A 71,072-nucleotide genomic window follows, 5' to 3' on the forward strand; every position below is an offset into this window, starting at 1 on the left:
GCTTGATATCTTGGCAGAAACCGGAATGATCGATTGCAAACCAGTGGACACTCCAATAGTCCAGAATCATGGACTACAGATCCGTGAAGGAGCTAAACTCGCTGATCGAGGGAGGTATCAGCGGTTGGTTGGGAAACTTATATATTTATCCCACACCAGACCAGACCTTGCGTATGCAGTTGGAGTAGTTAGCCAGTTCATGCATGCTCCACAAGAAGAATATTGGGAAGCAGTGTTGAGAATAATACGATACTTGAAGGGCACCCCGGGCCATGGAGTGCTGTTCAAGAAGCATGGGCATTTGGAAATACATGGTTATACTGATGCAGATTGGGCAGGAAATCCGAATGACAGAAAGTCGACAACAGGATACTTCACCTTTGTAGGGGGTAACTTGGTGACGTGGAGAAGTAAAAAGCAAAAGGTAGTGGCATTATCAAGTGCCGAGGCAGAATTCCGAGGAATCAAGAGTGGATTGACAGAAGTACTATGGCTCAGAAGATTGATGACAGAGCTCGAACTCAAATCCTCGCAACCATGTCGACTGTTGTGTGATAACAAGGCTGCCATTAGTATCTCGGAAAATCCAGTTCAACATGACCGAACTAAACATGTGGAGGTAGACCGACACTTCATAAAGGATACAATTGATGCAAAGATAGTGGAATTGCCTTATGTCAAGTCAGAGGATCAATTGGCAGACATCTTGACAAAGGCAGTAAATTCGAACTCTTTTCGAGGTGTATTGGACAAGTTAAGTATTGGTGATCCCATCACTTAACTTGAGGGGGAGTGTTGGAAGGAAAAGATCACGAAGAATCAATGGGCTGATTTTCCTACAATCACAATTAATAGAAAGATTAGCATTTGATATTTACCATGTATATGGAATTAGGTTTAGGGTAATGAAACTTACCTTAATTGTATTATGCTTGTAAAGCCTATAAAAGGGCGTGTATAGTTGCTCCTTATTAAATAAGATCGAATGAAATTCTTCCCCAAAACCTTGTCTTAAACCTATTTTATCAATAACATATACAGTTCGAGTTATAATCAATAGGAGTAATATGTACAGTTTGTGTGACTATATGATTTTTTGTAGTACTAAAAGTTTTATTAGTTCATGGTGAATGGTGTTTAATAATATCTAACATCAATAATACTTATATTACCATATAAATTTGAAAGTTGGGATTTTCATTAAGAATAAATTATACAAATGTGTAATTGGTTGATAGCACATAAAAGTAAAAAAGAAATTATATTAAAACAGTCTTCATTTGCCAAATGCAGTTCTGTTGGAGTTAAGATAGCAATCCGATAAATTTATATTAAAAAATATTGCAAATATTAAAAAATAAATGAAGCAACGAAAAAGCAATATAATCTATAGTGAGACAAGTCTCAAATGCTACCACTTTGGATTTTATCTAAAAATAAATTTACGTTGAAGTAAAGCAATACTATAATGTATAGTGAGACAATTCTCAAATGCTACCACTCTGGATTTAAACTAAAAATATATTTTCTAGAATTGTCCGAATGGAAATTTTAGACTGAAAATAATCAGTACTAGTAGTAGTACTACTATTTTTGTGTTAAACTCAAATATTTAATAAATGTAATATTTAAATGATATTCAAAATAAATATATTGAGTAATTAAAAATAAAATTCCCCCTGAATTAAATTATTGATTGATAATAATAATAATAATTAACGATAAATTTATAATTATTAGTATTATTATACTAATCTGTAATATAGTCAAATAATTAAATTTGGTGCTGTTTACTTATTGGTGTTATATGATGAACATAATGATCATCATCTTATTTGTGGAAAAGAATGAAAATGAGTTTGAGGGATATCGAGCGTTGTTCGTGATAAGCTGCGGTGGAGTGGTGGTGGGATTAGGGGTTATGTGTTGGCTGCTAGCGTGTCTTTCGTGAACGGTCGAGTCTGTTGGGTTACAAACCCATCCCACATCGGATGAGTAAGGGAAGTTGGAAGGTGTATATAATTCCTGTCCAACCCCAATTAGTTTGAGGCCTTTTGGGAGTGACCCAAAAACAAATCCGCGCGGGCTTGACCCAAAGCGGACAATATCAAACTAATGTTGCAGTCGACGATCCTAACAAGTGGTATCAGAGCCCAGGTGGCTATGGGTTGTGCCTAGATGAGCCCCGGTTAGGGTCGGGCCCTGAAGGACTCGGGTTAGAGTCGGGCCCAGGATGACCCAGTGGGCAGGGTTGGAACGACCCATGTTCGTATCGACTGCGTTCCCGATGTGGTCTCGGTTTGAGGGGAGGTTTGTTGGGTTACAAACCCATCCCACATCGAATGAGTAAGGGAAGTTGGAAGGTGTATATAATTCCTGTCCAACCCAATTAGTTTGAGGCCTTTTGGGAGTGACCCAAAAACAAATCCGTGCGGGCTTGACCCAAAGCGGACAATATCAAACTAATGTTGCAGTCGACGATCCTAACAAGTGGTATCAGAGCCCAGGTGGCTATGGGTTGTGCCTAGATGAGCCCCGGTTAGGGTCGGGCCCTGAAGGACTCGGGTTAGAGTCGGGCCCAGGATGACCCAGGGGCCAGGGTTGGAACGACCCATGTTTGTGTCGACTGCGTTCCCGATGTGGTCTCGGTTTGAGAGGAGGTTTGTTGGGTTACAAACCCATCCCATATCGGATGAGTGAGGGAAGTTGGAAGGTGTATATAATTCCTGTCCAACCCAATTAGTTTGAGGCCTTTTGGGAGTGACCCAAAAACAAATCCGTGCGGGCTTGACCCAAAGCGGACAATATCAAACTAATGTTGCAGTCGACGATCCTAACAAGCCCGCTTTGGGTCAAGCCCGCACGGATTTGTTTTTGGGTCACTCCCAAAAGGCCTCAAACTAATTGGGTTGGACAGGAATTATATACACCTTCCAACTTCCCTTACTCATCCGATGTGGGATGGGTTTGTAACCCAACAAACCTCCCCTCAAACCGAGACCACATCGGAAACGCAGTCGACACAAACATGGGTCGTTCCAACCCTGGCCCCTGGGTCATCCTGGGCCCGACTCTAATCCGAGTCCTTCAGGGCCCGACCCTAACCGGGGCTCATCTAGGCACAACCCATAGCCACCTGGGCTCTGATACCACTTGTTAGGATCGTCGACTGCAACATTAGTTTGATATTGTCCGCTTTGGGTCAAGCCCGCACGGATTTGTTTTTGGGTCACTCCCAAAAGGCCTCAAACTAATTGGGTTGGACTGGAATTATATACACCTTCCAACTTCTCTTACTCATCCGATGTGGGATGTGTTTGTAACCCAACAGAGTCGACACGTGTTGTGGATGCTCTTAGAGATAACTACAACTTCAGCCGACACCATACGGCATACATCAAACATCCCAACCCGTTCCGAATAATGTCTTCCATTCCATGCCATCATCAACAATAATACTCATCCAATTTGGGGCTTTGATTCGGTTTGTATTGGATAAATTATCATGTAAGACTCTCATTGGACTAAAATTATTATATTTTTATCTTTTTTATGAGAGGGAACTATCACTTCAATAATAGTAGGTTCGGTTCATTCATTTATATTTTATGCACCCGTCCTTAAAAGAAATCGTCAAAAATACTTGAACAAAAATTAATGACCATACTAATGGTTCTTTTCTCTTAAAAAACTTACTAACTCTTATAGTCTGGAGGAGGATATGTTAGTCTAAAGAATATCAAAATTCTTTCAACAATATTATATTAATGTTCAGAAAATATCTTGTGATAATTTTAGAAAATACGACAACCGATGATATTACTATAATGTCCAAAAACTTAAAATGTAATTCCCTCTTATACACTTGTATAGATATACACTATAGATAAAAAAAAATTAAGTGTTTAACCTATTTGTATTTGTGATTCTTATGCTTTTACTTCACTATAAAACTGTGAATTATATAGCTCGAATTTCGTTAAAAGGCCTAAATGATATAAGTGGTTTATCATTTCGAAACATTAGTTTGTTGTAGTACGTAGTAAGTAATACCGACTTTGATTATAATAACAGAAAGTTTGACTATTTATTTTTATATCAATTATATAGAATATAAATATTCATTGCAAGTCCACGTGCACTGATCGATCACTCTTCAATTCGCAACAATTGAATGGGAAGGAGTTGTTGCAGAAAAGAATGATAATTTAGCTCTTCATTTGCTTCTCATTTAAAATTAAATACTACTCCTCAAATTAAATGTTCATTTGGTACAATCCCAGGCTGACTACTGCAATGTGGTGCTTTTATTAATGCACAATATATCTCACTATAAAAAAATTATTTGTTCCCCTTCTTTATATTATAGGGTGAAAATATTAATGCAAAATATATTTTTACTATAAAGGATTCTTTTGTTTATATTTTAGGGGTGAAAAATTACTAGTAATATATATACATAGAATGTAATCAAACGCAAATTCTAAATACTTCCTCCGTCCCATCTCATGTGATGGATTTCTTTTTGGTACGGGAATTAAGAAAATGATATGTATTGAGTTAAGGTGGAGAGAGTAAAGTATGAGAGAGGAAAAAGTATGAGAGATAAAGAGAGAATAAAATAAGAAAGAGAGAATAAAGTAATAGAGATGGTATAAAGTAAGAAATGGTTGAAGTTTTGTTTTTAGATAAAAAAGGAAATCAATCACTTGAGATGAGACAACCCAAAATGGAAAGTTGATCACTTGAGGTGGGACGGATAGAGTATTATACAAACTCCAAACTATGATATGGACATTTAAAAATGTCAACAGATAACAAAATAACAACAAAAAAAAATGTCAGCGGTTGATGCTGTGTTGACATTTTTTTAGCTGTTATTTTGTCATCTGTTGATATTTTCTAACAAGCCAAATAATAATTTTGAGTTTTTACAATATTTAGAATTTGCATTTATCATATAGGGGCTATATGTATATATATGAACATTGTGCAATAAAATATATAAACAAAGAATCATTTATAAGTAAGAAGCACAATAATTTCTTACTAGAAAAAGGATTCATATTAAAGTGAATTCAATTAATTTCATATTTTGTTGAACACTTAAATCAGTCTTGGTTTGGTTTAAATGGTAAAATAGTTTCACTACTTATATACTATCTCCATCTACAAAAAATAGTCATATTTTTTAGATCATCCATCAAAATTCGTCTCTGTTTATTTGCGACAAGTTTTATCTAAGAGGGTGTGTCTTATTTTTCACTAACAATACTTAAAGTCTTCAACCATTTTACACGAATTGAAGTCAAATCATTCTGTTAATTCATATATTAATTAGATATCATTTATAGAATAAATCTACTGAATCTAGTAGAGCATGCAAAAATTTAAGAAATAAAAAAAAAAGAGATATGCAAATTGAATAAATTCCCTTTTCAGCTTAATAAGATTGCATCTCTATAAATGAATATGCGCCAGTTAAAAGAGTGGGAAAGGAAATTTGCCAATTTTTGTAATTAATCTAGTTTGTTCATAAAATCATTTTATCAAGTATGCCGATTTTCGATGGCGTTTATAATCCCTAATTAATTACATCAGACCGTCCTATTTAGTATTTGTACACAAATAAATGTGTTTATATATATGAAATCCCCTCTTTATAGTAGTACTAACATCTTCTCCTCTTTTGAAATATTTTTCTTTCTCATTTCGTGTGTGTGTGTGAAGAAATTATAGAGATGAAGATAAGTTGGATATATATCACTCTAATTTCTGTTTCTGCACTTGTAATAATCTTGCTGATTTTGATTATAATTCGCAAGAAATGCTCAAAGCCTACTACTCCTACAGATTTAGCTACGATCGATGCAGAAAAAAGAGACACCAGCCTTAAAGAAGGCTCGAACAAAAGGAGAAGTGTTGTCCGACAAAGGAAACGGTTTTTCAGTTGGTCCGACCATCCTTCTCTCTCTGCCGAGGCCGTCGAAAATGGATGGCAGAGATTCGCTTTGGTTGCAGGTGATGACGGAGAGGGAAGCAATGTGGAGATGAGTTGGGAGGTTTTTGATGAATCGGTAGATTATATGCAGAAAATAAGGCTGGCCCAAACGACGTCGTTTTGCTTGGTCCGCGGAGCTCTACCGTTGCCAGGCCCACAGTTTGCTAACACATCTTTCCCAAAGGAAGCATATTTTGAGATTAGGGTTTTGCCTAATCATCATGGTGAAGAAATGGAGGTGAAAAACAAGAAATTGGAAGAGGTTGAGGTTGAAGATGAGAGTCTTTTGGTGGCAATAGGTTTGATTGGAGGAAGTGATTCACATTTCCCATTGGATAATCCAGGCAGCTTTCTGGGATCTGTTGGCTTTGATTCAACTGGTTCAGTCTGTCTTGATGGTAATTCTTCAATCTTGATTACATTTTTTTATATATATATATTTTTGGTTTATTTGCATTAAAAGTGGGGTTTATTTAAAAAACATTAGATGATTTTAACTGTTATAGGCATTATGCATTTAGGTCAAACTTTATTTATCATCATTTACCGCACGTTTACAACATTTGATATAGTAAATCTTGGAGAAACTAGGTCAAATTTATTGCTGAGTAGATTACAAAAATCAAAATCTGGTTTGACTAATTTGAAAAAGGGAATTAATATAATTTTTCTTTTGTTATTATAAAGTAAATAATGGCAATTAAGATTTTCAAAATGATTTAAAAAGTTACTCTTACATTATTATGAAGACTAAAGTCACAATTTGGTCCTTAACATATTGTGTTTTTTTTTTGGTCCAAAACATTATCTTTTGAATTATTCGGTCTCTTACATTTGAAATCGGATCACATTTGGTCCATTTTGGACGGTTCCGTCAAATTTTTGACGGTTTTAATTACCGGGTCACAAATCCTTCACAAATCCGTCACTAATACGCGCGAGAACACGGTGCGGCCGTTGTAGTTGAGGGAATTCCACAGTAGGGTTTCGTGGCTAAGCCCGAAGACGAGGAGGTTGCAGGAGGCGGCGCAGCGGTGGAGCATGGCGGCGACGGTTTTCAGCTCGTCGGCGGACATGCGGCCGGTGGAGGAGGCGTTGAGGGCGGCGTAGTGGAGAAGCGCGTCGAAGATGGAGTTGGGGAGGCTGGATTTGGAATTCTAGGCCGGCGGCGTCCCGACGCCGGTGGTGAGGAGGGTGAAGGTGAAGGTGAAGGTGAAGATGAAGAAGAGGACGAAGACGAAGAGCCACGCACGGTGGGATGGCCCCGCCGGCGCTCCGTGGTGGAGAACGATGAACTCCGTCAAAAATTTGCCGAATCAGTTTCTCCCAATTAGTGACGGATTTGTGACCCGGTAATTAAAACCGTCAAAAATTTGACGGAACCGTCCAAAATGGACCAAATGTGATCCGATTTCAAATGTGAGGGACCGAATAATTCAAAAGATAATGTTTTGGACCAAAATAAAAAAAACGCAATATGTTAAGGATCAAATTGGGACTTTAGTCAATTATGAATAATCATGAAACTCTTTGCTTGTGAACTGATCATATTTTTGCCTGCAATTCAGAGTACTTAATTTTAGGAGTAATTAGTTTATTCATTGACCATACTTTAAAATATTTTCATTTTTATTTTTATGATTACTTATCATCTTTACAATAACAAAATGGGCCAAATGTGTATATAGTATTTGTAAGCTATTAAAATTGGCAGTTTGTAAATGAAGTTTTGTGACAAGGCAACTTGTTAAAATCTCTAAATACTATCCCAAATTGACTTGTTGATTATCCAATCTGAATATAAAAGTAGATAATCCAGCCATCTTTTGAGGCCTTTTAAGGAAGAAGGTAAGTAGCTCATTTCTAATATAAGTATCAGATGATGGATCTCTTTAATTATCTTATTCATTAGTGTAGAAGTCCGATGATAATTCCGCTCTACATCGAAAATAGATCTTATCACTTGTCTTATCAAATTACGTGATGGAAGTTCGATGTTCATTTCCGGCCCACACGTACTGGGCATGTTAAAATCTCTAAATATTGTCCCACATCTTAAGTTTTGTAACAAGGCACCCCTTCTCTCGAAGTTACACGGTGAGTTTTATTAAAAGAGAATTAACTTGTGCCTCTAAGTATTCTCTGCCTACAGGAACGAAGCTCGTGGGCAAATCCGAAAACGGAGAATGGGGCAGGACCGGAAACGTGATTGGTTGTGGTTTCGATCCAAACCAAAAGAGGGTTTTCTTCACTCTAAATTCGAAGCTAGTTTACGAGATCCGGTGCAAGAGGGAGGAATTCGGACACCCGCTATATCCGACGCTCACTGCAAACGGCGACGTTTCAGTAGTGGTAAATCTTGGTCAGAGCCCTTTCAAATATGGTCCCGCGAATTCGCGCAGAACTCAGAACCCATGCTTCATGAACAAGAATGCAAGCACCGATACGGCGCCGTTCAATGAATTGGATAGTCAAGAGCTCTTTTCCATGGGAAAAATCGATGGGAAATGGAAGCAATGGTGTAACGAAGAATACAATAAAACAGAATGTGATCACATGTCTGAAGCCGATCTCTTTGAAATCGTTACCAAATAATTTTGTTTATCGACGTTTTTGAAAATGTTGAATATTTTTGTTCTATAATTTTTATTACGTTGGGACATATTACAATTGTTATATCAGTCGTACATTGATAGATATAAAGTTCCAAATTAAATGTTGTTGGTGAACTTTTCAAAGATAAAATAAATCAGAAAATTTGAAATTAAAGAGAAATAATAATAATAATAATAATAATAATAATAATAATAATAATAATAATAATAATAATAATAATAATAATAATAATAATAATAATAATAATTAGGGATGTCTATCGGGTCGGCCTATCGGGTTTCAGGCCAACCCTACCGGGTTACGGGTCAATCGGGTGGGGGCTAATAGGGTTGTGATTTCTTTCGGGTTATAAAAGTTCGGCCCTAACCCTAAAAGCCCGGGTTTCGGGCTAGCCCAGTGGGTTAATCGGGTTGCTGCTGATAAGATCAAGATGCGATCAATCCATTAAATCATGATGAAAATTAGTTATATTATAAAACATAAAATATTTAATTATGATAAATTTGAGATATATGCTTAAATTCAATCATAAACATGATCAAATACTTATATTTGAGATTTTTCGTGAAATTTTAATGCATGTTTTAGAAATTTAAATATTCTTTTAGTGATTTTAATTTATGTATCAATTATTATATTTGTAACACCCCGACTTTTTCTACCTTTTTATTTTGTTCTTGAAAGGACCATCGTTTGTACACTTGAAAATTTTTCGACCTTGTTTCTTTTATTGAGAGAAGTATTTCACTTTTGGGGCCAAACAATTATTCTTTCCTAGCCCAATTTGAAACCCAATTGTTACGAGCCCAAAATGATACCTACACGAAAGAATAGACCACGTATCAAATACACTTTCGACAACAAATCAAGACGAAAAGTTGGATAAGAACCGCGTCACATCAAGATGAAAAGTGGATAAGAACCATGTCGCATCAGGCACATTTTCCAACGACGGCCGCATTAATGACTCGTCGCATCAAAACGAAAAGACGTGAAATTTTGTCTTTTGTGAAAATTTTTTCTATATATATAACCTCCCTTCACTTCATTCTTTACTTCACAATCGAGAACCAAATCCGAGAGAGAGAAGAGAGAGGGGATGGAGGAACGAATTTCCGACCACCTACCTGTCGGGAACGGCGTCGGCGACTGGGGGAGATCCTCGGCGACGGTGGCTGGGGCGGACCGCGACGGTGAGCCGCCGCGCATACAGCAGCGGTGGCGGTAGCGTGGTGGCGGCGTGAGCGTAGCCGAGAAAGAGAAGAGGAGAAAGAGAGGAGCACGGCGTGAAGGCTTTAAACGAACGAGGTGGGCTTTCTAGTTACCGTACAGTTTTTACGAGAAGTTTTTACGTGGGCTTTCTAGTTACCGTACAGTTTTTACGAGAAGTTTTTACGTGGGCTTTCTAGTTACCATACAGTTTTTTTACGAGAAGTTTTTACGTGGGCTTTCGAAGCATCATGTTATATGTGATCAAAGTGAAAGTGATGTTACGTGAAATATGTGTTGATATATTGAGTGATTTGTGATTTGCTCGACTTGTTTATGTGATATGAGATGATGCTCGATCTTGACTGAGAAAAATGATTTATGTCTCAAAAAAACGTTATGAGGAAAATAAAGTTGAAAAGGTTATGTCAAGCCATATTTTGTTTTGGAACTATGCATATCTGACTGCAACGATGAATGGAATGGATTGATGGGAGACCGTGGGAGGTAACCACTTCCCCGGCACTTGAATGTTAAGGAATGATGAATGATGAAAGGAATGATGAGTGGATTTATGAATGAACAAGAGATAGTGAAATCGGGTTGTCAGATACGGCATATGTTCCAGGAAAATAGATCGAAAGATCGCTTTTGAAAAAGGTAAAAAAATGTTTAGTGTTCTCGGACTTTTCCTAAAACTCCGAGTTCACTCAAAGAGTGGCTTGACAAAATCTGTTTTTATAAATATATTTTCGGCACGTGTCCATTGAGTACACCAAGTACTCAGCCCTGCATTTCTTTTAAAAATGTGCAGGTTGAGCAGTGATGACGGCGGGCGATGTTGAGCATAAAAGTGAAGAAGATGTCTATGAAAGTTTCAGAATATGTTGTGTCTTCATACATGACATTATTCTACTCTCGAAATGCTTCCGCTGAATATTGTTTCTTCCGCCAAGTATTGTTGAGAAAATTTTATCTCGAGTAGCTGATTGTTGAAAAGACACTCTGATTTTTTCGAGTGTGCACTCTGTGTATCGTACACTCTGATATATATATTATTCTTTTAAGTAAATTGAGCATTTCTTATGAACTGTTATCCTTAAATGCTATTCATAATGTTTGTCCCTTGGTCACGATCGCCTCGTTTGTAACACCCCTGGGGTGGGCGGGCGTGACAATATTAATAAAAATTTAATATATAATTTGTATATTTAATATAAAATTGAAAGTTATTTTTTTAGTTTTCTATATCATAAAATTAGTCAATAAAGTGTTGAATTATGAGTAATAAAATAGAATAATATAAATTTTATCGGGTTTTCGGGCCAGCCCATCGGGTTTTCGGGTCTAGCCCTGACGGGTTGCGGGTTAACCGGGTGCGGGCTTATCGGGTTTTGATTTTTATCGGGCTAGAAATTTCCGGCCCTAACCCTAGAAATTTGGCGGGCTATTCGGACCAGCCCACGGGTTGCGGGCTACACTGACATCCCTAATAATAATAATAATAATGGTAAAATGATTAAAATGGATATAGGCTTATATGTAACGCATACTGGGGCGACTGAGAATTGGGCTCTATCTCTACAAAAGAATAGGATTAGGCTTTAAAACAAATCCAAGTATTGGGCTTGTTTTTATTTATTAAAATAAAAGAGTATATCGGTTTGCAACCTTTGACAATTTAATTAGATCATTGAGCAACTTATTCAGTAAGATATTTTTATAACCAATTGATTGGCATGACGAATAGGAGTGAACATGTGGATTTCGCCGAAAATCAAAATTTTATGAAAAGTAATTCTGATTCAATTTGAATTGTTTGTAAATCTGAAATCCAAACTATAAAATCTGATCTGAAAATTCCAAAACTACATTAAAATATATAAAAAACCTAAAAATCCAATACCAAAAATACAAAAATTTAAAAATCTAATACTCCTATCAAATACTCCCTCCGTTCCTTATTAATTGAGTCATTTTTCTATTTTGGGAAGTTCCAAGATAATTGAGTCATTTCTATTATTGGCAAAAAGTAACACCCTTTCTTTCTTTATTCTCTATTCACCTCTCTTACTTTATTCACCATCCACTTAATACATCATTCTTAAACTTCATGCCCAAAAGAAATGTCACTATTAATAAGGAATGGAGAGAGTATCGTTAGAATTGTTCAACACCGATATTTTATAGTACTTGTTAGGTTTATAAACCATAGACCAGGCGAAAAACTAATGTAGTAAGTATTTGTATAAAATCACTAAGTCACTAATAATAATGATAAAGACATCTTTAATCAAAATTCAATATATATTGCTTTAAAAATAGCTATGACAACCGGATATGTAATTATATCGATCTTAAATCATCATTTCGTTTTGTTTTAATTGTGTGTGATCTAATATATCAGTCTTCACTATATATGTTGACATTAAATGTTATGAAATCATTAGTTTTCACAAAAGCAAGACATAATCCTAACCATGAAATTAGAAAACAAAACTATCATCTGATGCCAAAAAGGGGTGTTATAGAGTTTTAGGGATGATGGAATAAAGCATTATTCATGAATTTTAGTCCCATCATTTATCATGTGGTTTGTCTTCATGGTCTAATCATAATGCTTTGCTGGCTATATGTAACTTATGTAAAATAAACCAATAAAAAACATATAGTAAATGGTAGAAATATGTAAAGGGAAATAGAAAAAAGGATTAGTAATGTTTCAATTAGGAGTGATCCATTGTTGTGTTGTGCCGTGTGTATGATAGAATCTGTGATAGATATTATGATAGACAGACTATATAGTTTAATAATTAAGCTTAGGGGATGCGTTATATTGGTAACTTTTTAAGTTGCTAACTCTGCTAAATCATCAACGCAATGTATTAAAAATGTCAACACATAATGCCAACACAATATATTGAAATGTCAACAAAATCATATGTTGACATTTTAATGTCATCGTGTTAACATTTTTAATACACTGCGTCGATGAGTTAGCAACTTAAGAAAGTTAGCAATTGATCACATCATTTAAACTTAGTGTTTAAAGTTAAAGTCCATGATAAAAAATGGTCCAATCCAACTTAGATGTAAGTTATTTATACAAATGAAATGCTTAAAGCCAAAACTTACATACCATATGGTTTTATTTTTATAGTACAAAAGAAATGCTTAGAGCCAAAACTTACATTCCATATGATTCTCATTGTTGTGCAGTTTTTGAAGATTAGGATCATTAACTGTATTATCATATCGAAATATATGGCAATTGTGGGTGGATGCATTTGATAATTTAAGAGAGAAATTATGCATGTATAATAAAGTAAGTATGTAACTTGGGAAGAAACTAGTAATTAATTATGGAGTACCAGTCATCAATCATTACTGATTTTTGTTTGCCAGTATTTCCAACAAATTAGTCTTAGGTTGTACGCAATTAACTAACAGTACACCATAATGCATGTAACAGGTTGCTCATATTAATAAATAAAACATTATACTACTTATTATAATATCTTTATCAATAAATTTATTGTTTGTGCCGACATCTCAAACTACTGTTGTCAAAATTGACTTCCCTCCAACCATCCAAAATTAAGCAATATTTATATTTACATATATAATCTTAATTCACTGACAATAAAAGCACCGTCCAAGAAATTCATCGAAAATTAATTAAGATTTTCTTAATTTTAACTTCTATTTTTCATTGATGAATGCATTTTCTAATATGTTTGAAGAGAGCAAAATGAGATTATGTGTGAGTAAACAGAAAATTATGAATAAATGACATATAAATATTCGAAATAATTCGAGTACTATCAAATGACCATGATCTACTTTATGAAGTCATCATCTCTCATTTTCAGTCCGAAGTTAGGTATTAGTCGATGATGATTTAAAACTTCTATAATCTTGATGGATTTTAATTTGGATTTATCACCTAACTTTCATTACAGCTGAATTAATTAATATTCGAGAAAGATTTGTTAAACATATTATAGTATAATTAGTACATGCATGCGCTGATGTGCATTATGCATCCAGTAATCCAGATGCATTCCTTTACCTTAATTACTATATCATCAAAACCCCTATTACTAGTTAAATTACATTTTCAATTTGTTTAAATCTTCAATTTTTTAATTGCAATCTAAGAAAATCCTACAAGTTGTTGCCTAACTGAAATTCAAATAATTTTCTTTATCTAGGTTTTAGTCAGCTGGGTTATTTCCTAGTGCGTGTTTTTCATTCAAATGTAATTAATTTGTTCGGAATACCATTGAGGATATTATGTATACGTTGCATCTGTTCATAATATGAAACTGTTAAATTTATGAAAACATAGTATAAAGAATTTTACATTTTTAAATTATTCATTAATACATTCTCTCAACCCAAAAAGTTTACATAAAGTAAAGATTCCATCTTACTAATTAGTCTAATTAATCTATAATCATAGTATTAACTTAGGTTTGTGACCTATTACTATGGCAGTAATAATATGCATTCATGCACCTACCTACCCTCGTCCTGATTTTATTTTTAAGAATATGTTACAACTAATTTAAATTTTATTGCTTTTGATACAACAGCACCATATTTTATTGGCAACGATTCAATGTAAGATTTTATAATACAATATAAATCTCGTTCCTATGACATGAGTTTGTATCTCAGTGTTATATTATCAAAGTATGTATGTCACGTTTTTGTATTTTATAGTATCATTTTACTAAGGGTGAGCAAAATATCGTAAATCCGATATAAACTAAATCTGAATTTAAAATTCAATTCGGATTTTTGATTCGGATGAAATCAGATTTTTCCAAAAATTTCATATGTTCAAAGCAGAGTATTTTATATATAATTCATGGAGTATAAAATATTTGTGTTGAACAATTCTAATGGTATATGGTTAGATTTTTGGATTTTGGTATAAGATTTTCAAATTTTTGGATTTTTGATATTGGATTTTCAAATTTTTATCTATGCAATTTCTAATTTTTTGAATAAAATCAGATTTCGATTTTTTAGACAATTCAAATTGGACAAAAATCAAACCCGAAATCCGACCTCTATTAGTAGCCAACTAGACATAAATACACACACAACCTTTTCTATTATTACATTATTACAATTTAAAATATGAAAATCGAATATAGGTATTTATAATTTAAATCATACTCGAATAATTTACTATAGTTTTAGATGGGCTGTCATAAACATGTTGGGAGATTTATATTTCAAAATTGGCACATTCAAAACCATAAGTTTCCTTCCTAAATCATAAGTTCACAACCATAATTATGTAGGGTTTTGAATTTTCAAATTTCAACAAAGAAGTGAATAATTAATTTCTTTAATTGTAGATGAATTTTTTCTTCAAAATCGTTATTGCAACATAAAGTTTTGACCAAATTCGATTCAATATAATTATTTAAGATAAGATTAGGTGCATTAATTAGGTAGTATAAATGACGCATTTATAACATACTACTATTAAAGTGGACACTAGTCTTCTAGCTAGCGGGGTCGTCACTACTAACCGTTTAATATTTTTGTCCGTTTTAATTTAAGTGTCCTATATTATAAGGTAAGTTATTTATAACAATTTTTGTAAGCCAAGTCATTATACTAACTAATTCTCAAGACTCAAATGATGATTATAACAATAACGTTGACTTCTCTTTTCAATTTATATAATAGAAAAAAAATTACACCATCGAAATTATGAGCCAGCTACGACATCACCAAAAATACTTTCTGTACTTGTATAATAACTTAATAAATTTAGTACTCCATCCGTCCCATAATAGATGTCACAGGAGATGACATGAGATTTTAAAAGATATTATTTTGTGTGTTAAGTGGTGAGAGAAAATATAATTTTATAATTGATGTGATAGAGAATTTTTTCTAAAAGAGAAAATATGACATCTTTTATGGGACAAATTAAAAAGAAAAGTGTGACATGGAAGGATGAAGTACTTATTAGAAAAATTGTGTTGTGAAGTTTAATAGTATTGTTTGTAATTATCACACATATTTTGATTTAGATGAAATCGTATGTTATGTAACAATTGATGAACTTTAATTTGATCGGCATTTTTAACGATTTTTCAAACAAATGAATTGTTTATAGTTTCGACATTAATTGATTGAAAATAATTACTCAAAATAAAAAATAATAACACGCGCAAACAAAAACAGTAAACAGTAATTTGGGTGTCTTCAACACTTGTCTCTGTCTATAGATGCTGCGTCATTTTCTGCTGCGAGAAACACTCTCCGTGTCCCGCGATTCTCATAACTGAATTCATACACCATTTTTTGCTTCGTCGATGGCAGCTGCCGAAGATTGCTGTGTCAAAGTCGCAGTCCACGTCAGGCCGCTCATCGCACTCGAGAAGCTACAGGGTTGTAACGATTGCGTCTCCGTACTACCCGGGAATCCGCAGGTACTACAATCACTCTCGTTCAAATTTGGGGATTTTGCCAACAGAAAATAAAATGCGATTTTGATGGTATGAATTTGATTCTTCATTGCTTGCTCTATGAGTATGGGGCCCGCGTTATGATGCTGGAGCTCATGATTTCTTGAAACTCTGATTTTCAGCTTTTTCTCGATTTTGGAAGTGTTTGATGGAATATGCATGTTGCTCTTTAGTTTCAGCAGTATAGAGCTTGATTAGACTTTTGTGGGGGAAGAAAGATGAAGTTTGCTTCACCATTGGCTCCTGAAAATAATTCTGTTTCTTGGAATTCACAATTTTTATAAAAAGCTGCACCTGTAAATTTTGGATTTTTGGCACCCAATTTTGTTCTAAGTTGCATAGGATTTCGGTTTTGGGTGAGTATGTGGTTTAGAGTTCCTTTATGCTCTCCACATCTAGTTTATACTGACACAGTAAGCCTTTAGCTTATTCATGCAATCTTGCTTTTATTTCTGCTCTGAAATTTCAGAGTATATGATGCTTCACTTAAGCTGCAAGAATATGAATTTATCTACAAAAAAAGTCTTCTTTTAGTCTGAGATTAATGTATGTCTATCATGTTACTAAAGAAACAAGAATTTTTTTGTGTTCTATGCATTCGTTTTTCTTTGTTTATTGTTTCGTAAGCATATCCTTTCTGGAAGGAAGCCATAACTACGATCATTTTGTTCAGGCAAAATTTTACAATGCTTATGTGGGAAAGAAACTAGATGCATGTATGTGGGGGTGGGATTGTTTTGTCATATTGACATAGTACTTAGTGTTTCTAGTTTTTCGTGATATAAGGAAATAAGAAGAAAGGGCAAGCAATAGTTTCTTAGAGCTGGCCTCCATAGAATGTATTGTAAAAATCAAGAGATAAGTATTCTTGGTACTTTTGAGCTATATTAGTCCATTCTCCGTCTTGTTAGTGATGTATCTGTCTCTGGTTTCCCCTTTATTTAGTACAATGGGTGCCTTATTCGTAGTTTTACATTTGTTGCTTATTCACTTTGCTGATTATATACAAGAACACAACTACATGTTATATATGTCTGGTGAAAAAAATCATGGTTTTGTGATTGCTGTAGGTCCAAATTGGCTCCCATTCATTTACATTTGATCATGTTTATGGAAGTACTGGTTCTCCTGCAGCGTCAATGTATGACGAATGTGTAGCTCCTTTGGTTGATGGTCTATTTCAAGGTTATAATGCTACTGTTCTTGCCTATGGACAGGTGCGTCACGATCTGGTGTAACTTTTTTATGAATGAGAATCAACTTTATGATGCTCTGTCGCTACTATTAGTTTGTAATCTCTAGTTTCCTGAAATGCTATACGGTGCAGACAGGGTCTGGTAAAACATATACCATGGGTACTAGTCTCAAAGACGGATGTCAAACAGGATTAATTCCCAAAGTTATGAATGCATTATTCCGCAAGATTGAAAGCCAGAAGGGTGATACTGAAGTTCAACTGCATGTTTCCTTCATTGAGGTTTGTCCAATAATCCTTTCCAGATCGTACTATAGCAAATCGGGTACGGTCAGGTCAGTTTACGTGCATGGGCTCAGTTTCACATCATTCCTTTTTAACATATGTCTGAACCTTTTGTGTTAGGATTTTTTTCCTTTAGACCAGTGTACGGTTTTTTCTTGCCTCTCTGTCTGAACCTTTTGTGTTAGGATTTCTGATTTCTACTTATACTGTCTCAGTCATATATGTTCTGATGTTCATATTCTTGAAGTTTCGTGAATGATACAGTTACTTTGTCTAAAAACCAATGATGGCAATGTTTTCTTGTGAGTTTTTTGTGTTTGTGCGTACTTGTCTAGATGTCTTATGTTGTTCCTGTTACTTTGTCTAAAAACCAATGATGGCAATGTTTTCTTGTAAGTGAGTTTTTTGTGTTTGTGTGCGGACTTGTCTAGATGTCTTATGTTGTTCCTGGTGTATACGTCCACCCATCTATATATGGCACTTGGATATACACAACAATAGAAATACAAGATTTCTGATAAACACTATCATTATTAAAATGCAAGATTCACAAGGAGGAAGTAAGAGATCTCTTAGACCCTAGTTCTTCCAGCAAGCAAGAGACAGCAAATGGAAATGCTGCAAAGATAACTACCACTGGGAAACCGCCAATTCAAATCCGTGAAACATCAAATGGTGTGATTACACTAGCAGGATCAACCGAATGCAGTGTGAAAACTCTCAAAGAAATGGCTGATTGTCTGGAGCAAGGATCACTAAGCAGGGCAACCGGGAGTACAAACATGAATAACCAATCGAGGTATACATTTATTTTGTTTTCTCATGTTACGTGTTGGGAGTAAAGGCTGTCACTCGTTTAAATCAAGCATGAGAGGTGCTCGATCTTATAAACTCACTCACACAATCTGCTTGAATAAAATGCACCAAAGGATTACCCAACAAATTTGGAATGAAACTCTCGAATAATTATGAAGAAGGATTACAGAACAGGAATGGAAAGAAAAGAAAATAAAAATATAAATCCTCCGCAGAGGCCTACAGCTACTGCCGTCCTAATCTGATCTTACTTCCAAGATGATTTCTATCTCCTAAGAATCTCAATATTTATAGACGATTAATGCAGCTAAACAAATCAAATAACAAGCTTAACAAGATTGCCTATTTCTTCTCCCATATCTTCTCCATCAGTTAGCTTGAACAAACTAACCAATCAACTAGATTTGTGGAGCTATCCTGCTGGCACTCACTTGGCTAGACTATCCGTATCATTACGCCTACACACCAGCCTTTTCCTATTCTTATTCTGTAACCTCATAATAAGTAAGCAGTAAGTCTTTCTTGAGTTGCTACGGTGGAAATTCTAGATGAAAACCATACTCAGTTGTTGAATGGGATGATTTGTCCATGTAAGCGAAGTCATGAAAATTTATGCGGCTTTATCATGACATGTCTTTAAATTTACTTTAGTAAACCTAAACTTCATCTCATAAGTGGGAATTCTCAGACATGTTCAAAAATCCTTAGCAGATCCTAGTTAGCAATCAATATATATTTGGAAAACTAATGCTGGATCCGTTAACCTAGATTGTTTTTAAGCTGCTTCTGAGAGTAATGATTTTTTTTGCCCTCTCTTTCTTTCACACACACGTACACAGCCGCTCTCATGCCATCTTCACCATTACAATGGAGCAGATGCGCAGGCTTCATCCGGGCGATCCTAGTGCCAGCAATCGGAGTGATTGTATGACAGAAGAATATCTATGTGCCAAGTTGCATTTGGTGGATCTTGCTGGATCAGAGCGTGCCAAGAGAACAGGCTCTGGTGGTCAACGTTTTAAGGAAGGTAAATAGCCCTTGAAATATGCCTTGCAAATATATGTGCTTTTATTTTGAAGCAAACTCTACATACAGGAGTTCACATCAACAAAGGTCTTCTTGCGCTTGGCAATGTTATAAGTGCACTTGGCGATGATAAAAAACGGAAAGAAGGTCTTCATGTTCCGTATCGAGACAGCAAACTTACACGGCTTCTGCAGGTCTGGTCTATCTACATTCACTTACCAAAGGAAAAGAGTGTTACTATAGCTGTATATTTTAAAGAACATTTTCAGGAAATTATCACTACCTCTGTCTCTTGTTTCTTCAAAATCTGTAATCATACGTTCTTCTCTATAACAAGTTTATCATATATGATAGATACTTGGTGCCTACAACATTAACCTTTTTTAAGCTAAAGTTGCTTAGATCTTTGGTTATCTGCAGGATTCTCTTGGTGGGAACAGCAGAACAATAATGCTAGGTAATATTATTTTATAAGTTGTTCTCAAGGATTGTGTTCGTTATAATCTTATATGGTCCCATTTCATATTAGTTAAGGCTTACTTATCTGGTGCACTTCTATACATTTTTTTCTCACTCCAGTGTTTACCCATTTTTACAGCATGCATCAGTCCCGCAGATATAAATGCGGAAGAAACTCTCAACACTCTCAAGTATGCTAACCGTGCTCGTAATATCCAAAACAAACCAGTTGTAAGTTGATATCTCTTGCTTGAAGCTTCTCATATTTTGGTTTGGCATTTCCACTGTATAGAGATGGATACTTTCAAGAAGAAGTTTGCTGTGTCCAAATGATCATTTGGTTCTCGATTACCAGATTAACAGAGATCCAGTATCCAGCGAAATGCTGAAGATGCGTCAACAGTTAGAATATCTGCATGCAGAACTCAATGCACGTGGGGGTGGAGTATCATTTGATGAATTACAGGTTAGTGCAGCATCTAGTTTTTACTATTTTTTTTGTATGGACTTTGAACAGAATTAAATTCCCTAACTGGATGACCCACCAATCTAAAGCTTATGTTTGTTTCTTTTCTACCATTTTCTTGTGTTCCTATACTTAATAATTAGAAGACAGTTCTTTATTTTCCTCCACTCATACTTTAAATAACAGAAAAAAGTACATAACATTTTTATCTGGCAAGAACTTTGAATTTATGTTATTCTGTTTTCATCTAATTCTGGATTCAGTTATTCAACCAAAGTTCACTTTATTTCACATTAGGTTCTATGTGATGTGTTTTTGGCTGCACTAAATGATGTATAGTTCCATTTGAATTGATTTATCAATAAAATTTCTCCATTTCTCCACAAGTGTAGAAATTTTAGATTAATGGATAACTATCTTTAAAAAAATGTGTTAATAAGTATCCCAGTAATATTCAGGATCAGAGTTATCTTGATTCTAAATTTCCACCTAAATGATCAATTTAGTTGAGAAATCCATGGACTACAGGTAGAGCTTTAATTGTGCTAAGACTGAGACATGCAGGTTCTTAAGGATAGGATTGCTTGGCTTGAGTCCACTAATGAGGAGTTGTCTCATGAACTTAGTCTGTTTCGTAATGGAGATGGCCACGTTAAGCAACATGAAGCAAGAACTAAAGTGAGTTAATGTCTTAAACATGCAATGTCAAACTCGTCATTTGTACATAGAAGCTCCAAATAAGTGTGTAAAATGTAAAACTAACTCAAATCCTCAGGTCCGCAAAAGTGGTGCCACCAAAAACGAAGGTCTCAAGAGGGGGTTGCAGACTATGGAGTCCTGTGATTATCAAATGAGTGAAAGCAGTATGTTTCTCTTTGTTAGAAGTAGCTTCCGGTTGGATGTTACTTCTTTTCGTATCAGTGAAACATAACTAAAATTATTGATAGAGAAAGTGAATACTTTATTAGTCAAATTTTATTTCCCTTGAGAGAATAAAATCACTTAGGAATTATATTTTGAGACTCAAATGATAATGTTTGCAGGTGATCCTGGAGATGTCGATGAAGACACAGCAAAAGAATTGGATCATACCTACTTCCAGAATAATATGGATAAAGAATTGAACGAGTTAAATCGAGAACTAGAGCAAAAAGAGGTGCTCTCCATTCCCAATTCATGTTGTAACCTCTATGAGAACTTTCTTGTTTCTTTTCTGATTACTCATTAGTTGCATGAGTAGTAAACTGAGTTTACAGGAGTTAACATAGCATTCTATTTTACATTTTACTCCCTCAGTCCGCAATAGAAGTCTCAATTTGCCATATTGGTCCGTAAGCCAATAGAAATTTCATTGCACTTTTACTATACATTTAAGTAGGCCCCACATTCCATTAATTTATTCCATGCACATTTCATTATAAAACTAATACTACTATATAAAAGTGTGAACCACATTTCACTAACTTTTTCAACTCACATTTATTCACATTCCTTATAATCTGTGCCGGAAAAAAGTAAGACTCCTAATAGCATTTGTAGGGAGTACATTGTAACATTTTTTGTGAGTCGAGATCGAATGTAACTCACTACTGTTATATTATAACAATGTTGCAGTCACAGATGAGACTTTTTGGAGGCTATGACACTATTTCTCTAAAACAACACTTTGGAAAGAAAATTTTGGAACTTGAGGAAGAGAAAAGGACTGTGCAGGTCTTGCAATCAGAAACAAGTTACTGTATTTATGTTTTTCTGATCCTTTTGTTTTCTGTTACAAGTCTTTGATGATTTCTGTGACTGCTGCAGCGAGAGAGGGATCATCTGTTGGCAGAAGTTGAAAATCTTTCAGCTACTTCTGACGGATATGCACAAAAACTGCGAGACGCTCATGCCCAGAAGCTAAAAGCGCTTGAAACCCAGGTTTTACCCATTTTTCTCTCACAACATATACTTATATAAACCATCACCTTGTCCCATTGTGATTGATATATATGACATAATGTGCAAATCAGATACAAGAACTTAAGAAGAAACAAGAGAATCAGGTTCAACTTATAAAACAGAAACAGAAGAGTGACGATGTGGCTAAAAAGTTAAAGGAGGAAATACAATGCATGAAGGCACAAAAGGTCATATTTTGGTATTCGAGATAAAATTCTGGGTTCTTTTGTTTATTATGATTCTTCCATTCACATTCTTGTTGACTGTTGTAGGTTCAATTGCAGCATAAGATAAAGCAAGAAGCAGAGAATTTTCGACAGTGGAAGGCAACTCGAGAAAAAGAATTGCTACAGGTGTTCAGCTTGCTCTGGATTTTAGGAATACATTTCCCACTGCACTACGCCTACGATAAAATCCATGGATGATGTTTCCTTCTAACCACTTCTTACCATCTTTTTAGTTATTACTTAGGCATGGAAATGTTTTGTATGCAGTTAAAGAAGGTGGGTAGAAGAAATGAGTACGAGAGACATAAATTGCAAGCTCTGAATCAGCGCCAGAAAATGGTGAGCATATTTGCCAGACTTGTGTGTCCATGGACCCATAATTGTTAGCTTCGGACGTCTTTGCTAAGAGAATTTGTCCCCAAAGTCTGTTGAATTTCGATAAATGCATATTTGCAGAGATTTATACATCTATTGTTTCACTTTGCAAAGAAGATGACAGTACTTTTTTAATCTAAGTAATGTATTATCCCCAAAGATCAATTTTTACCTGTAAATCTAAAGGAAAATTATTGTGCCTATTATGGATGCTTGTTAACCCGTTTATTTCAGGTTCTCCAAAGAAAAACTGAGGAAGCTGCAATGGCTACAAAGAGGTTAAAAGAATTGCTCGAAATTCGGAAATGTTCAACTCGGGAAAACTTTGGTACGTATTTTTCTTGGATACGTAAGTTATGTTTTCATCCAAGTTCTACAACTTAATAAAAATCCAGCGAATTAGTTCTTTTTGTTTTTTCCCCTTTTACCAATTGACATTCTTTGCAGTTAATGGTAATGGAAATGGAATGAGTGGCCAGGTATACTAATTCCCTTATATTGGGTATCTTATCATTTTCTACCATTTTAATAGATTATATTAATATAAGGTTTTATTTCCAGAGCAATGAAAAACCTTCACAGCGATGGCTTGATCATGAACTAGAAGTAATGGTCAATGTTCATCAAGTTCGTTACGAATACGAGAAGCAAAGTCAAGTGTACGCAGTGCTCAACTTTCTTTTTAATCACTTGAATTTTCGGATATTCTTGCCTCGCTCAAGCACACCTCTGGAGTGTCCTTGACATCCAAATCACGGCATTATTTTGTTAAGTCTTGCTCGTCTCATGTCCAGAAAAGCTGCATTGGCAGAAGAGTTGGCTGTTTTGAGACAAGTTGGCGAAATTGTTTCCAAGGGTGTCAGCCCTTCTAGACAAAAAAATGGTGCTTCCAGGTGAGTTATAACCGTATTTCTGCACTATATATTTAACTTAACTGAGAAATCTAGAAAGTAATACTATTGTTCTTGAATCAGGGTATCTTTGATGTCACCAACTGCAAGAATGTCAAGAATTGCATCTCTTGAAAGCATGCTGAGTATTTCATCAAATTCACTCATTGCAATGGCTTCACAGTTGTCAGAAGCTGAAGAACGTGAGCGTAGCATCAGTAGTCGTGGACGCTGGAACCAGCTCCGTTCTATAGGGGATGCCAAGAACCTACTCCAGTATATGTTCAATCATCTCAGTGATGCAAGGTAGGTGAACTCAAGTTTTCTCGCCCCATTGAGAATTTCTGATTTTGTTCTGTTTTATGGTTCTTATTTTTGCTCTTAATCAGCTTTGTGGATTATTATGTGAATTGACAGGTGCCAACTTTGGGAAAAGGGCACAGAAACGAAAGAGATGAAAGAGCAGATCAAGGAACTCATAGTCTTATTACGGCAAAGTGAACTCAGACGAAAGGAAGTTGAAAAGGAACTGAAAAACAAAGATCAAGCTGCTTCTGTTGCAATGGCGACAACTCCCTCAGTATGATTTCCTTTTATTATCCTAAAAACAATCTCCTCTACGAGCAAAACGTGTCTTGACTGTTCTGTTGGTTCAGGCGAAGTCTCACAAGCACAATGCCGATGAGATGAGTGCTCCTCTGTCCCCAGTTTCAGCTCCGGCACAAAAACAGCTCAAATACACAGCAGGAATCTCTAATGGGAAGCTGAGGGAAATAGCAGCATTCACGGGTCGATCACAAAAGGTTAAATCCTACACCTCTAAATCAGAATTGCTTACAAGTAACAGTACAGCATCCACTTTTCTAATACAATAGAGTGTTGCTTCAAGTGCAGACAGATCAGTTGTCTACGAAGAAACTAGCAGTCGTGGGACACGGTGGGAAACTATGGAGATGGAAAAGGAGTCATCATCAGTGGCTCTTACAATTCAAATGGAGATGGCAGAAACCATGGAGACTTTCAGAGTCAATCAAACGCAATGATGAGATGATCATGAGGGGCAGGCCCCGACCAGCTCCCTCCGATGCTGTGTATAGAAGCGGCCGCTAGCTTTGTATATCCCAATGACGTATATATGCTCCAGCTACAACACACGGTGCAAGGCTGGGCAATGGAATAAGTAGAGATGAAATTCATTCTTTCTCTATTCCTTTGACATTTAGTCTTCCTGATGATTTGTCAACCTCATTCTGCATTGAAAAATGCAGGTATGGCTACTTCTATGAGGTGATGCCATTGTTAAATACATCTCACCTTCACCATTTTCTTCAACTCGAAGCATCTGGTGTCAGATCCTCATTCTTGTATATAGTTTTAGGTTTGTGGATATTGTATTCATTTTGTTAAAAGAGGTATAGTTCAAATGCTAGCAAGGATGATTATTTCTATCTTTTAAGAAAAAAAGCCCAATTCGGCCACGCAACATAAGGGCAGCCTCATAATGCTAGAGATAAGTGCTTGAGATTCAAGCATCAAACTTCCTAAATGCTTATCTCTATTTTTGGCATCTAAGTGCATTCAATTGTATTTAAACCTTGAGAATTTGATACTAAATGTGAAAATTGTAGGAAGTGAATGTATATATATGTAGATGAAAAAGGTTACAATCAATAAAAGTAAAAAATTTAAATGAGTGACAATGTGTTGGATATCCATTGAACGCCCTAAAAGCACGGACTACTTACATATTGACTTGAGTGCTTAGTTGCATTGCATCATGTGCTTTGGGCTCCATAGATGAAAGAGTAAAGGAGAAAAAACTTTTCTTTCTTAGAATTAATATGAGATATGTAATGACTATCTACCTCTATGAGTTAGTATATCACAGTTAAATATCATTTATATAGTTGTAGGTGGCATAAAGTCTTAGGTCATAAATAGGGAAACACCTAACATCCTCTAACTCAATTGCAAAAAGCTAACCATAATTGGACCATCAATACCACAAAATATCTAAGCTGTTGTAGGCCTATCTTACTTCACATTTATAGCATAAAAATTTACACATTAATTAGGGTTAGGGTTGAACTCACTATCTTCCATCAAGATCATCTCCTTAATCTCCTGTATCATCTTCAGCACCTGCCACATCGTCGGCCTCTGCTCCGGGGACGCGACGCTGCACGCCAGCGCCACCTCAAGCAGCATCTCCAGCCGGCTCTCCCCGCCCTCCTCGCCCCTCACGGACCTCAGCCACCTCATCATCTCGTCAGGGGCCAGATTCGGATGCTGAGACGGAGGCCTACCCGAGAGGAGCTCCAGCAGGAGGACCCCGAACGAGTACACGTCTGACTTGGAAGTGGCCTCCCCGTGGCTGGCCCGGAGGGTCTCTGGGGCCTTGCAGGCCAGGGAGTCGGCATCCTCATCAGGGGCCGGGGTGGCCACGGCCATGAGGCAGTAGTCCGTCAGGCAGGCCTCGAAGTCGGAGCCGAGGAGCACGTTGGACGACTTGAGGTTACCGTGCACGAGCCTCCAGGCTTGGTGGATGTAGCAGAGGCCTTGAGCTGTGTCCTCTGCTATTTTCAAACATGATGTCCAGTGAAGTGGTTTGGCCTTTCCTGACTTCGTACCTGTACAATGTTGCCACCCATAATTAACTCATTTCAAGAACATTCTTTTTTATTTAATAATAGGATTAGCTCATTTAATGTTCTAGTATAAAGACAATATAGCCATCAGAGTGAGAAGATGCATGAGAACTTAGGTATAAGAGCATCTCCAATGGAGGCTAGCGGACCGGCCGATTCCCGGCGCTGGCCGGTCTGCTAGCCGAACCATTGTAGGCGGCGAGCGGAAAAACGGTGAGAATTTCGGCGAGCACACGCCGATTTTTGATCGCTGGCCGATGCACTCGTCGATCGGCTGACCGATGCACTCGCCGATCGGCTGACCGCCATTGTAGGCGGGCGATCGGCCAACACTATTTTTTATTTTTTTTTATTTTTAAAACACTATATATACACGATTTGCACGTCATTTTCATTCGCACCGCTTGCTTTAACGAGTTTTCTCTATCACTTAATTTATGTACAAGAGCAATAAAGCAAAATGAAGAACAACAACGAGTCTACTCCAGTGACGAGCGGGTCTCAAACTCCCACGGTACCTGTGGGAGGTGGATGGGGTCCGATGGCTAGGTACTACAACATGTACCCTTGGCAGCAGATGATGCCCGGGATGACAGCCGAGGGTAGTATACCGGGATGGCAGGGGATGCAGGGCGGGCAGGGGGTACCGGGGATGCAACCCGAGATGCAGATGATGCCGGGGTGGCAGCCGGGGATGCCGGGGGGGACAATGTCTATCGCCCCAGTATTGATTTTTTGACTGCTTCTTCGTACACATCGACCCCATCGGAGACGCAGTTCACTGGGTGTGAGACTTTCTCCTTAGAGGAGTTGGGGATAGATCTCGAGGATGCGGACACTCCCGTTCAAACGGGGGGAGTAGGGCGGGGTCGGGGCGCACCAAAGAAGAAGAAGGGCAAGGGGAAGGGCAAAATGGTGGTCGGCGAGTCATTGCAGCCGGCTGATGACGACAGCCCGACACGGAGGAAGTGGATGGATGCGGAGAATGTCGCGCTGTCCAAGGCTTGGGTGAGTGTTTGCGATGATCCCCTCCATTCGAACAATCAGAGGATCGTCAACTTGTGAGCTAAAATATCAGCAGCCTACAAGGCATTTTTCCTGGAGGGGAGGCCACACAGCGGGGAGGAGTGCCGGAAGGGGTGGGACCGAATCAGGGCTGCGGTCTCCCGATTTTAGGGCTTGTACACCAACGCCCTCCGCATGCAGACCAGTGGCCAAACTGACGAGGACTGCAGGAGGATAGCGGAGAAAGCCTTCTCCGTGCCCGGGCTTTATAAGGAGTTCACCTACTGGAACTGCTATGAGGTGCTGATGGACTTCGAGACGTTTCTGGCAGGTGTCGATGCTGGCTGGCCGAAGAAGCAGCGACTGAACTATGCCGGTGATTACAGCGGCAGCAGCGGCGGTTCCCACGACCTCCCCGAGGATGTTCAGGAGTTCCCGTCCTCTCCATCGTTTACTCGCCGCACTCGCCTAGTTGGTCAAAGGCGGGCGCAACGGGTAGCGAGGGGGGTCGCCCAGGGTCCCAGGAGGTCCAGTCGGCATCCCCCCTATTGGCAAGTCGCCAACCGAGCTCGCCTTCTTCGCGCGTCAACAAACGCGGGCTCAGATGCAGAAGATCTTAGCTGAATGGAGGGCGACAACTGACCCCGTGGAGAAGAGGTTTCTTCACTCAATGCTCGAGAGTATGCGGGTCGATTTGGATGCCGGCTTGGCACAGTTGGGGGGCTCAGACGCAGGCTCAGATGCCGCAGATTTTGGGGTCTCGGATAGCGGCGACAACGGCGACGGCCACGAGGAGTGAGGCGGAGGCGGGGGCTCGTGTGTGGAAGAGGGTTTTTTTTAAATTAATGTACTTTTTTTAATTTTACTAATATTATTGAATTTTCCCATATCTATGTCGTAAATTTAATTCTGTATTTTGTGTGATTGTTAATTATTTGTTTTTTATAATTTTGTTTATTGTGGCTAGCCTATTGCTTGTCCTGATGATGTGGCAAGAGGAGTTTTTAATGCTGATGATGTGGCAGGAGGAGTTTGTGGCTAGCATATGACTGGCTTATGGCTGGCTATTACTATTGGAGATGCTCTAACCATCAAAATCTCAGTTAATAAGAACTTAGTCATAACCATCATTGTTCAAAGAAGAAATGAGAAACTTAATAGAAAATAAATATGTGCATGTGAACTTCATACGAGTAATTTTTTAAAAAGAAGTTGCATGAGAACTTCATTTTTAAACAGACTATTTGTTCATAGGAGTTTGTCGGTATGAATAAATATAATTGCAAAATTTTACAAACAATGTTTGTGAAGTTATTGAGTTGTTTAGATTCATGTCATTCAATAGAGGATATTGCATTACATTGCAATCAATGATTTGGTCCATGGGATATTGGGTCTTTCTAGGAAGACTGGATACACATGATGTGGTGATGAAAAGAAAATGGAAAATACAGCTTTTAAATGGAAAATAATCTATTAGGACAGATAAGCATAGTGAATACTATATTAATAAAAACCTAGAAGTCTAGAACTACTATGTCCCAAAATGAAAAAAATAAATTAATGAATGTCAGTTCCCTAGAGCTAAAGTGGTCTGTTTAGATTCTCTTAAGCCAGAGAGAAGATACTATAGCAATCTTGATTTACACATAATTATGTTTTATTCCATACCATAATCTATTTGGCGTTTGTTGCCACATACTGCAAATGCTACAGTTCCCATGCCCAATTTACAATTTATTATTAAATGCTTCAATACGTTACATCAGTTTACTACTGTCCCCTCCAATTTCACATTACCCATACACCAATAATTCATAGCTGCCCATATCCAAAAGAGTCAATAATTTGAATTTTATTACTTCCTCGTCCTACAGATCTAAATGTAATTGAGTCATACAGTATTTTCTTTTATAGTTCTCAACATATTTAGCTTCAACTATGATAGGACCTATGAAATTCTATTAAGTTAAACTAACTAATCCTCACATAATTGATAATACTATTAAATCAGTTAGAAGTACTACTCGAGAATTGAATTAAATGGGATTAGAGTAGTTACCGTGGATTAGGGAAAAGAGGCTGCCATTAGCGTGATAATCATAGATCAAGAGGCGTTCTTCCTTAGCCTGAAAATAAGCTCTGAGAGCCACCAGATTGGGGTGGCGGAGGCCTCCGGCGGCTCCCATATGCCCCTCGAAAACCTCCTGCTTGGCGGCGGCAAACCTCGCGGCTTCGAGCCTCTTCACCGTGACGATGAGGCGGCTGTCGAGCACAGCCTTGTAGGTGGTCCCCATCGTCCCCCTTCCCAGCAGCTCCGCCGAGGCGCGCATCAGCTGGTCCAGCGTGTACACCGCCGCCTCGCCGGCGCAGAACATCAAGCTCCCGCTCTTCCCCACCAACATCTGCTGCTGCTGCTTCACCTCCTGCGCTCTCTTCACCTTCTCCGCCAGCTCGTCGTTCTCCTCTTCGATCCTCATAACCGCCTCCTCATTCCCCGTCACGCTCGGCTCCAGCCCGATTTTCGCCATCTCGCCCTTCCCCGCCGCCCTCCGCCACCTCCTCCTCGCCGCGATCCCCACGCAAATCACCGAAATCGCGAAAATGCACGCGCCGATCGTGACTCCGATCGCCAGCGCCGCTCTCTTATGCCTCCGCATCACGCCGCCTGCGCCGTCCAATTTCGCGGTCTGGCCGAGCACCGCCGCTTGCGAATTCGGAGGCGCCGCCGTCACATTCGCCTGAGAACCGAAAAACGGCCGCTCGGAGCGGCATTCCTTGTTGATGATCTCTCCGCAGAGGCCGGAGTTTAACGAAAACGACGACGAATTGAACCGCGACAGAGCCGGAGTGACCGGAATCGCGCCGGTGAGGTCGTTGTGAGAGACGTTGAAGATCTGGAGCGAGGACTGGTTCAGAGGTGGGACGGAGCCGTTTAACCTGTTGAAATCGAGGCGGAGGTAGTAGAGCCTGTCCAGACCGTTGAGAGAGGCCGGAATCGAGCCGGCGAGCATGTTGTAGGAGAGATCGACGGTTTTGAGGCGGTGGAGGGCGGAGAGGGAGGGAGGCACTGCGCCGGAGAAGTAGTTTCGGTTGAGAAAAAGGGCTTTGAGATTGACCAGACCGGAGAGATCGGGGATTGGACCGGTGAGTGAGTTGTTCTGGAGGCTGAGGACTCGGAGCTCGGCGAGCTGGCTCAGCGAGTTCGGGGCGAAAACGCCGCCGAGTTTTACATCCTCGACGATGAGTCGAATCACTCTGGAATCGGAGCATTCGACTCCTTTCCATTTGCAGAATGCGGAGCTAGATTTGGGCGAAAAATTCAATTGGTTCCTCAAATCGGCTTTGGATTTGAAATGGAGCAATGCAGCTGCATCGTTAGGAAGGGGAGCAGCAGAGGAAGAAGAGGTTAATTCGAGGAATAGTAAAATGAGAAGAAGAGGATTGAACTTCATCGTCTTCTTCGATGGAACCTAATTTGAAGCAAGGTTTAATGGAGGTTTGAGTTTTAAGTAGAAGCAGCAGATTTATGTTGACAGGTCACACACAATCTTCGTTTCGAGACACTTACCATTTTGGATTATGGTAGTATGAGTCTGGTCACGTGCACTTGCTACATGGTTTTTTAATTATTGTTTTATGAAATTAAACTTATATTAGAGCTATGATGAAGGATAAATAAATTTATTATAGCACATGGTATTAATATGAATTAAAGAGAGTATTTATATAGATATAAAAATCAAGAAAAAGGGGACGGTGACACAAGCATGCAAGGTATTAGAGAAAAAGGCAATTGTCGGAGTGGAATTGAGGAAACAGAGTCAGTAATCACGTGACAAATAAAGGAAGCGAAAATAGAGGTGGGGAATTTTGAATCTCTCTCTCTCTTTCAAGCGATATGGAGTACTATATGTTGCCAAAATACGACTAAATTTTAAATTGGATCGTAAACCTATTATCCTTTTTTTATTACTAGAAATTCTATTAGTTTACAAACATGATTTGTTATAATAGCATAATTATCATATTACATAATCTCCGTATTTAATAGTATTTCAAATTTACACATAAGAGAGCAAATGAATAGAGGGGGGTGAAAAAAAAGCCCAAATGAAGCCATAATATGGAAATTGGACTCAAAATGACAACAAAGGGATAGGCCCATACAAAATTAAAGGGAGTATAACCGCGGAGTAGTATAGTGGAGTATTTTTTGGTAGATGTCGTAAAGACATATACCATTGAAATATTTGAGGAATTATGAGAAATTTATATATTTTGATTTTTGGATATTATTATAATCTGCATACCAATTAAAATTTTTGGATAGAACTTTATTATTTTATATAACAATTTAATCTAATAAAGGCAAAATATTTTAGTAAAAGACATAATAATACTCCATCTATGATGAGAAATGTACATAATTATTGAAAATATCCGAGATATTCAAATATGTTTTCAATAATACTTATTACTATATAGTAAATGAACTTACCATTTTTAGTAATAGATACTCCATACATGAGAGAAATTAGAGAAAATATGCTGAGAAATTCAATAAAACAACTGTATTTTTTAAATGGAAATAGTAGTAAATGAGGGGACATGCATGTCACCAGTGATAGCTTACTTGGACCCATGAATATACTAGCTAGGAGTATTAATCTTGGAAAAACATTAGAGGTATATTTGACAATTTTCTCTCAAAAAAATATTTGACCCTAAAAATACAAAATATATGTCATTATAACTCTAAATCCAATTCACCCCACACTAGTAAAATAATAATCTTCTAGTAGCTAGTTAATTTCTTAGTGTATGATATTGCATTTAATTAAACTTGTAATTTACTCCATATAATTACATACACACACATCTCATAATAACATGACCTAACAATGAAAATTCCCAATTTCTACCAACCAAGCCACTTCTAGCCACCTAAGAAACAGAATATGCACACTCCACATTCTAAACCTTCACACTACTTTAAATCTCATCATGCACGCACTTTCTTTTCTCCCTTTTTATGCTTCATCCCCACCATTCAAAAATATTAGTATGAAAAAAACCAAATCAAAATGAGAGTAAAAACTTTCACAATTCCACTCCAAACTAGTATCATATTATTCATCACCACCATCCTCCTCCTCTTCCCCACACACCACCAAGCCAAAAACAACCTCCCAATCTCCGCTACCGACGCCGCCGCGATACTCCCCCCTCTGCAAGACCTACTACTCTTCGCCGATCAAAGGCTCGCCGCGATCTACCCCGTGATCCAAAGATTTAAAAATACCATCACCTCCGACCCCTTCAACGTCACCGCCACGTGGACCGGCAGCAACATCTGCCGCTACAAGGGCTTCTTCTGCGACACCCCGCCCGACAACCGCTCCGCCACCACCGTCGCCTCCATCGACTTCAACGGCTTCCACCTCTCCTCCCCGACGCTGGTCGGCTTCCTCGACGAGCTCCCTGACCTCGCCCTGTTCCACGCCAACTCCAACTACTTCTCAGGGGCCTTCCCCTCGTCCATCGCCGCCCTCCCCTACCTCTATGAGCTCGACCTCAGCAACAACCGCCTCTCGGGCCCATTCCCCACTGCCATCCTTGCGATGGATGGCCTATCCTTCCTCGACATCAGGTCAGTGCCTGATCAGGGGTGCTACTCTTTGAAGCAGCAGCACCCCTGGTCAGGTCAGACAAATATTTTATAATAGTACATTTTAAAATCTTTTTTTTCTTGAAAACGTGCGAACTTCTATTTATATAATAAAACGGTCTTGAGTTCAAATTTCACTGCCGTACGATTTTGATCAGATTCAATTCCTTCTCGGGAGCCGTACCGCCAGAGCTATTTGCGATGGACCTCGACCTCCTCTTCCTCAACAACAACAATTTCATGACGCGCCTCCCCGACAACGCCGATGCCGATGCCCACGTGGCATATCTCAATTTGGCAAACAATAAATTCTTCGGGCCGATCCCGCGCAGCATAGCCAAAGCCTTATCCGGTTTGTCGGAGATTCTCCTTCTGAACAACCTCCTCAGCGGCTGCCTTCCCTACGAGCTGGGGCTATTAAAAGACGCGGTGGTTTTCGACGCGGGAGGGAACGATCTCACCGGACCGCTGCCGTTCTCACTGGGGTGTCTGGAGAAGCTGGAGGTGCTGAATCTGGCAGGGAACAAATTGTACGGACAGGTGCCGGAGCCACTCTGTTTGTTGGGGAATCTGAGGAATGTGTCCTTGTCGGGGAACTACTTCATGGGGGCGGCGCCGGCGTGCATGAGGCTGATCGCGGCTGGGGTGATGGATGTGAGGGGGAACTGCATTCCCGGCCAGCCGCTGCAGAGGCCGGTGGCGGACTGCGCCGCCTTCATGGCTCGCCCCAAATATTGTCCGTATTCGGATACGTATTCCAAGATTCCTTGTTGGATTCCTCAGTATGATTCTTCTGCTTTAGCTCCTTCTCCTTCTTCTTGATGCTTCTTTTTCCAAGTATTTCGTATCATGTTTTTGGTTTAACTAAAATTCAAGAGGATTATATTTTAAATTAAGTCTTACTCTTTCAAAGTTAAGCTCCATTATTAAAATTTTACAATAATCATTGGAAATTTCTAATTTGGCCCTAATTCTTTGATCAATTACTCAACTGATCTCAAACAACGTTTAACAATACAAGGTACTAGGAATTTGATTATTGTGTTGATATATTTTCATTTTACAAATTTATATTAGTTCTTGAATTTTCAAAAGGCTAATTTCATGAAACGTTGAACTATTAGGACTAAATTTACAATTAACCTTAATAATATAACAAAAGGAGGATGTGTGATTGGGTGCGATGAGGACCATGAGATTCTTCATCAAATAGTTGTTGAAATTGTGAATAATGATTGGGTGGGGAGAAAGTAGTGTTATAAGCCTTGCTTTTGTTAGTGGTTGACACTTAGTGGGTTCAAATCGAAATGTTTGCCAGCATCAATTCGTGGTGTGGCTAAAAGGTAAATTCTAGGTTTGGGCCATCAATTCGTGGTGTGGCTAAAAGGTAAATTCTAGGTTTGGGCTCTACTTTAGCAAAGTGAGTTGGGGCAAAACATTGGGATATGTAGATTAAGAAATTATATTAAATGAACTAATTGAAAATAAAATGAAATAGGAGAGTAGAATAAAGTAAGAGAGATAAATAGAGAGTAAAGTATGTTATGAAATAAAGTAAGAGTGATTTAATTTTTTGTTCTTTTTGTCAAAAATGAAAATGAGAGTCAACTTAGTTAGAACATCCTAAAATGATTCAACTTAATTGGGGCAAACAAAAAGGACTCAACTTCACTGGGACTGGGGGAGTATCATATATTATTACATTAATAATAGAGATTATGACAATATAATACAATAATCTCGATTAATCGAGTTGCCCAGTATTCAAAATTTACTTGTCGCTAGTTACTTTTTAGTCTGTTTACCAATATTTGTCACACCTACTTTTTAGTACTTTAGGAAATGGACCTCACATTCCACTAACTCATTCTCACTAACATTTTTTATAAAACTAATACCATATATAAAAGTATGACTCATATTCCACTAACTTTTTCAACTCACTTTCTATAGTACATTTTTCAAACTCACGTCGGGTAAACTTGTGCCAAGTATAGGCGGACGGAGGAAGTATTAATTGGCCAACTCGAAACCCGGCCGGGCCAAATAGGCAAAACAATCCTATAAAAACTAAATAAGAAATTTTAGCATTTGAATCAGGAAAAGAAAATTAATTTAAATTAAATTAAATAAATCCTTTACTTTTGCCGACAAGTGCAATACATAAAGAAAGAAGAAAAAAGCATTTCATAATTTAATAGGACGGTGGATGATTTATGAAATTTTGTGGATCGTCGATCAAATTTTAGAAATTGCGAGACAACGAAGTGATCTATCTTGATGATATTATAAATGACTAACCCCTTTGTTTTACTTTTACCGGAGTAATTATGATACTCCCTTCGTTCCATAGTAGATGTTACACTTGGGAGATGACATGAGATTTTAGGAGATGTTATTTTGTGTGTTAAGTTGTGAGAGAAAATATAATTTTATAATTGATGTGAGAAAGAATTTTTTTTTAAAAGGAAATGTGACATCTTTTGTGGGATAAACTAAAAAGGAAAGTGTGACATCTACTAACGCAGGGGGAACATTCTTTTATGCGATAATCAACATCTTCAAAAAATAATCTCATCAAACCAATTACTAATAAACGCACATACTTATTTAATAACTACCGTACACTAATAAATATTTTATGTAGGCATTGTGTTGTGTCTATAATCAAAGGACAACAAAGTGGAGCTTGATGGAGTACGTACTAAACAAGCCCAACAGCAGTAAAGCCCATCAGCCTAAAGCCCAAGAAAGAGTATCAGTTCGGCATGACTAAAGAGTATCAGAGTTCAGTTCGGCACAACCAAAGAGTTCGGCCCCAGCCTACAGCTCGGTAAAAGCCAACCAATCAAACTCTGCTCTCAGGTCGGCATCAAGCTCTACTCTCAGATCGGCAAAAGCTGCTCGGCCATAATTCAGCAGTTCGGTCTCAGTATTCGACCGAACTAGGAGATAGTGGACTCATGCAGGATTTCCACCTCCACCACCCACGATCTATTTAGTGGTGTCAAGCAGTCATTAACTCATGCAGGATAGTGGACCCATGCAAGATCGCCACGATCTCCACGACATCCACTACCTAGTAAATGGCTGCATGCCACGATCTAGGTTCAATGTATAAATAGAACCTAGATCAGATAGATAGAAAGTTCTGTTAGACTCTCTCGCTTTCTAGAGATAAAAACGCAAAATAGCAAGTCTGTATTGTAAGCTGTAAGAAAACAGATCAAGCAATACAACTCTGCCCTCATTTCTTCCCGTGGACGTAGATTTACCTCAGTAAATCGAACCACGTAAAATTCTCTGTATCGTGATCTGCGTCTTCCTGCATTCACTAACATCAAAAATTCGCCGATTCATCACTGGCGCCGTCTGTGGGAAGCAGAGAACCAAATTTGTGATAAAGCGAATTTTTGACCCTTTTTCCACCCCAAAAAAAAAATGCATACCAGATCACATAACACCCATAATACCGTTCGTGATAACCGTGAGGAAGCTAGTCCAGCTCGCAGGTCTGAAAAACGGCCTCGGGAGACATCTACCTCCGGTTCTCACGAAGAAGGAACAAGCCCCTCCAGGAGTCATCGCACCGAGTCTTCCCAGCAGCCCGATTTAAATGAAGCTGTCAAGCTGTTCTTGGCCGAGAAGCAGGAGGAGTTCTTAACCTTCCTGCAGAAGAGCCAACAGCCGGAGAAGACAACGACGGATTCTCCCTCCTCATCTAGGCATGAAAGTCACTACCGCAGTAGTGACGTGTCTTCCAGGAGAAAGAATCCTCAACCCCGACATGTTCCTGTTCCTCCTCGGTACCGGAACCACAGGAGAACTCCATCTCCTCCGTACCGAAGAGATGTCGGGTTCGCCATGTACGGAGCATTAAAGACTCCGTTCTCGGACGATATCACCCGAACTCCTTTGCCGCGGAACTACCGAACTCCGTCGATAACCTATGACGGACTCGTGGATCCTCATGATTTCTTGGGACGCTATCAATATAACATGGCGAACCAGGGTCTCAACGAGGTCCACATGTGCAAGCTGTTCCCCGAGCTGCTCATCGGGAACGCCAGAAGGTGGTTCGACAGCCTTCCTCAAGGCAGCATTAGATCCTACCGAGATCTAATGGATGCTTTCCACAGGAGGTTCTTTCAGAAAGCGGAAGCCCGGATCACTTCGGCTCAGCTGCTTTCTATACGTCAAGGTCGCGACGAAAAGATCAGCGATTTCCTGACGAGATTCCATAAGGAATGCCTACAAGTAGATAATCTCAATGATCTACTTGTCATTTCGGCATTCCAAAATGGAATCCTGCCCGGAGCTCTCTACAGAAAGCTCGTGGAGTGCGGTCCGCAAACAGCTCAAGAAATGTGGGACATTGCGGACCAGTTTTCCCGTGCGGATGAGGCAGACCGTCGAAAACGGTCTTTAGACAGCTCATCCCGAGGAGACGAAAAGAAGTCCGATCATAGCGATCAGAGGCCTTCCCGCCGAACTCCTTTTGAAAGAATTCAAAGGGCACCGGTACAAGGCAGATTGGGACCACGTCTCAATCCTGAGAAGCCGCCCGCTCAGTTCGTACCCTTAAACAAGTCAAGAGCGGAAATTTTCGAACTACATTCCGATATGTTCGAAAAACCAAGGCGGATGACGAAATCGGCCGCACGGCGACCTCAGGATCAATATTGCTCCTTCCATCAAGCCCACGGACACGATACCGAGGAGTGCCGAGACTTGGCTGCAGGTATTGATGTTCTTGTGAAAACAGGAACGTTAAAAAAATACCAAAGCAAGCAGCCGAAAAAGAACAAAAGGCAGAGAGGTGCGAACTGCAATCCTCAGGATCCGAAAAGGCATGAGGATCCCGAAGACGACGACGAGCCGCAATATGATGGAGTAATCCTGACTATTGATGCTCTCCCTGCCGGGAAGACTAAGTCGTCCCTAAAAGCAGAACGCAGAGGTTCCAATCAAGAGGAGCCAACACATAAAAGGCTGAAGAAAGACGAAGTGATTACATTTTCAGACGCCGATCCCGTCCCAGCCATCTCTCCTCACCAAGACGCTATTGTCATTCAAGCCGGAGTGGCAAACAAACTGATCCACAGAGTATTTGTGGATACAGGAGCGTCAGTCAGCATTCTTTTTAAAGAATGTTTCGATAAAATGGAAGTGGATCCAGCTCGGCTCAGTCCGGCTCCACTTCCTCTGAAAAGTTTCGCCCAGGAGGACACCCGCCCTGAATGTATTATCAGCCTTCCGATCACGGTGGGAAAAGCGCCTACAAGCTCCAATACGATGATCGAGTTCTTTGTGGTGAAAGCTCGGTCCCCGTACAACATCATCCTGGGGAGAGACTTGGCTCAACACAGTTCGGGCCGTTTGCTCTACTTATCACCTCACCATCAAGATCCCCACTAAAGGTGGGATAGCGGTCATCCGAGGTGATCAAAAGAGAGCAAAAGAATGTCTGCAGATTGCGCTTAAAAGTGCCGAGCAATCAGTTCGGCACCATCAAGCATAGCAATCACAGCAACCGGAGTCAGAGGCAAGCGAGATGACCGAAGTCACTTCAGAGCCGAACTCAATGACCGTTCAGTTATACGAAGATGATCCATCCAGAACGATCAAGATCGGCTTCGCGGGAACGCCTCTACTTCGGGAAAAAACCATCCAGCTCCTCAAGGAGTACAAAGACGTCTTTGCATGGTCTCCGTTGGACATGACCGGAGTGCCCCCCGAGGTAATCACTCATCGGTTAAATATTGATCCTTCAATCCGGCCAGTAAAACAGAAGCAAAGACTCTTTGCGGCAGAAAGAAGCCAAGTCATCCATGACGAAGTCCGCCAATTACTAAAAGCGGATGTACTATACGAGGTGAAATATCCTTCTTGGGTGGCCAATCCTGTGATGATCAAGAAAAAAGGAGGAGGATGGCGGATGTGCATAGATTTTACCGATCTAAACAAGCACTGTCCTAAAGATTGCTATCCCCTTCCGAATATAGATAAAAAAGTAGAAGCTTTGATCGGCTTCGAAATTTTCTGTTTTCTTGATTTATACAAAGGATATCACCAAGTGTTGATGGATGAGAGTGACGCTCCGAAAACAGCTTTCATTACCGATTTCGGCACTTTCGCTTATAAAAAGATGCCATTCGGTTTAAAGAATGCCGGAGCCACTTATCAAAGGATGGTAGACAAGCTTTTTCGGCACCTAATCGGAAAACAGGTTGAAGTGTATGTCGACGACATAGTCGTCAAAAGCAAAAGCACTTCGGAGTATGAAGACAACCTCAAATCCACTCTCGACGTGCTCCGAAAAGCCAACCTCAAACTCAACCCCCAAAAATGTACCTTTTTGGTAGATTCGGGAAAATTTCTGGGTTGTTGGGTTTCAAAGGACGGACTCAAGGCAAACCCCTCAAAAGTTCAAGTCGTTCAGAACCTGGCAATGCCGAAGTCCATACATGACGTGCAAAGGCTAACCGGATGTCTAGCCGCACTGAATCGATTCCTTTCCCAAGCAGCCGAAAAGCAACTGCCGTTCTTCAAAGTGTTGAAAAAGGCACCAAAGTTCGAGTGGGGAGCCGAGCAGAAAAAGGCCTTTGACGAGCTCAAAAGTTATCTAGCCGAGCTTCCTATTCTCTCTGCTCCAACCGAAGCCGAAGTAATTTTCTTATACTTAGCGGCATCCGATCAAACCATTAGCGCGGTGCTTGTACGAGAAGAAGGCCTAAAGCAGTTTCCCATCTACTTTACAAGCCGAGCATTAAGAGGTCCAGAAACAAGGTATCAACCTCTGGAGAAAATTGCTCTGGCGTTAGTAAATGCAGCAAGGAGACTGCGGCCGTACTTCTATGCTCACAAGGTATGCGTCTTAACCAATCTGCCTCTTCGGCAAGTTTTGACCAAGCCAGAAGCATCAGGCAGAATCGCCAAATGGGCCATAGAGCTGGGAGAACACTCAATCGAGTACCTACCTCGAAAAGCCATCAAGGGACAAGCCTTGGCAGATTTTCTTGCAGAGGCCAAGTTCGATCAAGCAATCCCTGTCATTGCCGAACAGAAAAATTCTGCCAGTGCCGAACTAGCACAGCCCTTGGAATCCGAAGAAGAGCCGCCGGACTGCTGGAGCGGATTCGTAGATGGAGCTTCAAACAAGATGGGAAGTGGAGCTGGTATTTTACTTGTCGCTCCCAACGGACACGAGGTAACCTACTCACTTCGGTTCCTATTCCCCACTACTAATAATGAAGCCGAGTACGAAGCCCTCCTGGCCGGACTCCAGTTAGCGCAAAGTCTGCTCGTCAAATCTCTCAAAGTCCATTGTGATTCACAAGTCATAGTAAATCACATGTTGGGTACAAGTGAAGCTCGTGACGAGAGAATGAAGAAGTATTTGGACAAAGCGCAAAGCATCAGCCGAAGTTTCTCCTATTTTCGGATAATCCGCGTTCCCAGAGCGGAAAATAGCCGAGCAGATACCTTAAGTAAGTTGGCCTCAGATTCGAGCTCAAAGGCGGAAGAATTAATGCATCGAAGCATTGATGAAGCCGAGGTACTTTCAGTGTCCAGCTCGCCGAACTGGATGACGCCGATCTTGCAGTATCTGGATCAAGGACAATTGCCCGAGGATAAGAGAGAAGCTCGGAAGATCACGTGCCGAGCACTTCGGTACGAACTTCATGAAGGAGTCCTCTTTAGAAAGTCTTACCTCCAGCCGTTATTGCGGTGCGTAGGACCAGAAGAGACGGACTACATCCTCAGAGAAGTTCATGAAGGATCGTGCGGCAGCCACATCGGAGCTAGAGCTTTAGCTAAAAAAGTTCTAAGATGGGGATATTATTGGCCAACCTTGGTACAAGAAGCAGTGCAGCTCGTCAAGACCTGCCCGAAGTGCCAAATCCATGCAAATATCCCAAGGATGCCGCAGACCGATCTATCCACTATGCAGAGCCCTTGGCCTTTCATGCAATGGGGCATAGACATAGTGGGACCACTTCCTCAAGCTCCTCGGCAAATGAAATTCCTAATCGTTGCCGTGGACTACTTCACGAAGTGGGTGGAAGCTGAACCATTAGCTGCGATAACGAGCTCAAAGGCATTGGACTTCGTCTGGAAGAACATAGTGTGCCGATTTGGCATACCCCACATCCTCATCTCGGATAACGGGACTCAGTTCACCGACAAGACGTTCAAGAATTGGTGCCAAGAGCTGAATATTCAACAGCGGTTCACTTCGGTCTCTCATCCACAAGCAAACGGACAAACGGAGGTAACAAATCGTATCCTGGTGAAAGGGTTAAAAGCTCGGTTAGAACAAGCCAAAGGACAATGGGTAGAAAATCTCCCTCAAGTCCTATGGTCCTACCGAACTACACCCACAACCTCCAACGGTGAAACTCCGTACAGTCTGGTGTACGGCACTGAAGCCGTGATTCCGGTGGAGATCGGCGTACCCAGTCCCCGAACTCTAAATTTCTCCTCAGAAATGAATGACGACGGACTGAGAGCCGAGCTAGATCTTGCCGAAGAAAGAAGAGAATTGGCATGCATAAAAGCAGCCAAGTACAAGGAGCAAGTAGCCCGGTATTACAACCAAAGGGTGAAGAAGCTGCAATTTCAAGTGGGAGATCTCGTCTTGAGAAACAACGAAGTAAGCCGAGCAGAAAAGCTGGGCAAGCTCGAACCCACATGGGAAGGTCCGTATCGGGTGTCAGAAGTCCTCGGCAAAGGGTCTTACAAATTGGCTCACATGTCAGGAGAACAGGTACCCCGAACATGGCACATTTCCAACCTCAAAAAGTTCCATTTGTAAGAGACAGTCCGGTCAGTCAGTCTTGAGTCCTGTTCGGTCAATGTGCTTTATTTGGGTTTGCTTGGTCTTTATTTGTCTCTGTGCGTTGTCTGTGTGTTTTGTCTGTCTCTGTGCGTGTCGTCTCTTACAAATGTTACTGAGGTATCTTGTTCTTCGAAGGTTGATCCCCTTCTTAGAACATATATAAGCCAACGATTGTGAGTCAAAGCTTCTACAGAAGATACAAGACCACAATTCGGCTTAAAAATCAAGCACTTCGTCTGAAACGAACTGCAACGAAAGTCCGATTCTCGCGATAAAACTTGCCTGAATTAGGACAAGGGAAAGTCCGATCCACGCGATAAAACTCGCCGAATTAGGACAAGGGAAAGTCCGATCCCCAAATTAGGACAAGGGAAAGTCCGATCCCCAAATTAGGACAACGGAAAGTCCGATCCGAGCGATAAAACTCGCCAAATTAGGACACAAGACGAGTCCGGTCAAAGATGTTTATTTCATCAGACCAAAGACGAGTCCGGTCAAAGAAGAGTTCACTTCATAAGACCAAGGACAAACATCGACTTACCCCGTACCTTTATCCAGAATGCCGAAGTAATTCACTTCGCTTTCCGGGGGGGGTAGTGATGGAGTACGTACTAAACAAGCCCAACAGCAGTAAAGCCCATCAGCCTAAAGCCCAAGAAAGAGTATCAGTTCGGCATGACTAAAGAGTATCAGAGTTCAGTTCGGCACAACCAAAGAGTTCGGCCCCAGCCTACAGCTCGGTAAAAGCCAACCAATCAAACTCTGCTCTCAGGTCGGCATCAAGCTCTACTCTCAGATCGGCAAAAGCTGCTCGGCCATAATTCAGCAGTTCGGTCTCAGTATTCGACCGAACTAGGAGATAGTGGACTCATGCAGGATTTCCACCTCCACCACCCACGATCTATTTAGTGGTGTCAAGCAGTCATTAACTCATGCAGGATAGTGGACCCATGCAAGATCGCCACGATCTCCACGACATCCACTACCTAGTAAATGGCTGCATGCCACGATCTAGGTTCAATGTATAAATAGAACCTAGATCAGATAGATAGAAAGTTCTGTTAGACTCTCTCGCTTTCTAGAGATAAAAACGCAAAATAGCAAGTCTGTATTGTAAGCTGTAAGAAAACAGATCAAGCAATACAACTCTGCCCTCATTTCTTCCCGTGGACGTAGATTTACCTCAGTAAATCGAACCACGTAAAATTCTCTGTATCGTGATCTGCGTCTTCCTGCATTCACTAACATCAAAAATTCGCCGATTCATCAGAGCTCACATTAAAAAATCACACTAAATTGTCAAAGAAAGTGCATCAATATTATGTAAACTCGAATTCAAGTTGATGAGATAAATGAGATTGAAGTTGTTGCATATGGTCAATATGAGCTTGTATCTCCGTCTTACTCATATTTGGAGAACATATATTTATCTTTTGATATGCATCGCAACAATTTGAAATATAGGTCATCCATTTGATGATATCGGTTGCACACGATCCTTGAAATTTTAACATTCTGAGACGGCGTGGACATCTTTCATCATCTGGTGTTGCTTCTTTATCTTTGCTAAAAAACTGCATATATATCCAAGTATGTAAAAAATTATAACATGAGGAAAATATAATTTCACCAAACATTGAATTTATTTAATAGTAATATACCAACCTCAAACGTGAACATCTGAAGAAGAGGGAATGCCGATATTATAGGTGTTACCGGTACGAGATAATGGTGTGTGTTAAACGAAGGCTTGATCGGAAAAGGGGCTTAATCTTATTCACTGACTCAATATCATTATACATTAGTCACTCCTTTATAGTACAAGAAAAGATTATACAAGGTAAATATTCTCTAATTTTATTGATTGATATCTCTCATTTATGGTAAGATATAATCTAGCATATCTCTCGTGTGATTTGGAGCATATCTCGTTATCTTCCGTGATCTTCTCCAACACTTTCCCTCAAGTTAAGTAACGGGATTCTCGATACTTAACTTGCACAATACTTCCCGAAATGACTTCAAGTTTACTGCCTTGGTCAATATATCTGTCAGCTGGTCCTCAGATTTGACATAGGGCATCTCGACTATCTTTGCCTCAATATTGTCCTTTATGAAGTGCCTATCAACCTCCACATGCTTAGTTCGGTCATGTTGAACTGGATTCTCTGAAATACTTATGGTCGCCTTATTATCACATAATAACTTACATGTTTGGGACGACGAAAGTCCTAACTCCCTCATAAGCTTCCGTAGCCATAGAAGTTCTGTCAGTCCACTCTTAATTCCCCGAAACTCTGCTTCTGCGCTCGAAAGAGCCACCATCTTCTGTTTCTTGCTTCTCCATGTCACAAGATTACCCCCCACAAAGGTGAAGTATCATGTTGTGGACTGCCTATCATTCGGGTTGCCGGCCCAATCAGCGTCAGTGAATCCATGTATCTGTAGGTGTCCATGACTCTCAAATAGAAGCACGTGTTCGACTGTCCCTTTCAAATATCTCACAATTCGCAAAACTGCCTCCCAGTGTTCTTCTTAGGGTGCATGCATAAACTGACTTACAATTCCGACAGCATACGCAATATCTGGCCTTGTATGTGATAGATAAATTAACTTTCCGACCAATCGCTGGTATCTGCCTCTGTCGGTCTGCTTCCCTTCTTCCTTCATCTGCAGTCCATGATTCTGGACCATCGGAGTGTCTGTTGGCTTACAATCCACCATTCCGACTTCAGCTAGCAGATCTAACACATACTTTTTCTAATTGATAAAGATTCCATTTTCTCGATCTTAGCACTTCTATTCCCAAGAAATACTTCAATGGTCCCAAATCTTTCAACTCGAACTCGCTGAACAGATTCTTTCTTAGTTCGGCCATTTCCTCTGTGTCATCCCCGGTAAGAATCATGTCATCCACATATATGATCAAGCATGTAATTTTATCTCCCCTTTTTTTTATGAATAGTGTTTGGTCGGAATTACTCTGCGTGTACCCATACTTCTTCATTACCTCAGTGAACCTTCCGAACCAAGCTCTCGGAGACTGCTTCAGTCCATATAAAGTTTTCTGCAGTTTACACACCTCTCATTCTTGGAACTCGTCAGTGAACCCGGGTGGAGCCTCCATAAAGACTGGTTTTGGTAATTCTCCATGTAGGAAGGCATTCGACATATCAAATTGGTGAAGCGGCCAATCCTTGTTAGCAGCAATCGAGAACAGCACCCTTACAGTGTTGATTTTTGCCACGGGTGAAAAAGTCTCTGCATAATCGACCCCATAGGTTTATGTGTATCCCTTTGCCACCAGCCTGGCTTTATATCTCTCAATCGTGCCGTCTGGTCTTCTCTTTATCGTGAACACCCATCTACACCCAACTGTTCTTACTCCTTCAGGCAACTTGTCATTGACCCAAGTGTTGTTCCTCATTAGTGCTTTCATTTCAGTGAGCATAGCCTCCCTCCAGTGTTTGTGTTTCATTGCTTCCTCAGCTGACTGTGGGATTTCTTCTTCTTCATATAGAGCAGCTTCAAATGCTCTTGCCATCTTTGATAGATTTCCTTGCACAAAATTCGCCATTCCGTATCTACTCTTTCTTCCAATTTTCTCGGGGGAATATCTCTTCGGCGAGACTCCTCTTGTGCTTCGGGGGGATGCAGAATGTATCTCCCAGTGTCACTATCAATTGTATTGATCTCTTCCGATGATTCTTCATCTACTGGGTCAGTCGAAACCTCAACAAGGATCGGTTCAGTAGTTACCTCAGATATCGGTGGAAGAGGATCGGGGGATCGTGGATGAGATGACTCGTTTGGCGGCGATACATGCTCGGCGGTAGTGACAACTGGTTCTGTTAGATCCTCAATCGAAGAGCTTGGAAGTGGCACGACCCAACTTAGATAGTCCACGGAATTACCGGGATCACTCTCCCCCTGACTACTAAGGTGGATATGGTAGAAAAATTCGGTTTTTAGGAAATTACAGTTCATGTTGGTGGTGATTTTTTTGGTATGGGGATCATAGCACCGATAGCCTTTTTGGTAGCACATGGGGATAGTTTGGTTCTTTCATGTTTGGCGATGTGAACATAGACTGTGCAGCCAAAGACTCTGGGTTGAAGGTTAATGTGTGGAGGGATTTTGGATAAGGAGGATAGGATATCTAGGGGTTTTTTTTTTGTTTAGGATTTTTGTCGGTAGGCGATTCATGAGGTAGACAGATGTGGCGATTGCTTCTGGCCAAAAATGTTGTGGAACTTTGGATTCGATCATTAGGGCTCGAGCTACTTCTAGGATTGTCCTATTTTTCCGTTCGGCTATCCCGTTTTGTTCTGGTGTGTAGGCACCTGAAGTTTGGTGAACCATTTCTTTTTCTTGAAAGAATTGGGTCATGAGACTGTTAATGAATTCCCTCCCATTGTGGGATCAAAGGGTTTTGATTGAGGTATGAAACTGGGTTTGAACCATTTTAAAAAACAAAACAAACTTATCCATAACCTCAGATTTATGTTTCATAAAGTAGATCCAAGTCATCCTAGTGCAATTATCAACAAATATCACAAAATATCGAAAATCATTTCCCCCAGCAAAAGATGCGGGACCCCACACATCAGAATGTACTAAGGAAAATATAGATTGCATACGAGTGTTCGAGAGTTTAAATGATTGTCGGTGGCTCTTTGCCAAAACACAAGTTTCACAAAAAAAATCAGTAGGAACAGAAAGGTTCGGAAAAAGTAGTTTAAAATAACCAGGAAAAGGGTGTCATAGTCTTCGGTGCCACAACCAAATCTCTTGTCTCATGGACCCGTGAGCCAGCATCGCTACCATGTTGAGCTATCTCGTCTACGTAGTAGAGTCCACACTTCTCAGTGCCACGCCCAAGTATCCTCTTCGTCCGAATATCCTGTAAAATATAGAAGTTGGGATGCATCAGAAGGGTGCAATTTAATTCCTTTGTTACATGACTAATAGACATCAAACGCTGAGATAAAGTCGGAACATATAAGAAATTTAGGAGACGAAGTGTAGGGGAAATCTCAATAGTGCCAGACCCCTCAACAGTGATCAATTCCCCACTTGCTGTCTTAATATAGGTTTTAGTGACTCTACTCAGGCTAATAAAATCATTCTTATCTGGTGTCATAGTATCGGTGGCCCCACAATCAAAAATCCAATCCCTTTGACATACTAGTCTCTTTGTTCATGTGAAATGCAGCGGAAATATTTTCTAAGGGAGCAAATGGGTTTTCTGTCACATATTCACATATATTTGGGCTAATATTAGAATTTTCAAAATGAGTGGGATCGATATTCAATTTCCAGCAATCTGAGGGGCTTCTTTGTAAAAGGTGGGGTCAAAATTCTAATTTCATATAGTTCAAGGGAGGCAAATATAGATCCAGAAAGTTTCTAGGGTTTGGTTTAAAACCAAACCCGTTACCTCTATTTTCCGGCGCCGTTTCCTCCTTCCCGGCAAAATTGACGGCTCCTCGGACATTGCCGCCACCGGTTGATGCCTCCTGGTTCACCTCCGGTCCTTTACCGGTTGTTCTCCCACGGTTCCCATTTTGATTCCGTGGTTGTCCGTCCTCGGTGACTCCGACGACCATTCTCTCCTGAGGCTGCTCCGCTTTCATTCTCTGCCTCTCCTCCCACCATTCGGGGTACCCTAGCCGTTTGAAACACGTCTCGTATGTGTGTTTGGTCTCTGGCAGTGGGTGCACCATAGACCAAATTTATCGGGACGGCTCCCCGGTCGGTTGGCGGTGGTTGCTGGACGCGGTGTTCCTCCATTCCGGCATGACGTGCGTTGGCTTTGGGCAGCGAATCCACTTTCGATGCCATCCCCAGATGATGTATTGGTGTTGCCTCCGCCGGTCTCAGAGGTACGGAAAGGCGATGCCGGTGGCATGATTTGACGTCGAGCCGCCTCCGTCTTCACCCACCCGTAGGCCGCCTCCACTGATGGGTAGGGATCTTCCTTAAGGATATCCCGTTTGATCGAATCATACTCGAGATTTAATCCAGCCAGAAACTTGAATAATCTCTTCTTGTTCGAGTGGGTTCGGTATTGGTTGACTCCATTGTCACAACACGTAATTGGTTGCTTTTGGCAGTGGTCGACATTGATATATAGTCCGTGGATCCTTCGGTAATACGTTTCGAAATCCATATTGCCTAGTTTGATCGTGATTATTTTCTCCTCCAGGTCGTATATGAGATATTTGTCGGCCTTGTTTTCGAAGGTTATGGTCAGACTATCCCACAATGCTTTTGACGTTTGATGGTGAGCGAAATCGGCGATAATTTCATTCTCAATGTTATCGACGATCCACGAGAACACCACCAAATCATCCTCTTCCCAATCATCGTATCCCTTCCTCCCTGGTTCTGAGGGCTCTTTCCGGATGTGTGCATAGGCACCTCGGCCTCCTATTTTGACTTTCATAAGTCTCGACCACAAAGGATAGTTCTTTCCGTTAAGCTTGAATGCCACGGTGACATTCTTGCTATTCTTCAACTTCGCTGGCTGTTCTGGATCGGTTTTCTTTCTTCTGTATCTGACATCTTGTTTTACAGGGTTGGTTATTCTGGTTCTTGGCTAAGGAAGGTCGGGATTGGTATATCTCACGGCTATGATGAGAATTCTCTGAGCCGAGGTCGTTTTTCTGGCTCTGATGCCATGTTAAACGAAGGCTTGATCGGAAAAGGGGCTTAATCTTATTCACTGACTCAATATCATTATACATTAGTCACTCCTTTATAGTACAAGAAAAGATTATACAAGGTAAATATTCTCTAATTACATAGATTGATATCTCCCATTTATGGTAAGATATAATCTAGCATATCTCTCGTGTGATTTGGAGCATATCTCGTGATCTTCCGTGATCTTCTCCAACAGTGTGCATACTTATCCCGAACTAAGCAACTTGCAACTCCTTGAGATTAGGCATATTAGGAATCCCTTCCTTCAAAAGAATCTGTAAGCAGCAAGTGAACCATCATCAATAACAATTTTTAATGTAGTATGAGATTTAAACTAAACGTATAAAACAAAACAAATAATGCTAAATATGAATAAAAATATAAAGTGGTGCTCACATAGCTAATTGGTTAAGTTCTGTACCCACAACTTCAAAAAATCATCCAATGATTTATCATTTGACATATCACATACAGTTTCACCTTTGCCATGAGATAATTTGAGAACAAATCAAATTTCATGAATGATCGTTTTAACATTTCATGAGCAGTGTCTAACCTTAGGGTATAAGAGAGACAATGTGAGTTTTTGGAGATGGGAAGTAAAGCAAGATAGTGTTGGAACCACATAATTATATCTTAGACTTCCAACAAGTCTTGGAACATTCTTGAACAGTAGGTGGCTCGGTTTCGTAAAGATGTGGAGCAGAAATGTAGATAACGGAGTTCCTAATGGTGCATCCACTTATCCGAAGAATCTCCAAATCGTCGGAGACATGAAGATCAGACGTCAAAGACAAAGCTGTCATATTGAGTTCCCTCAACAAAGGGCAATTTTTGAGGAAATATGAGATGTCTTCACCACTCACTTTCATGCCTGCCAGAGACAATGTCTTGAGATGTTTCATAGGTCTCATCTCTCTTACCAAATCTTCTAACACAACCGCACGCTTTTCACTCTTACAATTGAAGTTTAAATCCAATATCTCAACTGCGCCCATTTGGTGACTGTGCTTCGTGCTGATTTGCTTAGGTAAAAAGAAATTCTGAACTGTTTCAGGAAAAGGGCTTGATGTGATTCAAAAACCGAATTAACCATTTTGAGATGGTGGGACATCTCCGCGGCCCGTGAGCTGAGCTTGGTTTGGTTTTCGTGTCGAGAAAGTCGAGATTAGAAGAGTGCTTCCACAAATCCGGCCATCGGTGATGAAAGAATGCTAGTGGAAGCAGCTTCTCTCGATGTTAGGAAAGACAGTATGATGTGTATGATCTCATAAGGTAACTCACTTATTCTGTCAATCCTAAACCCTGATCCACACTATATAATAACAACATCAACACTCAATTTAGAATAGTAATCATCACTATTTATATATTTTTTGAGCTGCAATTAACAATAAAAAGCTAACCTCCTTCTTTGTCCTCTTATTGCAGTGGATTGAGTCTGTTCCATCCATCAATTTCCAGGATTCAAAATTGTGAACCCTAAGCTCTGCTTATGCTTCGAGATATTGAGATAAATATAATAACTAGAGAACGTATATGATCAGGAGAAGGATTGAAGAAGATAGGTCTTTTATTTCTGCGTAGCGTATTCTAATCTAATTAATTCTTCTTTAATTTGTACCGAGTAGAAGAAGAAACACGATGTACAAGGAAAGGTAAGTCATTCCCATATTTATAGGGATACACTTACTGGTATTAAGGGAGAATAAATTGTGTATCAGTCTTCTACTCTTCCTTCATTTTATGTCGTATTGTTGCTAACAAATAATGGGGCTTCTCTCTAGTTGGTTTTGGTTGAGTATATAAGTGTTACTCAAAAATCAAAGTAACACGTTAATCACAGATATTTTGATAAGTGATAATAAATTAAATACTTAATACTCAAGGACTTAACATAACAACCAAATTTACAATCCTTCTAATTTTCGTCCTGGGAGAATTGAACATCACATTCGAAAATTAATGCTTGTTTACTTTATTTTAAGGGTCGCGTACAAATAAGTAGGTCGTCACATTATAAATGCTCCGTTCACTCATAAATTTATATAATTTTATTTGGACAGTATTTCGTTGATAAATTATCACACCTTTTGCGCATACGTGCATGAATATAATTTGTATAGTACTGGTGCATACAATAATATTTATTGGAAGAGATGATAATAATAATAATAATAATAATAATGATAATAATAATAATAATAATAATAATAATAATAATAATAATAATTTTATGAATATGAATATGAATGTGAATATGAATATGAATACAACCAATTACTTGGTGTATTATATGTTATGGAATTAGTAAATTATTTGATATAATTAAGTTAGATAAAAAGTTGAGACTTCAAATGTGGAGTTTTGTAATTAACTTGACTCTTTATATGAAATATTATTAAAAAAAATACAGCCATATAGTTTCATAAGAAATGAAAATGTGTGTTAAAATTATTGGCGTAGACTTTAAGGTCCTTTATTTCGTACATTAAATTTATTATATATTAATTAAAAAAAACATATACTAACATAAAATCCCAATACAGCAAAGAGCACCAGCCTCTTATTTCGAATTTGATTTCAAATTTTTATATAATAGTATCAAATTACAATTATGTTTTATTTTACTACTACTACTACTACCGTCACGGGGTACCTATATGTGGGAATATAAATAACTGGAATTAAAATAAAATCAAATTTATGGGACATCATTTTAATTAATAATGATTCATCATTATATATTCCACCTAATTAAAAATAATTACATATGGCTTAATACTTGCTTACTATCTTCCATTTTCCCTTGAAAAATCTACTCTAATCGCCACCTCTTATTATTAATAACTTAATTATAATCTCGGTGAACTCTACAAATTTTTAAACAATTCTACACATTGTCTTATAAAAATCAGATTTAGTTTGTTACATGAAACGATACTTACATGGAGTATTTGATTTTATGCATATGATACCATAAAAAGAAGCATTGCCAATCTATTTGACCACATCTACAATTTGAAGATTAGATAAATGGAGTAGTATTTTCTTGAGGAGGGTTGCCCATGTGAGGCAGCTCCAACATCTAGAAATGTTTATTATTTTCATATGGTCAAGGTCACATCAAATTATATAAAAATACGACAAAGAAGGAATATAAATCTTTCACAATCTAAAATTAAATAATAGAAAGAATAAAATTTAGAATAAAGGATGCTTAATTAGTCATCTTTGCACTCCAATCTAACAGAAGAAAACAAAACATTTACTAGTGATTTTTTAGTTTTATTAGGCATCCTAGCTGATTGGTCAACCGTCAACCCATCCCTTCATCATTTTATGCTGTCCAAGTTTAATCTCAATTTTAAATAAATTAATTAGAATAACTAAAATAATATTGTTGGTAAGCTTGATTCAATCACAATTTACTATAGATCGAGAGTGAAAGATAAATTTCATATGGAAATGAAAAATTATACGAAACATTAAGCGTACTTTCATATTGTAACCACACAAATATTTTTATAAAGAGAAATAGAAGATTTATGCCACATGCACATAGATTTTATGTGGGAGGATAATATTCTAAATATCCAAATAATTGTATTTAGTCCAGAATGTCATATTATGACGTTATTTTATTAGGATTTGTTCTATAGGCTCATATCTAACCTTCCTTGATTTATAAGGAGACAAGAAATCATGTTTGGACGATGAACCATGTTTCCTTGACTAGCTAGAGTGTGATTAACCATACCTAGTTGGCTCAATCACTCCCCTAGGTTCAGTAGAGGAACGTTCTCGACTTGCTTTGTCGAGTTGGGATGGTCTTTCCTGACAAACAACTCTCATTTTTTACATTGTGATATATCTCCCCCTAAAATGATACTCCATATTTAGGATTATAACATTGATGGATATTCTTAGTAATTTTATCCAAAAACAATTAAAAAAAACTCAATATTAAGTGGAAAATGAAACCCGACCAACTATAGCCTTTACCCTTTAGTTTTAGTTTTAGTTTTAGTTTTAGTGATAAATTTAATCGCCAAAAAGTCCAAGTTTGATAATTAATCACGTCAATAGTCTCCATCTCTACCCACCATTATTACCACAATAATACCCTTTTAAAAACAATGTATTCACTATTCAACCGTCCCACACATGACACGTTCTAATTCATATAATTTCACCAAGTCATTAATTAATAATTACTCATTTCTCCCATTGACTAACCACTCCAAAGAATTGTCCTCAAACATTAGTCTCGTACTGAAAGAAGTAAAATTGGGCATCTATTAAGCAACCCACCACCACATACTAAAAAATGTAAATAATTTAAAAAGTAACAAATACACTAGAAATCAAATCATCATCAAAGAACATTTTTATATTCTCAAACTTGCGTGATTCATTTCCCACTAAATCCACAACTCTCTCTCCACTTTTTTCCTACCATTTTCAATATTCTTCCTACATAATCAAGAGATTTTTCAACGGTGTGTGATAAAGAAAAGAAAAGAGAGTTAAAAATCAAAGAAAATGGGGCCCACATTTTTTGTTCCCATATCATCGTTGACCATGTGTTTCCACAAAATGGACGGTGGTGATTGATTGAGACTTCCTTCTTTCTTTTTCACAAGGCGAAACCTAGGCCGTCCGATCAAGATGATTCAAGTACTACAGCAGGCGTTTCCATATTTGAAAGGCCGTGATTGTGCTCTCCTTCGTATGTTACGATCAACATTGTCGGGTCATCCAAGGCCCGTTCCACATGCTTTCGGGCCGGACACCCTCTTACGCTACTACATTTGTAATAACCCCTGAAAATTCATCAGGAATTTTCGATGCAATGTGTATTAGGACTATAATCGACGATGTCAAACGAATAACTTCATTATATTGGATACTAGTACTTGTTACAATGAGAGGACTACATATAAGCAATATAATCTTAGTATCATTATATTATAATGAGATCAACTGCATATATTCAAAAAATTTCATTAACATTGATTTGAGAGAAAAGAATTACCTAGGATGAGGGGAACCTTTAATGGGTTTTTGACCATATTTTCTCCAAGAATAGTCATCTGGTGGAATATCAGCCATTTTCATACTAATCGCCGGAACTCTAACCACTCTCTTCAATCTCGATTTCCTGTCCAAATTAGGAACAACCAACCAAATTAGGAATTTTAATTAAATTAATTAGTTGACTTTCAATTTTAGGCAGCTGACCTTTTCTTGGGGCAGTGGCAACGGGACGCGTCGTCCATCGAGCTGCACTTCCTCTTAAACGACGTCGTCGACAGCGGCGGCCGCCCTGTGATCTGAAACCCACACGACATCGACGGCTCTGTGTCTCCTGTCAGAGAGGAGATGTAGGATGTCGTCGGCGACGCGAAGTTTATCGTCGTCGACGCCTCCTTCCTCTCCACCACGCTCTTCGCCTGCGGCAGCCGCTGAATCGGCGTGGGGCAGTAGATTCTTGAACCGGGTCCGGTCTCATCGGTTTTCGGTGTGTGGACCGATGGACCGGCCGGTTCGGTCCGCGATGGAGAGGAGTTCGGGACCGGTCCACGGCGGAAGCGGGCGTGGCCGGTTCTCGGAGTCCGGTCGATCAGGGAGATGAACTTCTTGAATTTGTAGACGGCGGCGTCGGCGACGGTTTGATAATCAGCGGCGGCGTCGAGATTCCGTTGGTGGGAGATTAATTTCATCAGCTGCTCCACGCTTTGGAGACCCGCCGCCGCCTCCTCCTGAGCGGCGTTGGAGTTCAAATGGTGGCCCTGCATCAGCTCCACCGCCATCTTCCACAATCTAGAGTGGAGAGAGATTGGTTAAAAGAAGAGATGCTAAGTCGAGGCACAAGGGTTAAATAGAGCTTGCCACCAATCGCGGGTCGACACGTCGGTAGAGGAGAGAGAAAGTGGTGGAGGATTTGACTAAAACGGATGAAGGGAATTGATGAGAGTTGGGTGAGAAAGTCAAATAGGGATTAATGAGCCGTTGGATTAGAAAGGAGGGGCAAAATGGGGAATACGATCCTACACTACAGCCAGTCAGGAAGAGTTGACATTCTAACATATTTAAATAAAAAAGTCACCCACAGCCAATATTTTAAAAACCGGACCGGTAAGCGAACCGACAAATCAACTGGTTCACGGTTCACTGGTCGGACCATTTTACTGTAATATATATATATAAATAAATTAGTACTAATAGATAGTTTGTTCTGATTTTTTCCATGCTAGATGCTTGAATAATGTTCTGACTATGTGTGTTCGAGATGCATTGATTGCTTTGGAAGATCAAATTGCCCCTATTAGAAATGCAGCAATGTGTATATAGCGTGCTGATATGTGTTTGCTTAGAAAATGGGCAACATTTTGCAAGAAAAAAAGGTTGCTTCCAAGGTAAGATTTCATAGATCATTCAGGATGCGGCTAAGTTGTACTTGAAGATCATTAAAATATATTCCGCATTTGATATTTATCAAATGGGGAATATATTTTAATGATCTTCAAGTACAACATAGCCGCATCCTGAATGATCTATGAAATAGGGGGGAAAAAAAATTGAAAAGGGCTTGAGCTCAACTTAAACTTTCGAAGTTAAACTTTTCAAATTAAAGTTGAGGTGCCTACGTATCCACAATTTTATTGAGGAATCAAAGCCCACGTAGTTCTCTTACCTTGCTTACCTTTTTGGTCGGCAGTGCTCGCCGTTCACCGCCCCCGTCGACTCATTGCTAATGTTGAGTGCTATCGCTTCTGACCTCGTCATCGCCATCGGAAGAAAATTCTTCACCATCACTCTCTACACGGAAGTCGAAATCCGGCTCTTGTGCTCTCATGTCCGCCTTTGCCCAATCGTCAAGTAACATAGTGGCTTCCATGTCCGCCTTTGCCGGTTTCCGGGCCAAAACCGCCGGTTTCCGAAATAAAACCGCCGGTTCGGTCAACGAACCGTCTGCAAAAGCTGCTCCATTGTCGCCTCGTGCTCCGCGCCGCCTCGAAAGCCACTAAACCGGCGGTTAACCGCCGGTTTTTTCCGGTTAACCGCCGGTTAACCGCCGAAAAACCGGCGGTTTCGACCGTTTTTGAAGATCACCACCGGCCCCCATCCCCCTGCCTCGATTTAAGCGCCGGAACCGGCGGTTCCACGGTTAACCGCCGGTTCCGAACCGTCCCGAACCGCCGGTTCGGTGACGGTTCCGGTTCGAAATATCTTGAACCTGAACCGGACCGCGAACCGAATTGCGCCGGTTCCGGTTCGGGAATATTGCGCCGGTTCCGGTTCCGGTTCCGGAACCGCCGGTTCCGGTTCGGCGGTTAACCGCCGGAACCGGAACCGGTGGGCATGTTTAAATGGGTCACCTTTGTCATGTCACTAGGAATTTCTTTTTATGGAAGAGAATGAATTCTTGGATTTCTCTCCTATTTTGAGGCTTCTTTTGACTTTCACTCCAAACTTTACTTTAACAAGAAGATAATCTTAATGCGTGTTTCATGTGGATTAGGGGCGGGGCATACATGATGATTACGATTCCAAAGTGTACGAAATTAATTAGCTATTTATCTTTATCATTTGTAATTGTGCTTAGATGACATCAAAACTCTGTAATGATGAAAAATCAATTTCACCGAACACATATTATATTAACATTGAGAGCATATTCTGAATAAGTATTAATGTTTGGTTTTATTGTACTGTATCAATCAATAATGATTCAATACAAATGAATTATTTGGTTTCTAATTTCAAGTTATTTATCGTAAACTTGTTTCCTACTCCACCGTCAAACTTTTATCTTCTATTTGTGTCAAGACGACACAATAAGAAACTTAACACTATTCTAAATGAGTATTTGGTCTTATTATGTCAGTCAATAACACTATCCGACACGTGTAAATTGTCTGACCCAATTGAAGGTTTCGGATTTTAAGTTATTAATTCGTGAGTTTATAGCCTACTCAAAAAATCAAAGATACCAATTACCAAATGTTAAGTTTTATATCTTAATGATAATAGTGATTAGAACTTGATTTTAGGTTAATTAGGTTGAATTTGGTGTGATGTTAGGAATGAATGAGTGGTCCGGATTTAACTAATAATTCAATCAAGATTCATATACTTCGATCGATAAGGAATTTAGTAGTAGTCGATATGAATTTATTCTAGGAAAATAAATTAACACGCACCAAAAACAAGGGAAAATTTTGCCTATTAATGAGAGAAAAAAAACATGGGTGTTTGAAAAGAGTTTGCCCATATTTCACCCCATGTATCTAATGCGTGCATTTCTTCTGTTACGAATGAGGTCATCATATCATCTCAAAATAGCAATTTTTAACAGATACATCTTATCAAATATTGAAACACATCATTATATTCCATGCTTTTGACTTGGTTTTGGATCATCATGCACGCCACAAGAAAACATTTCAATACAATTGGACTTTACGTATTTGAAGGTATTTATAGTTTTTTTTCAAAAATAAATCTAAAAATAACTTTGTTTGTGGGTAACAATCAATTCTTTTAATTTAGTGGGTAACAATCAATTTCCATATTCACTACAAAAAATACGCTAATTACCAACGGAAAAATCCGTGGGTAAAATATCCGTTGGAAAACTGTGTTTCTAAGGGATTACCAAGGGATACTAGACGTTGGTAAAAGGCACGTCGTAAATTTTTTTACCAAGGGATATTTGCCGTTGGAAATTCCTCGGCAAATGTTGGTTAGGTTTAGGGAATTACCAACGGCAGTTATCCGTTGGCAATCTTGATAAGGTTTTTCAAATTTCCCAACGGCACCTTTCCGTTGGTAATATTCCAAAAATTGTATTAGCACCATTTTAATGTTTTTCATCGTACCTGTACACAGCATCATGTTTCTAGCAGTAGCTATACAATTAATTCAAGAACTAATAAATAATGACCAACAAAATGAGAATCATGATAGATAAACCTCAAAAGTATTCGTCAAAACATAACCAACGTATGAATCATAAAGTAGCTAGTTTAGAAGTTAGTTTGTGAGACATCAATTTTAACTAGTAGCATCATCAGTCATCAGCATCAACGTGTGACTTGATTGTTGGGGTTGCTTGGACATAAACCGCTTCATCACCTCTTCCATCTCTAGTTTTTGCTCGCGTCTTTGCTCAAGTAATTCTTGCTGCATTTGGCCCCACACTTCTTGCTGCACTTCATCTCGTATTTGGTCTCGAATGGAAGGATCCGAGTAGGCTGAGTGGTGATGACCAATCCCTACTACATTTTGTGTCAAGTTGTTACACATGAGGCGTTTTACAAAATCAACATTATCAAGTCCCTTCTTCACAACAACAGGTCGGTGGAGCCGGCAAAGCTCCACCCCAAGCCTAGCCACCACTTTCTAACACTAAGGCATGCTCTTAAATAATGAATACAATCATGGCCACCAATTGAGACATGTTCAAAGATAACAAAGATCATTTCAAAGATCTTATGCTATTGTTGTACGAGTATGATTTTATTAGCATTCAGACAACAAAGATCATTTCAAAACATGAATAATACACAAAGATAGAACAGCTGTAGAAAATCTTTAGAAAGTCAAAATTATGGTGTCAAATATACAGATTATAAATCAGAAAAAAGTCAGCAATGTAGCTTTATACCTGCAGCATGTAGGTCAGCAATATAGCTCTATACCTGCAGCATGTAGGTGACAGTCTCAAATCCTATAATAATTCCATTAAAACAGAGATAAATCACAACCAAACACCATAATAAAAACAGTTATCATAGTGTCTTTTAAGACTGGGAGAATACAAAGAATTTAGGATCAGAAAAACATGGTTGATAAGTCCCAATTTTACATTATACTAGAATTTTTTTTGAAAAATATCTCAAACAGGCATTTAAGTAGTCTGAATTAATCTAGCACTTCTTAACCTCTCAAAATTGCTTCATCTCTGAATCAACATACATACTCACTACATGAAGGTTAAACACAAAGAGGGAAACTTGATAACAAAAATGTAATGAAATTTAGAAAACTTACTCCTTATCTGCAATATGAATCGTGGAAACCAAATCCACCTGCACAGGCCAAAATGTCCATCAACAGACCGCAAAATCCATCAAGAAGAAGGGGGAAACAAAAATATTATCTGCAAAAAACAAATTTGTAAAAAAAATAGAAAGTTTACTTGGAAAAAAGGTTGAAAATGGGAGTAGGAAACTTCTTGCGGTAGGTGAGCAGTTAACTTTGGTGTTCAAAGATATTTGATGTATGCATAGAGCCACCTGAGCTAAGTGACCACAATACAACCGCACAATAAAGCTCAATTCTACAAAGATTCAGTTCCAAAATCTACATAACTTTGTATAGAGATTCAGCCGTTTACATTCAAGCTATTATGATGTCTCAAACATACAAACATTACAAGTCGAGGAAGAAAAACAATTTATGTCTTCCCGAAGTTTTTGAGATGAAGAAATGGAAATGTAGAATCCATGAACAAGAAATTTAGACTTTAGAGAGGGAGATAGAGTGAGAAATGTACCACTTGTGCTGGACCGTTGGGCCTTCTGAGTTGGTGTATCTACAAAACCAAAAAAAAAGTTTATCCCAAAACCAACACTAGTAGTTCATGATTTAACCCAAAACCAACACTAATTCTGAACCAGAAACCAAATGCAGCAAACGGTAATTGAATAGTTACATATAGAAAATAGGTAGATGCAGACCAACACTCGGACGGAAATTGAAACAATTAAAGCAGAAAAATGTGGTTATGTAATCCGCCGTTTGTCACCAAAATACCACCAGAAGGGAATAAAACTCTTCGCTCTTTTTCATCAGTATCAAAGTCAAGTTCAATGCTCTTCCAGTTAGTGACCTGCTCACAGAAATTGTCAAACTCAATTAACCATTTCTAGCACAAGCCAGCTGTTATTAATTTGCATAGTACTCGCTAATATGAATTATTTCAGACAGATGCATGATGTTGGATTGACGAAGCTTGAATGATTTATGTTATCCAGCAAGTTTATATGGAAAATCATAAATATGACTTGCAGAGTTAGCCAAATCAGGTTGAAAATATTGTGCAGAACTAGAACCTTTCCTCCGCTTCATGAATGCGTAGGACTCCCACAGCAAGTCCCAGACCTGTATATTGATGCAATAAAATAATCTCAACTAGATTCAACCAGTGTTGTCAAAATGTCGTTTGGGTCGCTCGGGTCGCCAGGGTCGCAGCCAGCACCGCCCCAACTTGGGTGGGTTGATCGAGATACGGGGTCGCGGCTGGGGCGACGGGGGCGATTGGGTCGAGCCCGGAGTCGATACTGTGGGTCGCAGTCAAGTGGAGAAGAAAGAAAATAGAAGATGAACAGTCCCTATAATATTTAAATACTCCTATACTAAATGGAATTAGAGGTCCCCAATCCGAACCGAACTGGACGAACCGGCCCTGAACCGTCACCGGCGGTTCCGAACCGGAACCGGAACCGTCGGCGGCGGTTCGAACCGGCACCGGAACCGCCGGTTCCGCCGGGCCGGTTCCGGTTCCATTTTTCGCTAACCGTAACCGGCGGTTCGGAACCGCCGGTTTTGCCGGAACCGCCTGTTCCGAACCGCCGGTTCGGCGGTTCCAGGCACAATTTCAGGCCTACTCCTAGCCTTTTCAGAAACCGGGCCCGCGGCCGCCGGATTTGACCGAAACCATGGGCGGAAACCGCCACCGGCAAAACCGCCGGTTCCGCCAAAAACCGGCGGTTCCGGCGGCAAACCGGCGGTTCCCGCCGTTTTTTTCCAAATTTTGAAAATTCAAACGGACGCCTAAACCGCCGGTTTCCGCCTAAAACCGGCGGTTCCGGCGGTTTCCGCCGTGTTTTTCAAAAATTTTTTTTAAAAAATCACAATTTTCCTCTATAAATACCCCCAATCCTCTTCATTTCTACTCACCTCATTCTTGTGTAACTGTGTTAATAAGAATTTCTCTCTCAATCTCAATTTCTCTATTATCCATTTGATAAGTATCTTATTGGTGAAAAAAGGGGTATCTTTGGGGCAGATGGTACTGGAACACAAATTTATATATGATCCTCATTCATCCAGATCCTCATCAGGCCATCAGGGTGGTATATTCATCTGAGTCCGACGATGAAACGAACTCCCACCAGTGAACCCAGCTTCCCATTTTAAACTATAATATGATCCTCATTCATCCAGATTCCATATATAAATTTGTGTTCCAGTACCATCTGCCCCAAAGATACCCACTTTTTCACCAGTAAGATACTTATCAAATGAGGAATATCTTTTAATGATCTTCTAAGTCTTTTTTGTCAACACTTGTAAGTTGTAAATTTGTAATTGTTGTAACTTGTAATTGTTGTAACTTGTATTTAAATTTTTCGATTTGTAATTGTTGTAACTTGTAATTGTTGTAATTTGTATTTAAATTTTTCGATTTGTATTGTTGTTGTATTTAAATTTTTCGATTTGTAATTGTTGTAAGTAACTTGTATTTAAATTTTTCGATTTGTAATTGTTGTAATTTGTAATTTTAAAGTTGTAATTTGTAATGTTAAGTAATAAGTTGTAATTTGTAATTTTAAGTTGTAATTTGTAATTTTAAGTTGTAATTTGTAATTTTAAAGTTGTTTGTAGTTTGCAATTTTAAAGTTGTAATTTGTAATTTTAAAGTTGTAATTTGTAATTTTAAAGTTGTAATTTGTAAATTTTAAGTTGTAATTTGTAATTTTAAAGTTGTAATTTGTAATTTTAAAGTTGTAATTTGTATCAATAAAATTGCATTTGAACATCGCTTTATTCTAATTTTATTTATGCAAATATATCTACATATTTTACTTGAATTACAAATTTAAAATGCAAAAAAAAAAAAAACCGCCGAACCGGATGAACCGGCCCAGAACCGGCCCGGAACCGGGCAAACCTAGGCGGTTCCGCGGTTCACGGTTCCGGAACCGGAACCGCCGATCCTTGGCCGGTTCGGTTCCGGTTCCATTTTTTTTCGAACCGGAACCGGCGGTTCCGAACCGTGAACCGCTGGTTCCCGAACCGTGGTGACGTCTAAATGGAATACAACTTTTACTCTCCTAGATTACATAAATGATTTAGTGGTGCAGGGCTGCTGGCACGTTTTCCTATAGTAATTAATAGGCAGTCTCTATTTCTCTCTCATTACTCATAGACATAGTAATATTTAACACATTCTCCATCTCTGTCTTACTCGGCTCTCCATTTTTAACAAATGTTTAATTAATACTCCCTCCGTCCCCTAGTAGGAGTCGCTCTTTGACCAGACACGAGTTTTAAGAAATGTAGAGAAAAGTTGGTTGAAAAAGTTAGTGGAATGTGAGACCCACATTTTTATATTGGTTTTATAATAAAATGTGAGTGGAGTGAGTTAGTGGAATGTAGGGCCTACTACCATTTATGGTAAAAATGAAGAGTGACTCTTAATGGGGGACGATCCAAAATGAAAATTAGCGACTCTTATTCGGGGATGGAGGGAATATTTCATAGGCAATTATGCATCTCTCTTTCTTTATAAGCTGCTGTTATATAAATACATTACCTATATTATAATAAGAGTACAAACCTATCTACAAGTTAGTTATATTAATAGGGTGAAATGGTAGGTCAATAAAAATAAAAGTTCAGCGTGTTAGGGCATCCGCAACGCTGGAGCGTTGCGGTGCCAATGCCGTGCCACCGGAACGGTCCTGCCAAGGACCAGCGTTGCAGCCTCCGAACCGTCGCCGATCCGTGCCTATGCCGTGCCGTGGGTCGTTGCCGCGGCACGCGGCACGACCCGTTCCGCCACGCGCCGAGGCAACGTGGCGGCCTCCCATTCGTCGTGTGAAGCCCACTCGCTGCCCCGAGAGTGGGTTTCATTTTTTGACGCAATAATTAATTTTTTTTAAATTCGAATTTAATAAAAAAAAAAAATTGCAACGGTATTATGACCGTTTTTTTTTGCAGTGGGTCTACGAACCCAAAGCATGCTCTTTTTGCGCAGAAGCAGGAGGCTGCTCGCAAGGATGTGGAGAGGGCGTTCGGGGTTCTCCAATCGCGCTTCAACATCATCAAAGCCCCCGCTCGTACGTGGTTCATGGAGAACATGGTCGACATCATGTATACGTGCATAATCTTGCACAACATGATTGTCCAAGACGAAGGACCCGAGGCGGGAAATTGGTTCGACCCCGAATCCCCCGGAAGCTCAACCGCAAGTAGTCCGCCTCGAAGTGGAGCGCATCCGTCTATACAAGAACGGTTGTCTGTTCGTGCAAGGACACGCGACTCTAGCGCCCACACCCAACTCCAACAGGATCTAATTGAGCACATTTGGACAAACTTTGGCGGATGAAATTATTAAAATTGTGTACTTTTATTTTTTTAGGATTTTAATTGTGTGTTTTTTAATTTTTTTAAGTTTAAGTTGTAACTTTGTTTTAATGTTGTGTGTTTTTTAATAAAGTGTGTGCGTTTTTTATTAAAGTGTGTTTTTTTAATTGAATTGAGTTGGAAATAAAAATAAAAAAATGAAATTGAACGAATAGTAATTTAAGGAACGGTTAAGGAACGGAGGGTTGCAGGTTCCGTTCCTTAGTTAAGGAATGGAGTAAAATAGTACAGTGGGCCCTCAAATAGTAGTTTAAGGAACGGTATAGGAACATCGTTGTGGATGGCCTTAGTGTTATGCAATTTTTGCACTATTACCAGATACTATCAATTTTTCTTGTCTACTTTATAGGCTTATCCAGATACTATCAATTTATTTTTTATAAATTAAAAATTGTACTTTTATCGTCAGAGTATCATATAGTGAATTGTACAACAAATCATTGGTCTATAAAAGAGATTTGCAGAGGATCTTTGTCACACCCTCTCAATAATGTGATTTAAAAACAGACTAAAGGCTCATTTTGGTCTTTAACATATTGCGATTTTTTTTATTTTGGTCCAAAACAGTATCTTTTGAATTATTCGGTCCCTCACAAATAAAAACGGGTCACATTTGATCCATTTTGGACGGTTTCGTCAAAAATTTGACGGAAACCTTAACCCAAACCTCCCTCACCACCTCCGCCACGGCGTCCACCTTCCATCATCCCTCAGCCTCACCCACCGTCGTCACCGTCTCATCCCTCAGCCTCACCCCCTCCTTACATCATCTCCCTCACCACCTCCGTCACGGCATCCACCTTCCTCGCCTCGCTCAACTCAGTAATCAATCCCCCGTAGATGTCTTCCGGTGTTGCCGCAACCACGATTTGAGAGGAGGAGGTGGAACTGCGGCGGGGGAGGGCAGTCGTAGCGGAGGGTTCCTGGATGACGGCGAGGGCGAGGGGGAGGTGGTCGATGGTGGGGTCGAGGGTGAGGGAGAGAGAGAGAGGAGGCGAGACGACGAATTGACCGATTTTCGAAAGATTCAGAAATAGGTAATTGCAAGTGCCGCAATCGGGGATGTATTCGATCGATTTCATCTCCTGCAAAATTAGCGACGACGACGCCTTCCGGTGTTGCCGCAACCACGATTTGAGAGGAGGAGGTGGAACTGCGGTTGGGGGAGGCAGCCGTAGCGGATGGTGCCTGGACGACAGCGAGGGCAAGGGGGAGGTGGTTGATGGAGGGGTCGAGGGTGAGGGTGAGAGAGAGGAGGCGAGACAACGACTTGACGGTGAGCAGCAGCGTCAGAACACCGAGAGTCGGAAACCGGCACGTTTCCGTCCAAATTTGGAATTTTCGTCAAATTTTTTACAGAACCATCCAAAATGGACCAAATGTGACCCGTTTTTATTTGTGCGGGACCGAATAGTTCAAAAGATAAGGTTTTGAACCAAAATAAAAAAATCGTAATATGTTAAGTACCAAAATGAGCCTTTAGTCTAAAGAATATATAAATAAAACGAAAATACTAACTTGTACATTATGTTGTGAGTGACAACTAAAACCTTCAACTAAATTCATCAAATTGGCCTCGTTAGGCGATGATGTTGACCTTATGTAGTGGAAGTAACCAATAGATTCATACAAATAATTGAACCAGAAATATCTCCTTGAGTCATAAAAATATCAAGGGACAGTCACGGTATATTTTATGATGTGACCAGTATTAGAAAAATGATCACATATTTTAATTAGATGTCTTAAGACCATCCACAATAGGCGTCCAGCGACCGCCCAGCCGAGCGCCGGCGCTGGGCGGTCTATTGCAGCCGCCCAGCGGACGATTGGAGAGAGAAACCGCGCAGCGCTGGGCGGTTTCGTGGCGCTGGGCGGTGCGCTGGGCGATCCGCTCGGCGCTATTGCAGCGCCCGGATCGCCCAGCGCGATTTTTTTTTTAAATTCGAATTTTTGAAATTCGAATTTTTAAAAAAAATCAAATATAAAAAAATATTATTTATTTATAAAAATTGTTTTATATATATAAAAATCAATTTTTATAAATAAATTTATACTAGAAATTCGTAATAGCCCATATATATTTAATGGGCTTGCGAATTTATGAAACTCATTCTTGGTTGCCTCTCTTTTATAGAGACATCCTTGAATGTTTTATGTTCCACTTTCGATGTGGGACAAACTCATTCAAGGATGTTTCTCTTTTATAGAGAGATATCCATGAATGTTTTATGTTCCACTTTCGATGTGGGACAAACTCATTCAAGGATGTTTCTCTTTTATAGAGAGATATCCTTGAATGTTTTATGTTCCACTTTCGATGTGGGACAATCTCATTCAAGGATGTTTCTCTTTTATAGAGAGATATCCTTGAATGTTTTATGTTCCACTTTCGATGTGGGACAATCTCATTCAAGGATGTTTCTCTTTTATAGAGAGAAATCCTTGAATGTTTTATGTTCCACTTTCGATGTGGGACAATCTCATTCAAGGATGTTTCTCTTTTATAGAGAGATATCCTTGAATGTTTTATGTTCCACTTTCGATGTGGGACAAACTCATTCAAGGATGTTTCTCTTTTATAGAGAGATATCCTTGAATGTTTTATGCTCCACTTTCGATGTGGGACAATCTCATTCAAGGATGTTTCTCTTTTATGGAGAGATATCCTTGAATGTTTTATGTTCCACTTTCGATGTGGACAAACTCATTCAAGGATGTTTCTCTTTTATAGAGAGATATCCTTGAATGTTTTATGTTCCACTTTCGATGTGGGACAAACTCATTCAAGGATGTTTCTCTTTTATAGAGAGATATCCTTGAATGTTTTATGTTCCACTTTCGATGTGAGACAATCTCATTCAAGGATTTTCTATAAAATTGTATTTTAAATTATGTCATTTTTATTTTTTAAGATTTTAATTATGTCTTTTTTTTATTTTTTAACTTTAAGTTGTAATGTTATTTTAAATTTTCATTTGTAAATTTAATTAATGTAATTTTTTTTAATTATGTAATTTTTTTTAATTATGTACTTTTTAAATTTTATTAATATTAGTGAATTTTCTCGTATATGTCTCGTAAATTAAATTTCGTATATTGCGTTATTGTTAATTATTGCATTTTGTATATATTTGTTAATAGTGATGTGGATAGTACGTGGCTAGGCTATGGCTGGGCTATTGCTGGGCTATTTGCTTGTTTTGATGATGTGGCAGAAGGATTTTTAGTGCTGATGATGTGGCAGTGGCTAGGCTATGGCTGGGCTATTGCTGGGCTATTTCTATTGTGGATGGCCTAACAATACAACTTTATGATTCAAATTTATCAATACAATGAATCGCGTGAAATTAAGAAGAGAGATCCAAAAATCCCAAAAATAAATAGCGTGGGCGTGTGTATAAATTTGGAAGATGGAGTGAGTATAAACCAGTTGATATAAGGAAAGAGTTATCATAAAAATGTATCCCAATCTCTAATGACTTATCACAGTTGCTTATATACATACGCAAACGTAAGCAAGTTGGAATAATATTTTAAAATCAAATAATTCCCAACAAGTCCAAACCTTCCCCTTTTATAAATCTCACTTGTTCATCTTCATCCACAAACACAGGAATCTCCTAAAACCTAACAATGGCTGCGATTGCAAAATCACTGCTCTTCCTCTCGCTCTTCCTCGCGCAGGCATGCGCCGCCGACATGTCGATCATCTCCTACGACGAGAAGCAGCTGATGGCGATGTACGAGTCGTGGATCGTGAAGCACGGCAAGTCGTTCAACGCCCTGGGCGAGAAGGAGAAGCGATTCCTGGTTTTTAAGGAGAATCTGAGGTATATCGAGGAGCAGAACGCCGTCGAGGGGCGGACCTACAAGTTAGGTCTCAAATCGCTTCGCCGATCTGACCAATCAGGAGTACCGGAGGATGCATCTCGGGACGAGGCCGCGGAGGCTCTCCGCGACGAAGAGCGATCGCTACGCGCTGAGAGACGGCGATGTCTTGCCTGACTCAATTGACTGGAGGACCAAAGGCGCGGTGGCTCCGGTGAAGGATCAGGGCAGCTGTGGTAATTCATTTCTTCTTTTTGATTGTTGAAGTTTTGATTGAAGCATGTGTATGTGTGTGTGTAGTATTATTCTGATTGTTTTGATTCGTGTGGCTTCCGGAATTTACAGCAGCTATTATGATTTACTATGTGTTTTTTAATCTAATTTTTGAGCTCTGATTGAACCATCTTATATATGAGTGAGGGCCTGATATATGTGTTGGATGAGAGGAGTGAAGAAAATGGTTGTTTATGTCTGGTGGCAAATTGTCAGTATAAAAAAATAGAAATTGGTATATATAATAAAGTTTCTCTGTGATTTTTTATATTTTCTATTTAAAAAAATGCATTAGAAGAGTGTGCTGTTGTTTTTGTCGTCTATAGGATTGTAGACATGAACAACATGTCCTTTTATTTTGGAGTAACTAACAGCGAATAAGGGGGATTCTCTTTTTTGTGATGCAGTTTTCCCGTTTGGCGAATAAAAACAACACATTGAAATAATGGATTCATGTTGTGTTGCTTACAATTATTATCATTTTACAAGTGAGCATATAAAGGTTGAATCTTGATGGCTGTTCCTGTTCAGTATGTAAATCTGTTTCCCACGTCTACTTTCGTGCTATTAGAGTTTTGCAAGTATCATCCATGAATCGGTTTTCTAGTGACATTTTAATTAAATATTTATGGCTTACAATATCTGTTGATTTGTTTTATTAGGCAAAGACAATGAATTTCCTTGTGCAAGGCATGCCTTCATTTTAATATTGTAATCAAGAATCTTGATAGAAATTATTGAATTTTATAGGAAGCTGCTGGGCATTCTCTACAATTGCTGCCGTAGAAGGTATCAACCTCATCAAAACTGGATCTTTGATCTCACTTTCGGAGCAAGAACTGGTGGATTGCGATACGTCTTATAACCAAGGGTGCAATGGTGGTCTCATGGATTATGCATTTGAGTTCATTATAAAAAATGGTGGGATTGACTCCGAAGAAGATTATCCTTACACGGGAAGGGGTGGCAGATGTGATACTTACAGGGTTAGTCTTAAACGTTGATTCTTTGTTGGCAGTTTCTTTGAGCTAAATCAGGACTCTAGTTAGTTTTCCTGTGGACCTAACGACGTCCCTGGTAATTGATTTGTAGAAAATGCCAAAGTTGTGTCGATTGATGGTTATGAAGACGTACCTGTAAATAATGAGAAGGCGCTGCAGAAAGCAGTTGCCAGCCAACCAATTAGTGTTGCCATTGAAGCCGGTGGTAGGGACTTCCAGCTCTATCAGTCAGTAAGTTCTGCCATCAATGGCACATTAATGCCTAGAAAGTTGCTACAATCCCTTTTCATTAGTTGGAAAAATTGTACTACTATAGTAGTTCAAAGAATTTTGGACTGAGTACATGATCTTGGTCTTACAAATCACAGGGTATATTCACTGGGAAGTGTGGGACGAGTTTGGACCACGGTGTGGCTGTTGTTGGGTATGGCACTGAAAACGGAAAGGACTATTGGATCGTTAGGAACTCTTGGGGTTCAAGCTGGGGAGAGGAGGGGTATCTTAGGATGGAGCGCAACGTTGCAGCTAAGACCGGTCTTTGTGGGATTGCCATAGAGCCCTCGTACCCAACCAAGACAGGTGTAAACCCATCTCCTCCATCCCCACCCCCAAAGCCATCAGTCTGTGACGAATACTATGAATGCCCTGAGAGCACGACCTGCTGCTGCGTCTATGAGTACGGAGTGTACTGCTCCTCATGGGGATGCTGCCCTCTCGAGAGGACCACTACAGCTGCTGCCCACACGAGTACCCTGTGTGCAACGTGTATGCCGGCACCTGCTCAATGGTGAGTTGAATTGCATCTCTGTTTTGCTTTTTGTCCTGATATACTTGAGACACGGATTGTTGGCTTATATAAAATGATTCAATGTGCAGAGCAAGGACAACCCGCTCAGCATGAAGGCGATGGAGCGCGTTCTTGCCAAACCCATTGCCTTCGGTACACAAGGCCTCAAGAGTGATATTTGAGATTGAAAGAAGGTGAAAGAAGGCAACTGAAATCAGAAGGTGTATGGAAGCTGTGGTTTGTACCTGATTCTCGATTTGCTTCAGGTTTGAACCTTGATAAAAACAAAGCAGAGATTCTTGTGTATAGTTGGGTATTTGTTTTATGATTAAGATGTAACAATTCGCATAATTATTATAGTAGTACCTTTTCACTTCGTACATGGATGATTATTTATCAAGTTTGCTCCTCCCATTTCTCCTATTCCTCAATATTGTTCTCTTATTAATTTATATACTAGAAATTATTGATTTTGTAAACTCACACAAGTCGGAACTGAGAAAATTAGCACGTATTAGTTTCAAGAAGTAGATATAAATAGTACTTCGTAGTTGAGCATTTGTTAGCATGGTAATCAAGGGAGATTCCAAGATTTAGCATCTCATATTCTCAATTGCTTGGTTTTTGATATACCTGTGCCGTTGCCTAACCCTTTTTCCATTTCATCAAGTCGCTCGAAGGCGAGCTATAATGCAGTGGGAGGGGGGAGGATTAGCCTAATTGAAATCACACATGTCAGATTTAAAAACCAAACAACAAATAGAATTAATTAGGGCAGTATGCATGAAATTGAGTAAATGAAATATATGAATGTCTGGGGAAGAGTTAGAAAAATGATACAACATGTTTACATGTGTAAACTTAATTGCTCTCAACTTGATCAGTTTGGATGACGTAAGTATGATGGAAATGCTCAATTTAAATCCTTCTGTAAAGTCTCTCTAAAATGTGAGTTATAGACAAAGTAGAACACTTTCTACTATTTTTACTAAAAAAAGAGAGGCTACCTTTTAATATTTCGATGAAAACTGCACAAGTAGTAAGGACTAAAGACATTAGGACTTAACCATTTGAGCCACTTTTTCTTTCATTTCTCAAACCCGCCTCATCAAACAAGGCACCCCCTAGTAAACCAAGTTGAGCCTATATATATACTTTTACCCGTCTTTTGAAATCTAAAACCCACATTTTTACATTTCATAAGCACATGAGAAAAAGGGGTCGAGAGATGGACTATTTCAAAAGGAAAGGGAATAGCGATAGAGGGGTCGAAATAATTGGGTAGCCAGGTTGATCAAGTTAATCAGTTAGGTTGATCAAGTAAAAAAAAGAGTTGAAAAAGGGCAGGAGAGAAGTTTGTAACCTGACCCAGTAAGTCGATAGTTAAGAAATAAGCTAGGAAGTTAAAGGCTAAGGTCGTAGCTTGACCAAGTGAGCTGCCAAGTGGCAAAGAAGTAAACCCAGCTTGATCCTGTAAAGTTGTTCAAATCGTGGTCTCTTGACTCAAGCTTTTCATTTTTCTTTTTCCAGTTTATATTTTTAAATTTTAACCTAGAACCCCTAGGACCTTACCTAAACACATTACTACCCTAAGCCCCATTACAACCAAAACAATGACCTTAAGGAACTATCTTGTGCAATCAGACTCGAGGTATTAAATGTGCAGCAATTACTGAGTCAACAGTCCTAACATCTCTGGTGAGAAATGAGTGACTGAGTGAATTCAACAGTTGGTTTAATTTTGAGCTATCTTAACGAACTGACACCTTGATAAAGTGAACGTGAAGTTTATTCGGGTTTATGCATCTATGTGAATATGTGTCTATGTTTTGAGTCTTGTGTTTTGATTCTTCTT

At 39.3% G+C, this 71,072-nt stretch overlaps 5 protein-coding genes, 1 long non-coding RNA gene and 1 pseudogene across 14 annotated transcripts; 4 read left to right on the plus strand and 3 right to left on the minus strand.

The window, feature by feature from the left end:
- Window positions 1–5,741: 5,741 nt before the first annotated feature.
- Window positions 5,742–8,596, plus strand: LOC121757929. The gene is made up of 2 exons (XM_042153378.1): window positions 5,742–6,399; window positions 8,154–8,596. Exons 1-2 carry the CDS (start codon window positions 5,742–5,744, stop codon window positions 8,594–8,596), a joined length of 1,101 nt encoding a protein of 366 aa, XP_042009312.1.
- Window positions 8,597–16,084: 7,488 nt separating this feature from the next.
- LOC121759039 (kinesin-like protein KIN-4A) lies at window positions 16,085–25,435 on the plus strand. 5 transcript variants are annotated; one of them, XM_042154528.1, is made up of 25 exons: window positions 16,090–16,290; window positions 17,397–17,543; window positions 17,654–17,803; window positions 18,352–18,605; window positions 19,462–19,649; window positions 19,718–19,842; window positions 20,069–20,105; window positions 20,247–20,338; window positions 20,463–20,573; window positions 21,138–21,251; window positions 21,349–21,436; window positions 21,617–21,729; window positions 22,188–22,286; window positions 22,380–22,493; window positions 22,586–22,702; window positions 22,787–22,867; window positions 23,009–23,080; window positions 23,351–23,444; window positions 23,564–23,595; window positions 23,678–23,775; window positions 23,911–24,009; window positions 24,091–24,312; window positions 24,424–24,586; window positions 24,663–24,809; window positions 24,901–25,435. In XM_042154528.1, exons 1-25 carry the CDS (start codon window positions 16,174–16,176, stop codon window positions 25,114–25,116), a joined length of 3,090 nt encoding a protein of 1,029 aa, XP_042010462.1. In that variant the 5' UTR covers window positions 16,090–16,173; the 3' UTR covers window positions 25,117–25,435. The 5 variants fall into 5 exon arrangements, with proteins under 5 accessions (XP_042010465.1, XP_042010462.1, XP_042010463.1 ...); XM_042154529.1 differs by having other exon boundaries at window positions 19,507–19,649; XM_042154530.1 differs by lacking the exon at window positions 16,090–16,290 and having other exon boundaries at window positions 17,402–17,543; window positions 17,658–17,803.
- Window positions 25,436–25,888: 453 nt separating this feature from the next.
- Window positions 25,889–31,333, minus strand: LOC121758445 (probable inactive receptor kinase At5g67200). Its single transcript, XM_042153844.1, has 2 exons — window positions 29,722–31,333; window positions 25,889–26,636 (listed from the first exon to the last, which is right to left on the minus strand). The coding sequence occupies exons 1-2, from the start codon at window positions 31,112–31,114 to the stop codon at window positions 26,074–26,076; spliced, it is 1,956 nt and encodes a 651-aa protein (XP_042009778.1). The 5' UTR covers window positions 31,115–31,333; the 3' UTR covers window positions 25,889–26,073.
- A 1,304-nt stretch (window positions 31,334–32,637) lies between these two features.
- Window positions 32,638–34,226, plus strand: LOC121759641 (uncharacterized protein At4g06744-like). Its single transcript, XM_042155299.1, has 2 exons — window positions 32,638–33,312; window positions 33,489–34,226. Exons 1-2 carry the CDS (start codon window positions 32,747–32,749, stop codon window positions 34,150–34,152), a joined length of 1,230 nt encoding a protein of 409 aa, XP_042011233.1. The 5' UTR covers window positions 32,638–32,746; the 3' UTR covers window positions 34,153–34,226.
- A 19,026-nt stretch (window positions 34,227–53,252) lies between these two features.
- Window positions 53,253–54,738, minus strand: LOC121759627 (probable WRKY transcription factor 7). Its single transcript, XM_042155283.1, has 3 exons — window positions 54,125–54,738; window positions 53,919–54,044; window positions 53,253–53,706 (listed from the first exon to the last, which is right to left on the minus strand). Exons 1-3 carry the CDS (start codon window positions 54,694–54,696, stop codon window positions 53,547–53,549), a joined length of 858 nt encoding a protein of 285 aa, XP_042011217.1. The 5' UTR covers window positions 54,697–54,738; the 3' UTR covers window positions 53,253–53,546.
- Window positions 54,739–57,829: 3,091 nt separating this feature from the next.
- Window positions 57,830–60,089, minus strand: LOC121758334. Of its 5 annotated transcripts, none has more exons than XR_006041417.1 (5): window positions 60,007–60,089; window positions 59,607–59,783; window positions 58,943–58,980; window positions 58,557–58,590; window positions 57,830–58,167 (listed from the first exon to the last, which is right to left on the minus strand). It is a non-coding gene; the product is annotated as an uncharacterized LOC121758334 (long non-coding RNA). The 5 variants fall into 5 exon arrangements; XR_006041420.1 differs by having other exon boundaries at window positions 58,557–58,619; XR_006041418.1 differs by lacking the exons at window positions 59,607–59,783; window positions 60,007–60,089 and adding an exon at window positions 59,448–59,553 and having other exon boundaries at window positions 58,557–58,619.
- Window positions 60,090–66,961: 6,872 nt separating this feature from the next.
- On the plus strand, window positions 66,962–69,597 carry LOC121756786 (annotated as a pseudogene).
- Window positions 69,598–71,072: the final 1,475 nt, after the last annotated feature.

This window comes from Salvia splendens, chromosome 12 (assembly GCF_004379255.2).
Source record: "Salvia splendens isolate huo1 chromosome 12, SspV2, whole genome shotgun sequence".
Lineage (NCBI taxonomy): Eukaryota > Viridiplantae > Streptophyta > Magnoliopsida > Lamiales > Lamiaceae > Salvia > Salvia splendens.

Bases quoted from the DNA above. Each gene is read 5' to 3' on its own strand.
- LOC121757929 (XM_042153378.1), top strand. From the start codon at position 5,742: ATGAAGATAAGTTGGATATATATCACTCTAATTTCTGTTTCTGCACTT. The intron at 6,400-8,153 runs GTAATTCTTCAA...CTCTGCCTACAG, and splicing joins TGGTTCAGTCTGTCTTGATG to GAACGAAGCTCGTGGGCAAA.
- LOC121759627 (XM_042155283.1), bottom strand. From the start codon at position 54,696: ATGGCGGTGGAGCTGATGCAGGGCCACCATTTGAACTCCAACGCCGCT. The intron at 54,045-54,124 runs GTCAGCTGCCTA...TAATTTGGACAG, and splicing joins TGCCACTGCCCCAAGAAAAG to GAAATCGAGATTGAAGAGAG. The intron at 53,707-53,918 runs GTAATTCTTTTC...ATGAATTTTCAG, and splicing joins AAAGGTTCCCCTCATCCTAG to GGGTTATTACAAATGTAGTA.
- LOC121759641 (XM_042155299.1), top strand. From the start codon at position 32,747: ATGAGAGTAAAAACTTTCACAATTCCACTCCAAACTAGTATCATATTA. The intron at 33,313-33,488 runs GTCAGTGCCTGA...GATTTTGATCAG, and splicing joins CTATCCTTCCTCGACATCAG to ATTCAATTCCTTCTCGGGAG.
- LOC121759039 (XM_042154528.1), top strand. From the start codon at position 16,174: ATGGCAGCTGCCGAAGATTGCTGTGTCAAAGTCGCAGTCCACGTCAGG. The intron at 23,081-23,350 runs GTGAGCATATTT...CGTTTATTTCAG, and splicing joins TGAATCAGCGCCAGAAAATG to GTTCTCCAAAGAAAAACTGA. The intron at 23,776-23,910 runs GTACGCAGTGCT...TCTCATGTCCAG, and splicing joins TACGAGAAGCAAAGTCAAGT to AAAAGCTGCATTGGCAGAAG.
- LOC121758445 (XM_042153844.1), bottom strand. From the start codon at position 31,114: ATGAAGTTCAATCCTCTTCTTCTCATTTTACTATTCCTCGAATTAACC. The intron at 26,637-29,721 runs GTAACTACTCTA...AACATTGTACAG, and splicing joins CCTCTTTTCCCTAATCCACG to GTACGAAGTCAGGAAAGGCC.